Below are 71,023 nucleotides of genomic sequence, written 5' to 3'. Positions count from 1 at the left end.
GCTCTCCATTTAACCACACACTGCAGAGCAGTTACTTATTAGCTAGTGCTGCCCTTGGGGTTCTCCAAACTGCCCTTCAGTGCACTCAGTACGTCTGTGAAATAATCCAGTGAGAGCGTGTAAATGTGTTTTAACCCTGACCTTCCTGACAGAGACAGGATGTGGAACAGAAACCAATAGGACAAAACGATCGTCCCATCCTGACAGCAAAATCTGTGGGGATGCGGGATAGCCTCCCAAGGGAAGTGCAGGAGTCCCATTGGTTGGGGTGCCTGAAAACAGGCTCTTTTCCACAACTCATGCTCAGCCTGTGGAACTCATTGTCACAAGACATCATTGAAGGTAAGAGCTCAGCAAGATTGGGAAAGGGATTGGACAGCTCTGGGGATAAACACCAATGGTCAGAGCTAGCTATGAGAATTTCAGAAAGGCAATAAGCCCTCCCAAATCAGGGCATAAGCCAATCTCTACGACAGAGGGGGTTGGGAAGAAACTTCTCCTTTGGACAGCTGGATCCATTAGGGGAGAGACGTGCTGCTTATCACGGAGGTGGATGCAGTCCCCTGCACTTGGCCTGGCTGACATGGGATGACGTCCTGCACAGCTGGGGCTGGGACTCACTTGTAGCAATGCTGTGGGGGTGCGTGCGCAAAGACTTCACTATAGACTGGGGGCCCTTCCAGATTTGCTGAAAGACGCTTCACAGTTAAGATAAAGAGTTTTTACGCGGCTCTGTTCCCCTGTAGCTGCCTGTAACGCATGTGCATTGCTGTGCCAGCTGTTGGGGCTGGATTTGATCCATCAGTTTCCATGTAAGATGCGAGAGTACGAATTAGATCTCCACCTTCTCCTTGCCGGGATAACGATGCCTCAGTTCTGCAGAGGCTGGCCAACGCCGGCATGTCACTGAGACCGCAACACATGGCAAATAGCTTCCTTGCTTGCTAAGTTCCTGTGGAAAGATGCATTGTCTGTAATAGGTTAACCCCAGAAAGAGAGAGATTCTGTGTGTGTGTGCGTGTGTGTGTGCATTCACCGATTCGCAGGCCGAGCTTTCCTCCCAAGCAGCCTGCTCCAGACAGAAGGCATTTTCAATTGCCTTTTCCATCTGGCATTGATTACTGTCCAATTTCTTGTGCCTTCATTTGCAGTCAGCAGAAGCAGGCTGACTGACACTGAGGAAGAGCCACTCATCAGATCTTATCAATCAGGCTCCATCAGAATTCAGTTTCCCAGGCTCTGGGGCCACCCAGTCGCAATCAGTGGGAATGAAGCTTTCCATTTGAAGCAGAACTTCCCACCTGCCCCATCCCTTCCCCGTGCGGCGGGTCAGATTTACAGGCTAGCTGTGTGAGATGTTCCACTCCCGTCAGTGCTGCTGGATGGTCACAAAGCCCGTTTCAGGACCAGCTGGGAAGAAAAACGTGACACATTTCGTAGAAGATGTTGAACAGTGAATTTCTGGCTCTGTCCAGATTGACTGGGAGACGTTACTGCAGGGAGAGCTGCAGGGGGGAGACTCGGCCTCCTGCTACACACAGAGCCACTGTCTCTGCACCCCCGGGTGCCCTGAGGGAGCCCCGATTCCAGCGCTGGGGCAGATTAAAGAGAGAGGCCTCAAGTGTCGAGGGTAACTCCAGGTGCTTTCATCCCCTTCCCAGCACACAAAGGGGATGGGAAAAGCTGCTCTTGGGACAGTGCCCCCTGGATAATGCAGGCTAAGCAAGTGCCCCCCTAGACTGAGGGGAGGGGGCAGAGACCTACCCTTTCCCTCCTTGTCACTCCAGGTCTTCCACACCAGATTGTTCAAAACCCGCTTGCTGAAATCAGTCTCAAAAGCCACCCAAAACTCTGAATACAACCACATGCAACACGCCACAGGTTAGCCAACCAACCGTGAGCACGTATTCCACGCCCCACCCCACATATCCCCGCTGCCCTCACAGGATATCCCGAGGGCGAATAGTCCCGGGGGGCGGGGGAGGAGGGGATGCTGTTTGCTTAGAGCAGCAACGTCCCATGTCCCTGGCTCCCAAAGAACCTTGCTGCTGAGTCTGAAGAGCCAGAAACACACAGCTCTTTAAATAGCCAGTCCTGACCAATCACTGACATTCACTTTCTTTTTTTCAAACAAGTGAGTGGGATGGCCAATCACATGCCTCCGCTCACTTTTTAAAAACAATTGTTGCAGCCCATTGGCTGTCCAGCCGAGACGAGGGCGGGGTTAGAGAGCAGTGTGGGGCCAAGGGGGTGGTATTCATTGCGGGGGGTGGGGGGAAAGGAGCAGGGCTTGATTGAAGCACACAGGAAAAGCCCAGAGGGAAAGCAACCCATTAGCCCACGAAAGCTTATGCTCAAATAAATTTGTTAGTCTCTAAGGTGCCACAAGGACTCCTGTTCTTTCAACCCATTAGAATTCAGCACAAAACCCCACAGGCTGCAAAGAAGAAAGAAAATAAACAGGTTTCAAACAGATAAGTTCAAAGTCACTTTTTTTGGCTACCTTGACACCGTGCCCCTCGCACACAGCTAGCAGGCGTCTCCCGCCCACCCAGGCAGCAGGAGCCGGCGCCAAGCCAGGTAAGCCAGTGTCCTGTCAGTGGACAGGACTGAGTGAGGGTGTTTCTGGTGGGAGCCCTGCGGTCCGGTTGCCTCACTGCAGCCATAACCTTTCCTTTGTCTGTCTGTCCATCCGCGGTACCAGGTAACATTTTCAAAAGTGTCTAAGTAACGGAGGAGCCCAAATCCCTGTTTGAAAAGTAACTAAATCACTTAAGGACCCAATGAGACTTTGGTGCTTTTGAAATTTACGCCCATTGTCTCTTCGGCTGCGTAGTGTAGCTGGGAGGGTTGGTGAGACGAGGGGTGGATGTTCCTTATTTCTAAATAGTTATTTATAAAGGAAAAATTTGCAGCACTTTGAAGAATGAAGCTGTTCTGTTGTGCAGACTCTATGTGTCAGGGGAGTGCTTCCATGGACCACAGCTGGACAGCAAGGACATGGCTGGAGCCACTGCCTATCTTGTCTCAGAAGTAAGAATTCACACCCTCAGTTACTGTAACTGGTGTTTAAAGCCTTTTAGCCAGGGCCAGCTCTGGCTTTTTTGCCACCTCAAGCAAAAAAAAAAAAAAAAAAAACCTGCGGCGCGGCCGGGGCGGCAAAGCAGGAAAAAAACCAAAAAACCTCTGGGGCGGCCGGAGCCAGGGTGCAGGGGGACTGCCTGCGCTGCAGATGTGCCCCGGCTAGCGGGGGGAGGGGGGAGAGAGAGAAGGGGGGTGGCCAGGGCTTCAGCGGGGCGCTCGCCACGCGGCCCCTCCTGCTGCGCCGCCTGCCGGGAGGGCTCCGCGCCGCTCCGGTCGGCGGGCAGGGAAGGACGTGGGCTGCCCTGCCGGGCTTGCTGCAGACCTGGCACCGGCTGGGGCAGACGGAGCGCGCAGCCCGCTCCCAGCAGGGCGCTCCCTTCCTCTGCGCCGCCGCCCCCTACAGGGCGGCCGGATCGGCGAACCAAACAAAACAAAAAAGCGGCCGTGCCGCCCTAGGATTGGGCAGAATGCCGCCCTGTAGAATCTGCTGCCCCAGGCAGGAGCTGGCTCGGCTGGTGCCTGGAGCTGGCCCTGCTTTTAGCTGCTGATTTCCACTGCATCTGCTGCGTGGTTTTGCCTCAGGGAGCTGGGGTAAATCTTGCATCAGCAGACGTGCCCAGCTTCCTTTGACGCCCGTGTAAAACGGGAGCCTGTGCATTTGTCGGTTCCCTTGAGAGATTCAAAGATTTCTCAGGATTGGAAGCACGAATCCAGGGGGCTGTTACTCTGGAGGGTTCAACTGCTCCTGACTTTGTTCATTTCAGCCTGATTATCTTGCAGGGAAAACGACCTTTTCTGATGACAGCCCTTTGCAATAAAGCATCTGTTTCTTCAGAAAGACCCAGATTGGTGTGTTTGGAAAATACAACCCAAGGATTAATGACCAGCTCCAGGATTCTGCAGGCATTGTCTATATTAATGTGGAAATGAAGGCCTTCAAATGGGGACAGTGCAAAGAGAAACAACCATCCCAAGCCAATTGTCCCGGCCATTCTGTTAATCATTAGTAGTTTCAGGTGGGCTGGATGGAATGATCTCTTTGCTCCTGAAACAATATGAAAGAATCAACCTGCTGTTCACATGGGCTGACACTTAATACCATTTAGCATACCACACTGCCCTGCAGTTTTCTTTGTGAAGACAACTCAAGGTCCTTTGCAAAGAGGAAGACTTTGAACCAGGGAGGGCTGAGCATTAAGGGGCAAGGTTCCAAGGGACACCACAGGAACAACAAGCTACTGAGATGATTTTAAGCAGCACCCAAACAGCAGATACAAGCAGACGTACAGCAGCCTGACCGATAGACAGTAATATCACAGCATTCTCTGAACTGAATTATCCTCTGCAGTGGGGACAGGAAATTGACTAAACAAAGCCACAGAGAGGTGAAAATATTTATCAGTGTCACAAAGCATCAGAGCAGGATAATGCACATTCTGGGGCATGGCAGGAGCTCTGGGGAAGCCACCTCCACTGCCCAGGGTGGAATTCTAAGCAAACAGTGTCCTCTGGAGGGCAGGTGACATGCTTCTCTGACAACTGCACTGGGCGAGCAGCAATTAACCGTAATTGTTCTGTACAAACTTTGTATGGACTTTAGCATGTTACACAATAAGTTACTCTCTGCTGAGGAACATAAGGAGAGACAGGTGAGCTGCAGAGATGGGAACTGTGATGGGTTGGATCACAGAACCCCCCTTGGGAGCTGCCACCTGATGTGCCAAGACTACTTCTGCCCCTGCTTTCCCTCCGCCAGCCTGGGAATCCAGCACCCTGTTTTGCTGAGCCAGACACACCCGTCTGCTATAAAAAACAGACCCAGGGTCTGAACCAAGTGCCCAAAAGCTGCAGACTTAACTGAAAACAGCTCACAGAAGTGTTCCTGTCTTTAACACTCAGATGCCCAACTCCCAATGGGGTCTAAACCCAAATAAATCTGTTTTACCCTGTATAACGCTTATACAGAGTAAACGCATAAATTGTTCGCCCTCTATAACACTGATAGAGAGATATGCACACTTATTTGCTCCCCCAGGTATTAACACATACTCTGAGTTAATTAATAAGTAAAAAGTGATTTTATTAAATACAGAAAGTAGGATTTAAGTGGTTCCAAGCAGTGCCAGACAGAACAAAGTAAGTCACCAAGCAAAATAAAATAAAACGTGCAAATCTATGTCTAATCAAACTGAATACAGATAATCTCACCCTCAGAGATGCTTCAGTAAGTTTTTATCTCAGACTGGACACTTTCCAGGCCTGGGCACAATTCTTTCCCCTGGTACAGCTCTTGTTCCAGCTCAGGTGGTAGCTAGGGGATTCTTCATGATAGCCCCTCCTCTTTGTTCTGTTCCACCCCTTTATATATCTTTTGCATAAGGCGGGAATCCTTTGTCCCTCTCTGGGTTCCCACCCCTCCTTCTCAATGGAAAGACACCAGGTTAAAGATGGATTCCAGTTCAGGTGACATGATCACATGTCACTGCAAGACTTCATTGCCCACTTGCCAGCACACACGTATACAGGAAGTCTTACAGGTAAAACACACCCATCTGCAGACAATTGTCCTGGTTAATGGGACTCATCAAGATTCCAAACCACCATTAATGGCCCACACTTTGCATAATTACAATAGGCCCTCAGAGTTATATTTCATATTTCTAGTTTCAGATACAAGAGTGATACCTTTATACAAATAGGATGATCACACTCAGTAGATTATAAGCTTTGTAATGATACCTTACAAGAGACCTTTTGCATGAAGCCTATTCCAGTGACATCATATTCACTCATTAGCATATTTTAATAAAACCATATAGCGTGCAGCATCACAGGGACACAGCGTGACTCAGAGCTGGAGGCCTGTGGAAGTTGCCAGCCCCAGTCTCTGTGAGGAGGTTTGTGGGAACGCAGTGACTGAACTGGACGTGGGATGACATTTGTTCTATGCCAACAGTTCACTACTGCCAGGTGGATGAAGCGGCTCTGTCTCTCTCTCTCCTTGGCAGCTCCAGTGCAGGCTGCAGAGAAGGGAAACTCATCTGTCTACTCACACAGCTCCAGCAAACACAAAGCAGCTATCTCCCAAAGACAGACCAGTCACTTGCCCACGCCATGAAACACATCCCAGTTGCTTCTGAGAGGGGCAGGGGCATGGTGGGATTCTGTGAGAGGCTCTTGTCTCCACCCAATGGCACTGGCATTTCAGCAGGGTCGTTCCTCTCCCTGGAGGGACTCGCTGCCTTCCCCCAACATCTCCTCCTCCTCGCTTTGAGCCACAGAGTTTAGGGCCATGTCCAGGGCGATTCAGAAGTGATTCCAAAAATAACAGCTGTTGCTGATACTGATACCTGACCTGGCCTCTTGTATTAAGGCATTTCTCTTCACCAGGAATATCAAACCATGGTCAAGTTCCCCCGTATTCTCCATCCAGGAACATCTGAGCAAATGGATGAAGGTTTGCAGAGTGGCCATTCCTCAGGCGAATGCCCACCTGTACTCACATACCAGCAAGGCTGTTCCTTATTTGCCATTTGCTAGTTGCTCTACTTTCCTTAAAATGTTTCCGGCATCCAGTCAGGAAGCAGAAGCAATATCATGCAACCTCTGTAACCAATCACCCCGCCCCAGGCATACAGAACAGTGAATAGTTGAAGGGAGCAGTTGGCAAAAAAGCCAGAGGCTCAGATTTTTCACTTCAGCTGTTCATTGAATGATTGCAAATAGATTAATAAAAGCCAAAGCTTTTTCATGACTCATGTGCATGCAGAATAAAGGGCCAAATGCCCCACAGCTGCCATTCACAATGAATGACTGTCCTTTGCAAATCAGAAAGGACGATCTTGTATGTTTTGTTCACAGCAAAGCTCAGCTGATATTACTTTGTCAAATGAGTGACCCGGGTCTAGTCTACACTAGAAGCAGCGGCACTGCTGCAGCGCGTCGGGGAAGATGCTCTATGCGGATGGAGCGAGCTCTCCCGCCAACAGAGCACTGGCCACACTGGTGCTCAGGTTGGTGTAACTTACATTGCTCGCGGGTGTGTGTGTGGGTTAGTCACACCCCAGAGCCACGTAAATAAGTGGGAGTAGGGACAAGCCCCCGTTAGCAGCAAGTGATGCAGTAGGCAGGCTGATCGCCACTCACCGTGCTCAGACTCTAGAGCTCCATACAGGGGCCAGGCCTGGCTTACATTTCAGCGTCCCAGGCTGGGGTTCTGCCAAACTGGGTCTCCTGTGAGCATGGAGGTGCAGAGCCCTTTCCCACTGCACATAACTAGCTAGCAATTCCTGCCCAGCGGTGTCTCTCTGCCCTCCCTAGTCTTTAATATCCTCTATGTGCTCTCCTTGTTCCCTGGACCTTTCCTCTTGCTCCTTAAATACCAGATTCATCCCAGTCCCCCGCCCCAGTCTCTCCTTTCGCACCCTTTGGGACAACGGTGCCTGTTTGACTAGCTGGTTTTTTCCAAATCCCATTTCCCCTGCCTGCCTGGTGACTCCATCCAATCCCATGCCCCAAGCCTCTCTCCTCCTCGAATCTGTCCAGCTGCACCTGTCACCTCCACCCCACATGCCCACGGACACACCAGCAGATGCTGCCAATAATCTCCAGCACTGGCTGGTGTTGGCCGGAGATAGGCTGTAATTAGCTGTCACCCCATGGTACTTTTGTAGGACTGTTACTGGACAAGGATAAATTATCTTGTACTTAACCACCTGCTTTGTGCATCAGGAGCAAGATGCAGACACGAGTGCTCATTTTAAGATACAAGTATCTTCAGTAGAAAGCTTTCCTCCCCCCCTCCATCTCACAGCTCCGGCCACAGCACTGCTCCAGCGATTTGCATGGGTGGTTATTGACCCCATGAACAAAGAGGGGTCAAAAATACAGCTCAGATCTCTGTAATGTTTCCAGCTACCACCTTATAGAAAATGAGTTAATTTCAAATTGTGTCTGAGCTGTATCGGCTTCCCTCTCACTATGGTATTGAGCAGTTCAAAATTGTCAGGGTTTGTTCTTTATAAGGAAGGTTGACCCATAACTAGTAAATATTGATTTTTCCCTTGAAAGCTGCTCTCAGCTCCTTGCCATAGGATTATGCAGACACAGCAATACAAAAGATAACAAGCTGTATAACAACACTGGACTGCAACACAGATTTTCTCTCTGAAAAAATAAACAGGGACTTTCTCAGGGTGGAGTTCAAATGGTTGGTTGCACTAAGGAAGCTGACTGTGTGTATTTTGACGCCATTATATGGGATTACACGTCCAGAGAATGTGTGCATGTAACTGAATCTGTGTTGGATTAGATAGCACGGAGAAATTTGTTTTGGAAAGAATTTCATGCTCTTTCCAAACAAGTAAAAGCAAATACACATTTGCATTCTGGTCCTCAGCTGTGTTGTTCTGAGGTGTGGGGCTTTGTCTGACCTGTTATCACTCTCCGAGCAAAGGAGTGTGACCAGCCCTGAGTTCAGAGGTCATTCGTGTGCATGAGGAATGCTAACGGTGGAACATTAAGAGCTCCATATACAGAGTTTCACACAGGAAGCCATTTGCAATGCACAGCAATTACCCATTGGTCCTAGAAAACCTATGAACAATGCAGTGTATGCTCGAGTGCCATCTACGGGAGCCTTGTCTATTAACTGACCAGCTACCTGTGCACAGACATCGCTTTTGTGAGCAACCTTGTAATGGGGAGTAAGAATTAGAAGCTGGATTTCCAGCCTTGCCAATTCTTACGATTTGATCACAAATCTTGTGATATTTAGTATGTTTCTTAAAGCTTTAGCTCCTGGAGTCCCGTGATTATGAGAGATTATCAGCTCTCAGGCATTGTGATTGGGGAGGAAAGCGTGAAAATGTGACCTCTCAAGGCTAAGAAACCAGAAGACAAAAATAACTCACTTTCACTCTCATTCTTTCCATGCTGCCTTCTTCCTAAATTTGCCCTCCACTTATGTGAATTAGGGCCAGTGAGTGACTGAGATAATGCAGTGCTTTGAAGCAGGGTTCTGTGAGCACCTGCACTGGCAGGCACCTGCCAGACACATTTCATCGCAGCGATGCTAATTTAAGCACTAGCAGAGCAACTCCTCTTAGCCCCTTTTTAGCACTCAGAAGCCTCTAGCCCAACTCCCAGCCTCCTGGAAACTCCCACTGCTCCTTGAAAAATGACCACTATCCCCTGAGATGCGGGGGGGGGGGGGTGGGGGTGGGGAGAGGGGCTTGAGTCTCTGCTGCTTTGCATGCTAGGCAGTCACTGACACCTGTGCAAAGTGGGTGTGCCACGTTACCATTCTGATTGGCTCTCATTGATTGCACAGGTGTGATGGCCAACCCAGGCTGCAGGGCCCTGGAAATCCTGTCCCAGGCGGATGCTCATGGCCCACAAGAAATGGATTCATCTAGCAAAGCAACTAATGAGTATTTTCCTGCCCATGCTGGAGCCCCATGTCCTTCCACAGCAGCTTTCTCACATGGATGGAAAAGGTTCTGCTTCCATCCTGAGGAGCAGCAGTTCTGCCTTAGCTGCCCAACCCCCTGAAAAGAATTCAGCTCCCGTTTGTCCGTGGGTAAGACTAAAGGCCGTTAATCGGGTTTTGTGCTGGCGGATGAACGGCCCTTTGCCAGCTCCTTGTGCTGCCCATCTAGAAGTTTCAATGTGTTTTTCATTTCTGCCCTAGACAGACCTAAACCCTGTTTGCTGGCACCCACTGGGGCTCTGCCCCTGCATCGTGCAGAGGGTGCCCCACGGTCACTGCTCCCGTAGTGCCTTGACAGTCCCGCTCGGGGGCCCAGGACACTAGGGTTTGTGTTGTGCAGTGTCCCCCGCTGCTGCCTCTGGGTACCAAACCCTTTTATGTGTGTTGTGTTGCTCTAGCTGTGCTGCTCCCAGGATATATCAGAGAGACAAGATAACGTCTGTTAACTCGGAGAAGCTGGTCCGATAAAAGCTGGTACCGCTCCCACCGTGTCTCTAAAACCCTTCTACGGCACACAGGGACCGAGGAGCGAGTCCTTGGGTCACCACCAAGTGCCGTCTATTCCCATCCAGACCCAGGCAGCTACTCACACTAAGAGAAGTTCCTCTTGCTCAGCCCCTTGTCATTTTCAGCTCTGCCCGAGATTTGAATTTCTAACCCAATTTTGAATCGCACCTTTCCTGCTAATTGTTTCTCCCCCTTTACTTGAATTGATTACACTGTAACAGGCAATATCGACTCTGATGGGGAGCCAGAAAGGCTGCTTGCGACTCTCGTCCGTGTGCGATTTAATATTTAACAATTCGATCGAATCTCATTTTCAGTGCGATCTCCCATCTCCGCTAGGTCTGTGCGAGGTCCCGTGCCTGATGGCTGCTAATTTCTTGAGATGAAATAGAGATTTTCTACCTGCTCTCATCAGAGCTGGGGCTGAAATTGCTCTGAAGTCCGTGCCGTTGTAAGCTTTGCTTCCTATTCCAGTATTTTAAGAGGACATTTATATTTTGCTCAGCACTCGGATATGACAGCCGAGTCACGGTGCTCTGCAATTCCACTGCTCAGAAACCGACTCCAGCCACATCCGTTTTTATATTATCTTACTTAAATGAGATTCACTGGACAATCGGGGTCTGATTTGCAGCACAGCTGTGACAGGAATCCTGCCTTTAAGAAACCCACTGTCTATGAATAAATTGAATATACTTAGTTTGAACTCTTGACAGAATCAAACTTTCTGTTGTCTGAGCGTGTGAAAAGAAAAACCCGGCCAGCTCTACAGGGAGGAAGAAGCGGGTCCTGCTTTTTAAAGACAATACTTTGTTTACATGACAAGAAAGGGCCTTGAATATGAAGTTGAGAAGCGAGTGGATTGTTGGAGGGCACAGAATGAAAAGCCCACTGTCGATAGAGCTGCTTTCAGTGCCCCGATTAGTTCGCTGCAATGAGTGAGCCCAGCCTGCGGCCTGACCTGAGAGGCCTCGCAATCCTGGGAGGGGAGATGGGGAGTTTGAGTCAGAAATTATTCCCTTTTCAGACGGCTTGGCCATTTGTACAGCCAGCTCCTCCATTTACCCGGCGAGTAAAAGGCCAGTAACTAACCTCAGAGCTGCTCGATGAGTTCCAGACAAGGCTTGCTAAGGAAAATGTCCATTGCTTTGCTGGAGAGGATATGAAATCTTTAGATCACTGGCTGGAGGGGGCCCAGAGAGCAGGGTCACTGGGGATGGGGGGCAGAGGAAGAGCAGTTTGCTCTGGGCACTGTCATTTGAGAGGGCCCCAAACCTATGGGACGTGAGTGAGTGGCAGTGTGACCTGGCGCACCACATCACAGAGCCACTCAGGTTTGGTCCGGCCATCCCTCTAGATGACAGAGGGGCGGCCAGGCCAAACCTGAGTGACGCTGTCATGCCATGTGCCGGGTGGCAGCTCTTGGCGTGGGGAGCAGGAACCAGTCCTGCAGGACAGGAGTCACTGCTGCAGAATGAGTGTGGGGCGGGTTTCTTCTCCACCCTGGGCCTCTTTTGTCTCCATGGTCATTTTTTTTGAGGGGGGGGAGAGGGCTTCAGTTTCAAATTTTTCCCCGGGCCCCCCAAAACCCTCTGTGCAGCCCTGCCAGAGAAGGGCTGCAGGACTCTGAACAAACAAGGGCTTATTGGCCCAGGAACTTTACATGCTGGGGTGGGCAGGGGACGACCCAATGGACAGTGCTCCCTAGAAGATACCTCAATCCCCATCCAGAGGTCACCTCAGAGATGAATGAGTGTCTCTGTAATCCTTCCTACGCCACTGTTCTGCCCTGCCACCCTCTCCTGCCCCAGCACTAAGGTTATGCCTCTAGCATTCTCTGAGCTGCCCCATCTCCTTATTCTCTCTGTTGCCGGATTTGTGTTTGCTGTTCTCCTTTCCCCTATTCTGCCCCCTTCCAGTCCTGTTTTCTCTTGCTCTCCTGTGGGTGCTCAGAACTGCTGAAAATTTGTCCACTTTGCTTGGGAGCCTAACCATGGGTTCAGGAGCCAAACTTTCAGCTAACCTGGCTTAGTAATTTTAGCCTTATTTACCTGTTGCTCCTTTGGTGAGCAGGAGTCTGGAGCCCCGCGGGTAGAATTCCCAGCACATTGGTGAGGTGGTGTCTGGGTGTACTCCAAGTATAACAGTCTCGTTTACACATGCACCAATCCTGGAACAGGGGTGATCACAACGGCATGCAGGGCAATTCCTTCTCCCAGGACGCTCAGTCCAGCACCAAGGCCTGGTTCCTGAAGAGCAACCCTGCCTCATGAGTTTCCTCCAATCAAAGACCAAAGCAGAGCAAACTCTCCGCCTGCTCACACAGCTCCCTGGGCGCAGAGCCTTGCAGAACAAAACTAGCAACACGACAGCATGTTGTCCCAAGACTGAACATTTGCTCACAAGCTAACAAAAAGAACTTGAGGATTGAGTGTCGCAGAGCCACTGGGGACACCTGCCATAAGAGTATGTACATGCGTTCCCTCCCCCTTTCATAAAAAGAGATGGGAGAATTCACCATTCCTGAATGACTTATCCCTCCTCTGCCTAGTCATTAAAAGAAATGTCCGAACAGATCACCCTGGATCTACTCTTGTACATATCAGAGGGGTAGCCGTGTTAGTCTGGATCTGTAAAAAGCAACGGAGAGTCCTGTGGCACCTTTAAGACTAACAGATGTATTGGAGCATAAGCTTTCGTGGGTGAATACGTCTGACGAAGTGGGTATTCACCCATGAAAGCTTATGCTCCAATACATCTGTTAGTCTTAAAGGTGCCACAGGACTCTCTGTTGTCTTGTACATACACACTCACAGAAAGTGGAGCAACTGTATAGCAACAAGCCTCTGCTTTCACTAAACATGTATGTGATTCATTCAAAATCCTGCAGTACAATCAGTCAGAGGAAAACAAACTGCAGCTGAATTCATAGCGAGGAATTGCTGTTTCATTTGTATTTCTGATACCGCTGTCACCTGCGCCACGCGATACGGGGTCAGGTATAAAGGCCACGAGGTCCCTTAGGTTAGGAAGTGACGGGTAGCAGTAGTGAGGACCCCGCTTGCCTAGTCCTGGATGCAGGATCTGTCCTGACACCGCTGGTCACCATGTAGCGCAGCTTTAATCCAGCGAGGCTCCAGCCCTCTGAAAAGTCAGCCCCAGTCACATCTGTTAATTACTGTCTGCTTAATTAGGGCCCGATTGTTAACTGATGTTAGTCAGGTTAATTAAATGTTAAATCTTCGTCAGACAGCACTTACAAGCCTGTTAATGTGAGTAATGCACCTACCTAGACATCCCCCCAACACACCCCAAACTCAGAGTCAGCACCAGGGACACCGAGGAGCCCAGAGATGGCTTTGCTCTTTATCCCTAACCCTTCTCCCCAGTCCTGCCACTTTCCTTCTCCGCACTAGAGGGTTGAGCACTGGCACCCAGTTCAGCAAGGCACTTACCCACAGGCTTCGCCTTAAGTAGGGCAGCAGTCCCACTGCCTCCAATGGGATTGCTTAAAGCAGTGGTTTTCACCTTGTGCTCCAAAGGGGTCCACACCTCCATCTGAAACGTTTTAGGGGTCCCCAAATGAAAAGAGGTTGAAAACCACTGGCTTAAAGTAAAGCCTGGTGCCAAGCCCTTTGCTGGATCGGGTTAGTGCACTCGTGAGCTCGCAGGATCGAGCCTTGTACGCCGACGACTTCGTGTGGAAACAGGCTCAGAGTGGGTGTGTCGGGATGAGTGAGCACAGGCAGCATGGTGACTGTTCGAGCCTCTCACCTGGCTGGGTTGGGAAATGAAGCAGTTTCTCTTCTCTAGCAATGGGATTATACACAGCTAAGAACCACGGTAGAAGAGTCTCTATCACTGACATTTTACAGCAGAGGAACTTAAAATGAGGGACAGAGCCCAGCCTTTCATCTCCAGGCACCTGACACAAGCTGCAGATGTCAGATAAGATTCCAGGTAACACATCCTTGCCCAGAGGGCCTCCTTAGACACAAACATATAGATTTCCCGATTGTAGATTGCTGCTTCCTGGGGGGTTTTCCCCTCCTTTTCTTACTGCCGTCGCCTCTCACTTCCAGAGAGGATGCTGTGCCAGTTCAGAGACGCCCCAGCAACTACCGGTGCTGGGCTGGAGCAAAACCGAAACACAGCTCATTTCTGAGCTACTCAGTGGCCTCCCTCTCTGAGTGAGTGGGCGAGTGGCTTTCTGAGGCAAGAAGAGCTCTTCAGAGCTGAATCCCCATTTTCATCTTGTGCTCCCCCATTTCTTGGTGCAGCCACCTGTCATTTCTCATCCCTTGTTTAAATTGTCAGCTCCTGGGGGCAGGGACAAGCTTTTCATTACTATATATATGGCTGTTCAGTACCCAGCACAATGGGGCCCTGATCAAGACCTCTGGCATAACTGCAATGCAAATAATCAGTCAACCCCACTAACAGCAGCTGTTGCTGCCAGTATATTCTCCTCCAGTGGGAACAAGGTGAGAAACAAAAGGTAGAGAGTGGCTAGCGTCACTAACCCCATCTCAGCTCCTCTGGAGTTGCTGGAGAAGCGGACTATCGACGGGAGAAGTGACACTGCTCTGTGTCAGGAGAGGTGGAATAGGACCAAACCTGCCCTGTGGCATGCCAGACACTCCGGGCTGCCAGCTAGGGCAGGTTATTTCATTATTCTGCCACCCTTCATTGTCCTGATGATCCTCAGCATCTCTCCTCACAGCAGATGGATTCTCTGCCTCTAACTAATGCAGAGTCGGGGCCCCAGCTTGCCCGGGCGCAGGAAGCAAACAGCCTAGCAGGGTCCGTGAACACGGATACCACGTTCCCAAACAGACACATCTTCTAACAGGGACAAATAAAACCCCTGCTCATTATTCAGCCATAATTTCCAATGTGGGAAACATCCAGCTGCCCTGGAGTCACAGTCACAACCAAGCTGCAGACACACAGAATGAATCAGTTGGCAAGGCTGAGTCCAGCTAGAATATCATTAAGCAACGTGGATGCTGCAAATTTACTCTAAATAATGCCCCTCGGCATCCAGTCACATCGGACCCTTTACCCCTGGAGACCCCAACTGTTCACTGGTGCGAGGATGTCTCTCCATGATTCAGCCTGACTCATGAATACCACATGAATTAAGAAAGTGAGTAATATATGTACACACTCTGGCTAAGACAGTTTGTTACTACAGAGTGGAGTTGGGCAAATAATTAGCAACAGATAATTTATGCAACAAATTTCACCTATTTTCACTGTCCATAGACACATCAAAGAACTCTGGAATTTGTTCATGAATTCCATCAGTAGATAATACTTGGTCTGCAGTATAGTCTAACTGCTACTTGCAAATATTACAATATTATAATACAATAGAATATAAAACTGTTATTTCATGCTGCAATTTATGCCACAAAACTAATTAATTCAGCGCAAATTTCAAACTGTGCATTTGACCCTATCCACACTTCCTATAAGTCACCCAATCAGGGAACAGAAACAATGCACATCACCATGTAACTAACTGATGCATCAGAAACTGCAAATTGCATTGTGTATTTAATACACATTTTGCCACTTGAGCATTTGCTCTTTCCAGGTATTCACTGTAGCTGTATATGTGTATTGGCAGAAAGTTAACACAAAAAGGCCACATTTCTAATGAGCATTCATGGATAAAGTGTGGTCCTCATTTGATCAGTTCTGATGCATCACCCTAGTACAGTGCTACATAAGCACAATCCAGAGCAGGCGATCCCTTTCTTAATACACAGGAATTGCTTGTTCACGTCTGTCCTTCTTCCAGCCCAACCGTACTGACACTCCCCACTCCTCTGAGCCCGTACTACATGCAACTTCTGAACACACCAGAAGGGTTAAAATTCATGGTTAGCTCAGGGTCTAAGGCAGCCCTGAGCCCTGGAACCAATATTCTGCCATTTTGTAGTTATTCACTTTAACTGGGAATGAGGTATTTCCCCCTGGCTACTCCAGATGGAGCAGCACAGGGTGAAAGACTGTTGTTGGGAGGGCCCGTGCCAAAGAGTTGTTAAGACCACAAAGAGGCACAGATTTTTCAGAGGATGTTCTGTCCAGTGAAAATAAATCTAGGCACCTGTACAAATTACAGAGCTATGCTGCTGACAGAAAGGCAGCATCCCGCTTCACCTTGCATCACAGCTCAGGCATGGACTGCACCCACCAGCAGCACTGGTTTGGTCAGGCAACAGATGGTTTTGGTTGTCTTCCAGTGACACAATGCTACACTTTTCATGGGGCTGATTTCTGGAGAGGCTTGGCACTGGTTTCATCAGTGGCAGCGGGCAGATATGAAGTCATAGAGGGAAATCTTGAGAAACCAAGAAAGCAAATTTGAACTGGAGTTGGAACATGGCCAGGAAGGATGGCCTTGAAGGTGATGGATAAGGACACATGGTCACCTTTGCCATATCACCGCTCGGAAGCATTCCTATTCCATTTCCCAAGCCCTGCTGCTGAGAATGTATGGACTCAAATTGAGTCAGGTCAGTGACCCAATACCATCTGTCAGGATGCCATTTTAGTCTCCAGAATCAGTTTCATATAATTTTTTATATCTAAGAAGTCTCTAGCCCTTATGGTGGCAAAGTAAAGCCTGAAAACATGAGCCAAGTGTAACTGATGCAGTGATGTTTGCTTAAGTTGGGAAAGAGCCTGAAAAACTTTCTGAGAGAGTAGTGGAAGGCATTCCCTATTCATCTCAATGGGATGTTAACTGGGGATTAATATAATGGGGTGACTAATTAATGCCAACATTAACTATTTCACTGCTGGTCCCAGCTTATAAGAAAAGACAGGGAGATTTATACGGTGAAGCTTTACACACCCTGCTGAGTACCATTCCATTTTAGTGGCAAAAGTTAGTTGTGGCTGGAAGATACACCCCCTTCTGACCCTGGGCACATGACACAAATGATTTTGACTTTGGGTATGAAGCAGACATGTCAGCTAGAGAAGGAGCATGTGCTACCCTGCACCTTTACATCCAAAACTCCCACAGAAAGTGACTGCCTAGAGCCATCTCTAATTTGTTCTAAGCCATCATCCCTTCTATCGGCAGGCAGGGAATTATCCTCTATTTATTTCGTACGATGTCACCGAGTTGGTGACCACCCGCAAGGTGTCCACGATGATAAACACTTGCTTTATATGTGGAGCTATTTTTGACAATGCTGGATAGCGCACATCTATCAATTTGCCTAGAAGAGCCACCTAGTAGGATCATTATCTAACAGAATCCTTTTGTGGGAAGTTCAATGTCAGTGCATCTTGGGAAAGAGACCTTGCTGGGTATCTTTTTTACTCATTATATTCCTGAAGATTAATAATATTTCAGATTTCCATTATAAATCTGGGCTGAACTTTGGAGTTTGATACCCAGAATGAAACCCATGGCAAGCAAAGGTTGGAGCATGCATACAAGAGAGCTACCCCAAAGCACGGCTTGCTGCTGCTCCCATCTGGCACAAGTCTGAACTGCTGTACTGAGGGCTGGGTGAGCTTTACACCTGACTTTCTGGGACTGGCTGCCTCAGGTGGGCGGATGGGGGGTGAATTTTTCTGTGATGTTCTTGCTCTCCTAATGTGTAAGCACCTTGTGGCAACAAGGCAACACACTGCTGCTGCCTTGCTTCATGTTGGGTCACCTACACACTAGGGACTAGCACCAGCTCTATTTCTGCCCGACCTATTAGAGGAGAAACTTGTTTTAAAATTCCAATGGCTCAGGAAAGCCGCTTGGACCCTAAAAAGATGTGCTGGGCCCCAGCCACCTCATCTGCAGGTAAATAATGCCATCACTTTTCATGATTGCTTGTTTCAGGGGATTGCCACACTCCTCCCAGGAAAGACCACAGCTCCCAGCTTTGGCAGAGATACCTCTGCGCACACCCGGCACCACCCCCGTTCCAGGGAACTAGCTATGAGAAGTGGAGGTCTCCCAGTGCCTTCTACTTAAAAAGAAAAGCCTATAACCACAAACCAACGAACAAAGCCCTTGAAGTGTTTTTGTTTTGATTTTCAAGATGAGTATTTGCAGAGCAGCTGTTCTGAGAATGTCTTCCTGGGCTCTGTGTGTGGGAAAAAAGCACCAGGCCTTTCCTCCTCCTCCTCTGGGAGGCATTCCCTTCACATAGCCCAGTCCATATAATCATTGATGCCTATCCAAAGGAAAAACTCTCAGGTCTTGCAGTGGCAGCAACTGCATGCAACACACGGCTGATTTCAGTCTCATGGCAAACGCTCAACCACCCATCAGTGATTCATGCAGATGCTTTTTCAACTTGACAATCGTCGTTTTGCTGCATTGCTTTTCATGTCCCACGACTTAGTTCGAAAGGGCAATGCTGGCACTAGCCAGGTTGGCATGCAAAAAAACGCACACAAGCACAAAAACCCTAAGCCCCTTCCTTGTAATGTTCCAGTAATCCCTGCACTGAGCAGAAAAGGGCAGTTGTAATTATTTTGTTAAACAAAATGCATCTGCCATGTAATGTGCAAAGGGGCCAGAAGTGTTGCTAGTAATTTACATGAGTGATAGAACAGCAGAAAAATGAACTACTACTTATCCCTGTTCCAGAGAGCAAACAGCACAGGCAGCATGGGGAAATGGACTCAGGTAATGAATGGGTTTAGCTATTGGCTGCCAGGTTGCTTTAATTCATGTCTGGTCTAATTAACTCTGGCTGACACCAGTTGCAAATGTAGTTGAATATTATCAGTATTCTTTGCTACAGGACAACAAAAACAGAGAGTCATTCTCAGAAGGTACCAACCCAGCCCCCAGGGAGCCTGCAGCTAACACGCCCTCAGACCAAGTCTATCCCATGCTAGGGCCGAGAGGCCAGTACGAGTCACAAAACAACCCAAACAGAAACAAATTAGATAGGGACCCTAAAAATGCATCCATAAAACATTAGCTTACGTTCTGCAGGTCCTGCTTTGTCCCATTTTCCAGGGGTTAAAGTCTGCTATGGCTGTTTCTTGCTGCGGGTGTAAATGCTGTATTCATTCTTGTGCCAGCGTGGATGCAACTGCCTTTCATTGCACAGAAGCATATAGCAAGATTTCAGGGACACCGCTTCGAGGATTAGGACTTGCTATGTTCAGCTGAAAAACGCAGCATTGCTACTCCTAGAGATCAGTGCCAGTTTTAAAGTCCAATATCTCAGGAGCCACTAGAGCTAGGAATGAATGCAGTATTCCATCACTGGAGAGTTGGGAAGGCAGAGTAGGGGTCTAAGGCATTCGTTTTTGTCTAAGGTAAGTTATGAGACGACAGACCATAAGTTCAAGTCATTCCAATTAGCATCTTGTTTCTTCCCATCACCTGATTTTAATATCGGCCATCTCAAAAGCTACTAGCGCTAGTAACCAATGCTTTCTACGAACTGGGAGCTAGTGAACCCAGTGTTAGAAAGCTCAAAGGTAAGTGTCAGTGGAAGCTGGAAGTGGAAACTGTCTCACAGCCTTAACAACAGTGTATCCAGTGGGGCTGCATGATTCAGTACAGAGCAAAGCAGGAACAAACTCTGCCTTCATTTAAAGTTTGATTTGTGCTCCTAATCTTTGTCATTTCTAACGGGCTCCTCTCCATCGCACCTTGGGTCAAAGCAAGTACTTAGTTAAATGACAATCCAGGTCCAAAAGCACCATGCCATCCACATCTTGTAGTTTGTTCTGGCTTCAGGGTATATTCTGCAAGGGCCATGATCGGGAAAAGGCTTGCACAGAGCTGTCTTGTACTTTGAGTTCTGTCCTTCCACCAAAAGTGCCATGAATATTTGATCAGCAATAGCAGTAGTGGGCCACAGAGACTGATGATTCTAAAGTAATTAGGCACAAGCCAAAGTAGGTAGAACCCTGCGCGGATTCATCCGCGCCAATCCACGATCTGCAAACGTGGTCTGTGGATAGCTGCAGCTTTGCAGGACTCTAAAAGTAGGGCCTTGAAGACTAGGACCAGGATGTTGAATTAAGTCCAGGATTTGATAGGGAGCCAGTGTAGAGGGCAGAGGAATAAGGGAAATGTTTGATCTGTGCTGGACAAATTTGCTTTTACATGGAAAAGCACTGAAAGAGGATGAAAAACATACTTAATGCAAGTTTTTGGCTTTGATTTCTGTCTTCCAGACTGCAGTATTTACAAAGCAATTAGATTCTAAGCCAACATGATCATTTTCATATTTACATGTCAGTGGAATTCAGCAAAGGTAGTAAAGCTGAGACAAAGCCCTGAGGCTTAATAATTTGCAGAGTGCCACCTGAAGTTAGGATTTAGAGAAGGCTGCCAAAACCATCAAGGTGTTAAATAACTGAGCTCCTTTAGGGTATGTCTAAATTGCAGTCTGAAGTGTGACTGCAGCTGAGGTAAGTATACATGTGCTAGTGTGGCTAGAAATGAAAACAGTGGCACAGGCTTCTCCACAGGCTGTACAAAACCTTCCCTGGACACTGCCTGTGGAGTCACATTGCTAGCGGATACCACCGCATCCACGTGGCTATTTTTAGCCGTGATAGCAGATTAAAGCTAGCACAGGTATGCCTACCCTACGCTATGCTCATACCTTCAACTGAAGGGTAGATGTATCCGAACTGTATGCAGCCAGTGCTTGCACTAAGCGCTGACATGCTTAGCTACTTTCTAACCATAATCATACTTTGTATTAAAATATTCTTCACTGTGGGCTGAAACTAGAGAGGCTGTGAATTGCTGGCTACCAGCAGAGAGAAACAGTGCTTTCCATGAAGTGCTATCATTTTCTAATCTTTGAGGCCAGGTTATTCTTACTGGAGCAGGGAGTGTGTGTGTGTGGTTGTTTCAGAAGTAGCAATCCTTCCATATAAATATATGCGCTAGAAAGTGATTATGTTTACATGTTTAAAAGGAATATTGTCCACCTGAAACACAAAATCACATTTCTGCCTACATTTTTGCAACCACTATTGGCTCAAGTAACAACATTACTCTAATGGGGGAGGCAAAATATTTTTCCGATTGTTCCTAGCTTGCTGATGTTATGCAGCGGGTTAGCTATCTTTACCTTCCTTTTGTGCAGATTTTCCAGTCTCCTGAAAAATGAAAAGAAGTTCGGAATTTCAAGTTGATGGCATCCCTTGACTCCAACTGCCTCACGAAGCTGCATAGAAAGTATGATGCGCAGGATGAACAAAGACGCCGGGTAAACTGTCCCATTCAAGACAGGGATGTGGCTCCTAAATTCTGATAATTTCCCCTCCAGACCCTTGCAGTACGGTGATCACCGTTAAGAGCTACAAAAAAGTCCAGCCTTTCTTCCAAACCCTGCAGGTTGTCAGATAACACAAACAGACCTCTAGCGTCTTTCCCTGTGTGTTAAAATAGCCTGTAACTCTGCCACTCTAACAGTTCAAAATTTCCTCAGCTTTGAAAATGTTTGCCATTCTAGGTTCTCTGAAGTTGAAGGAATTTTGGAAAGTTACAGAGTGGCAGAGTTACCATTTCATTTTTCCTTTTGCAACTCAACTTTTCCATAGTTGGAGAAGGATTTGAAAAGTTACAGCAGATAAAGGAAAACTGAAAAGAAATAAGTGAAAAGACAAACCCTAGACAGTCATTGTATTGCAGTCAGTGGAGGAAAAAAAGCAAAGGGTGGTCTGGAAAGGGAAAAAACAAAAGTTTGAAATTTAAATTCAAATAAAATCTAAATGAAAATTTTCCTACAAAAAAGTTCAAATGAACTTTCTTCCCATGATTTCCCCCCCCAGGTAGTCCCATTCCCTTTCTAGACAAGAGGATGATAGTTACCTTTTGTAATGCACATTGAGAATTACAGCCAAGTGCTCTGTACTAAGTGTCACTGGAATTATGTGGTGGGACAGAATCGCAAGAGGGCACGTAGTTTACTGTTAAGAACTGCCTTAGTTTATATAATGTTAAGTACACTATAGAAAAACAGATATTAGAGGAAAAGGGGTTGACAAGCCATTATTCCTGTAGTTCTGGAATGAAGCACAGAACAGACAATTTGGGGCTCATGTTCCACTTTGGGTGTTAACTCTTATTGCAAAGTTCAGCTTTCTGAACTTTTATTCTGGATTCTTAAAGTTACTCTTCAGAACTCTGCAAACGATGTGTAAAGACACAGAACAGATGTTGTTGTTGTTCCAGGCCAGGTTTCAGTCAAATGATTCCTACACAGAGGTTATGAAGTGCTTCTGGCTTTTTCCATCACAGAGATGCTGGAGAAGAGAAAGGTGCTAGACACTGACCATTCTAATGCATCAGTGCTGTCCATGCGCTATTAAGCGAAGCAGGAATTTTCTAAAACAGTAAAAGTCAATGAATATGTAACTAATTTTATTCCATCTATAAACAGTATTTATTATGTAAAACTTTTTTGGTTCATGAAAAGAATGCAGGGAACATCCCAGTGGAGACCCAGACATAGTGGAACTTGACTCTGCCACATCCCCATCTCTTCCCTAGGAGCTAGTGCAGGAAGCAGTAGAGTTCCCCTGTGCAGAGGGAGTTCTCCACTGGCTGTCTCCAACCACTCTAAAGGGACTTGCACCAGTAAGTGTATGTGCCTTAGAGGATTGGAGGTCTAGATGATTGTTTTTGTAGACAGAAGCTTTAAAACTCAGTAAAATTATGGGTTTAAGAACACACCAGTGTATTCATTTCTTTAAAAACAACAGTAGGATGTACAATAAAAGACTTCAAGTACATTGTTCACTGTAAACTGGAGAGCAGGATCGAAAGTTCAGTGGCTGCTGTGAGAAGAACAAAACAAAGGATTCGTTGTACCCCTGTCACCTGTGGCAGCTTCATTAGCTGGTCTGCAACAAAATGTTCTTTTAGCACCCCCCTGTTAATTACTTGTAATTGAGGTTCATATTCCAGCTCTTAGAATACAACTAACTAGCGCCTTTCAACGACAACATCAACAAACAGAAGACTTGCTTGGTAATAAGTGCAATGAGCAGCTCCACCACTTTTGCTCCAAAACCAGATACAACTTTTGTCAATCACACCTGTAATCCAATAGGTCCTACTGCTTTGATCTTCTGCAGATTGCAGGGCAGCTGTATCCTCTCATACACTCAGGAGGATCCAAGGCCAAGGTGTAGCTAGCTATCTTGAAACAGGAAACTAAGTACTTTTTTCTGTACAAAAAGAAGTCAACCTATTCTAATCACATTATATATTACAGGCTGAAAATCTGTTCCTAACTTCCACCGTGTAACAGAAAGGTAAAACAATAGAGTAAGAATTCAGGTTGTAGTCCTAAAATTGATGATCCAGATTTACAAAGAAAGTCAGTATCCCTGAAATTTCATCTTTGGGTGTTCGTGCTGTTGCATGCTTGTGCAAGACGAACCTAAAAAGGAGAAAGATTAACAAATAGCACTTGTAAAGAACACATGCTGCCATATCCTAAAGTAGGGGTGGGCAAACTACAGCCCAGGGGCTGCATCCGGCCCTCCAGACGTTTTAATCCGGTCCTCGAGCTACCTCTGGGGAGCAGGGTCCGGGGCTTGCCCTACTCCGGTACTCCAGCCGGGGGCTTGCCCGGCTCTGTGTGGCTCCTGGAAGCAGTGGCATGTCCCTCCTCCGGCTCTTACGTGTAGGGGCAGCCAGCCTCTGCCCCAAGCGCTGTCCCTGCACTTCCATTGGCCGGGAACTGCGGCCAATGAGAGCTGCAGGGGCGGCACCTATGGACAGAGCAGCGTGCAGAGCTGCCTGGCCACGCCTCCACATAGGAGCTGGATGGGGGACATGCTGCTGCTTCTGGGATCTGCTTGAGGTAAGTCCTGCCAGGAGCCTGCACCCCTGACCCCCTCCCGCGCCCCAACCCCCTGCCCCAGCCCTGAAACCCCGCCTGCCCTCGAAGCCCTGGGTGCCAGCCCAGAGCACCCTCCTGCACCCCCAACCTCTCATCCCCACCCCATAGCCCACACCCCCAGCTGGAGCCCTCACCCCCTCCTGCACCCCAACCCATAATTTTGTGAGCATTCATGGCCCACCATACAATTTCCATACCCAGATGTGGCCCTCGGGCCAAAAAGTTTGCCCACCCCCATCTTAAAGCCACCTACACTGGAAAAAACGGAGGGCATGTTCACCCTTGAATTAAATCCTAAGCACTACCAGTAGCTCTCTCCCACTAATGAAAGCACTGTTTGTATACAGCCCAGTTGAATGTAAGCCCCAAGTCTGTGTATTTTACTGATTAGCTGAACAGACCCACATTGTGTAAAACCGTATTTTCTGGGTGCGCCAAGATCCAGGCAGACACAAGAGGAAAAGAATTTAAGAAGAAAGATGACAGACAGAATCTAATGGATACTGACGGCCCAATAACTTAGCTACAGGAACAATGACAATGCTAGGCACCACAACAGACCCGTTTCAATTCATAGCCAAGTATATATTGACTTACTGATAGCTTCTTCATAATTCCCAGGGTCTCTGGATTGAGGTGACTCAAATTCCTTTTGGTCAGCTCACTGGCTGCTAAACGAATGCTCTGTACAGAAAAGACCACAAGTCTCAGTTACTGTTCAACTGTGTCAGACTGGTACATGTGAGTTTGTAAGTGAAATCAGTGAAAGAGCCAAACAAGATTGAAGCATCTGGATTATATATTAGAAAGATTGATAGACCACTATATTTATGAGCAGGGAACCATGTACTGCTTTTATAGCAAGTGATGGACCCACTTCCTGGGAACAGCATAAGGTTACTGATAAAACAGGACTAGTTACAAATAGAGACCACAGACTCATCTCACACCTTTGCTGTATTGCACCATGGCACATATTGCTATCAACCATTATTTTAAATTGCATTTGGTGCACTTCAAAACCCACTAAAATATTTCCCTACATTTTTAATAACTTTCTGCTTTACCTCCCCTCCTCCGACAGGGACTGTAATGATGACATCGTTGCTGTTAGCAAGAGGGCTGCCGTTTGCAGAGACTATGTAAACATGTTCACGTGCTGCAGGCGTGCGTAGACCTGGTGTCTTGAAAAGCCTGAAAGACATTCCCAAGTTATTGATGAATAATTTATTCCAGCCAATTAAAACGATCAGAAGTACATTTCCTGAGATTCTCCCCAACTAGAGATTTCAAACATCTCATTTTCAAGGGAAACAGAAGGTTGGAGAAAAATGTGTAACTTGAAGCGCAAAACCAATAGAGCTTGTCAGAAACCAACTGTACTGACAAAAAAACTCTGATTAAACTAGGACATGATTTATCTTATCTTCTTTTTTCTAGTTATGACCTCCATCTACCCTCTTCTGTGGGACTACAGGCTTCTGGCTCTTAGTCAATCAAAACTCTGAGGCCAAAACCTAAGGCTATTAAGTGATGTGTTGTAGTCATCTTAATATTCCATATTTTACACGGAAAGAGCTAATTCGGAGAAGACATTTGACATATTTAGGCCAACATTTCAAAAGCAGACTCTGGCTTTATGTGCATAGCTCCAGATATCCTGAGCCCAATCTTCAGAAATGATGAGCTCCCACAGACTACAGCTTTACTTGAGAACGATAAGCACTTCTAAAAATCAGGCCCAAGGGGTTTAAAAAAACGAAAGCACCCAACCCTAAAAACGAAAGCACTTCCTTTTGAAATTTTAGATCCCTATCATATCTTTCCCTTAGTCATCTCTTTTCTAATCTGAACGGTCCCAGGTTTTTTAATCTGTCCTCATATGGAAGCTGTTCCTTAGCCCTAACCATTTTTGTTGCCCTTCTCTGTACCTTTTCTGATTCTAATATATCTTTTTTGAGATGGGGTGACTGGTACTGCACGCAGTATTCAAGGTGTGGATGTACCATGGATTTGTATAGCAGCATTATATTTTCTTTCTATCCCTTTTCTAATGGTTCTTAACATTGATAGTTTTTTTGACTGCCACTGCACATTAAGCAGACGTTTTCAGAGAACTATCCGTGATGACTCCAAGATCTTTCCTGAGTGGAACAGTTAATCAGACCCTACCATTTTGTATATATAGTTGGTGTCACAGGTCCACTTGCCATTGGGGTACTTCCTTGTGGCCCCATCTGGGTATTAGCTCCACTAAGGTCTGATGCCGCCCTCCCCTTCCCCCCGACTGGTGGCTCACACTGCATCCCCCCTCACTCTACAGGACATGTAGTGCTCCCTCTTCATGATTCAGCCCTTAGCCAGGTCATTATGTAGTTCTCCCCTTCCAGGGTATCAAAGTCCCACTGGATCAGCTGTCCTTGTCTTTTCCAGACAGTCTTCCCATCCAAGGCCAGGCCCTGTGCCATTTTCCCAGTGGCAGGAAGGGGAACCCCAGCCCACACACTATTCTGGGTTCCAGTCCAGGGACCCTATGTCCAGCAATTATGGTCTGCTTGCTCCCTGTTACTTTTTCCCTGGACTTCTTTCCACTTCTTTGCTCTATCTTCTGGCTCCCCCCGCTCTGAGTTTACCAACCCAAACTTCCTCCTCCCAGGGAGTGACTGCAGACTACTTCTGCAGCTCCCTGGTGTTCTCAGCTTGCTGGCTTTATATGAACTCAGCCTGCGCCTGCCCCTGCCCAGCTGGGCTCCATCTTCACTTAGTGCTTGTCCATCAAGCCTAAGTCTCCTCCCAGGTGCAGTCTACCAGGTTAATTGACCTAATTTAACCTGCTCTGCCTTGTGTGGCATGGACACCCCATCACAGCTGAGACTATGTTTTCCAATGTGCATTACTTTGCTCTTATCAACTCTAAATTTCATCTACAATTTTCATGCCTGGTCACCCAGTTTTGTGAGATCCCTTTGCAATTGTTCACAGTCCCCTTTGAACTTAACTATTAAATAATTCTGTAACATCTGCAAATTTTGCCACCTCATTGTTCACCCCCTTTTGCAGATCATTTATGAATATGTTGAACAGCACTGGTCCCAGTATACATCATTGAAGGATCCTGCTATTTACCTCCCTCCACTGTGAAAACTGACCATTTATTCCTGCCCTTTGTTTCCTATCTTTTAACCAGTTACTGACTTACGAGAGGATCTTCCTTCTTATCCCATGACTGCTTACTTTGCTTAAGAGCCTTTGGTATGGGATCTTGTCAAAGTCCAAGTACACTAAATCCACTGGATCACCCATGTCCACGTGCTTGTGACCACCCGCCTTAAAGAATTCTAATAGATTGGTGAGGCATGATTTCCCTTTACAAAGGCCATGTTGACTCTTTCCCAACATATCTGATCATTGTTCTTTGCCTGTTACTAAAGTTGGTTTACCTGCCTGTAATTGCCAGGATTGCCCCGGGGCCTTTTTAAAAACTTGGTGTTATATTAGCTATCCTCTTCTCATCAAGTACAGAGTCTGATTTAAGCAATAGGTTACATACCACAGTTAGTAATTTTGCTCACATCAGATGCACATGTTTGAAAAATGGGAAAAGGAGAGGGAGAAGGGACAGTGTGGAGACAGTTCGAACAAATTTTTTTGCTGATTGCACAGTACAAGGCTGAGCACAGTAAGCCATGCACAAATGAATACGGAATCATGAAGTCTCAAATTCTAATCCTGGCTCCGCTGGTGACACTCTACTAAATAGTAGTCAAATAATCGCACTTCTCTACCTCAGTTATCTCATCCTTAATATTTCAGGGTTGTGAAGGTTAGTCAATATTTCTACAGCACTTTGAATGCGTGAAGTGTTATATTATGGCTCTTAGAACATGCATCAGATATGAACAGCCACTGCCATGGGGCAGAATGGTAACAAGCTGATCTATATTGCAACTGTTCTGTCTTATCTCATGCAAGACTAATGGCAAGACACACTAGATGCCTTGACACCTGGCAAATGCTGATATTTAATAGAGACATTTTGCAGGATACTATAAATACACAGTTACGTGGCTTTGCTAATTAATGCACACTCACCTGGAATCAAACTTAGGGGTGACAGTGGAGGTCCTTCCCCATGTGCAGGCATCAGGGACTCGGCCAAGGGCTGGAGTGACAAAGTTATTTTTGCTTGACCTGCTCAAAGAGAGTGGCTGTGATAAGATGATGCCCTTTTAAAAGATCGTCTTAGCAGTTGCTTATCAGTTCTGACCATCTGTTTTATTAGTTAGAAAAGCTGAGAACAATGTGAGGGTATTTGGAAACTAGAGGTTTCTCTTGATTTCAGGTAATGCCTCTTGACATGGCAGCAAAGACTGCAGTTTTATGACAGCTTGATTCAGTGTAAAACCCCACACGCCCCCAAAGAGAATAGCTGGTGAATCACCTCACCCTACTATGAGACTGGAGACTGCCCTCTGTAGAACTCCTCCGTTTACCCCTACCATACCTTTGTTAGCTCCTCCAGAACAGTATGCCTTGTCAGCCAGATCACTCCCTCCTCCATCCATCCACTCCAACCATGGCTACTTTGGCAATATCATTTCTGGTCTCCCCTTTCCATCCCCACACTGAAGAAGAGGGATTCACACCACTTCAGACTCTTACCTTTTACTAATGCGTTTCACTCTCGCTGATGGAGCTCTTCTGCTCTTCGAAACTGGCACTTTTTTGGTTGATGTCTTCACCTGGAACACACAGAACTCAGTGAATTATTTACTGTTTCTTGATCAAACTACAGCTCACCTCCAGTTCTGAAGAAGTGTTCCCATAACTGAACTAACACTGGTAACAGGACCTGAAGAACAAGACTCAGTGTTCCCCTGCTCAGATGATCAAAATTGTGGAAAACCTTTCCCTTTTGAGTCTTGGCTTTATCATAGCCTAGAGCTGAGCTGGGGAAGACACAGGGATTTGTGCAGAATTCTTTTCCATAGATATCAAAGTTCCAGTAGTTAGTTAGAGCAGTCTTGGGTAAAGAGACTCCTGCTCCTAGAACATGAGGGAAGTTTAACATACAATTTAAGAGAAAAGGGATATGAAATGTTTCTTTACACTTTCAGCAGTGGTTTGATTCTACCTTATAACAGAATCTATCTAAGGCACTCACATATCACGTGGACTCTGATCTCATGACAAACAGAATTCAGGCTATGAAGCAAAGGGGGAAACTACAATTTCTCATTGAAGGTTTGGAGAGACACAAAATATATTAAAATATATATTAAGTCCCCTGACAGTTTGTGGTTTTACACAATTTCCCCTTTTAAAAGAAATTCTCTCCCCAATGTGTGGTCTTTCACACAGAAACAAACTAGGAAAATTGACTTTACAGTACAGAGGGAAAACAGTGAAAGAGACTACACAGAGAACTTTTTCAAATGCACAAGAAAACAAAATGAGAAATATCTCTCTTCCCATTAGAGTCATCTTGGATATTACAAATAGAATAGATAAGATTTTCAGATGGTCATGTGATTTAAGTTGCATCAGAGGAGAAATACACATATTCTTCTGCAAAATAAAACTAGTTGTAAAGTTATATTTTACAAATGTAAAATAAAAAGATTATATAAACCTATAATGCTGATTAAAACGAGTAGCTAGTCTATGGCAAGCAAGTCTGTAAGCATCACCTCGATCAACAGTCAACTCACTTCCTACCTGGGCCATCACCACAATAGATCAGTTATTTACCTTTCCTGTTTTGGGATTAACATTTGCATGTTCTGGCTCTGATTCTTCAAGGGCTTTGTTATCCTGTTTCCTCTTCTTAGCTACAGGGAGCAAACTAAGTTCTGTTTCTTCTTCAATGGCATCGATATCCTGTTTGGATTTTTCAGCTAGAAGGAGAAAATAGTGTCCAAATTGAAAAAAATTAGAAGCATATTAAATTATCCACGAACAGGTAGGGTGAAAAGAAAACAGTTGTGAAGTTTGTTTGACAAAAAAGTTATTGAACTAGTAGTTATATACTTATATAGAGATAAAGTAGGATTTTATAAGGAAAGGGGTTTTATGGAAGGCATAAACAAATGTGAATAACACTTCTATAAGATTTAGCAAATCTAAGTTAACACACTCCAGATGTTTAACATCACATAGACTGAAGCAACAATTGTTTCTTTGAAACCTATTTAGGCCATTTAATGAGAGTTGGAAGATAGTTAACAAGATCCATAAGGAACGAAAAAACATTCCGCTATTGATTGCACCCAGAACATTCAGCAATGCTTGTAAACAAACTGACCTTTCTTGACAATTCTGAAAGGCGTCTGGATAACTTCTGCTGTAAGTTTGTTTATTTCTGATAGTTCCAAATCTGCCTAAAACCAAAAGCAATCAGAATACCATGTGTATTATTAGTAAAGAACTAACTCATTCCTAACTGCCTGCAAACAGCAGTGTAAACCCATAATTACTTTACAATAAAAATTCTTCTATGCTGCTTTACACTTTGCTGTGTTCACACTTCCCCAGTATTTTAGAAATGGTAACAGCTTGCAGGACCTGCATAGCATTTAGTACTGAAGGGCTTTATTCAACAACTACAGCTATTCCCAACCCCCAAACATTTCAGTCCAATCCCAACGTAGCAGTTTTCTGGTTTACAAAGAAATGCATATTCTCTGGTGAGTGAGGCAGGGCAAGATAACAGTAAGGAAATATTGTTTAATTGATAGTCTGTTTAGTTGATTAGTATCACTGGTAGGCAAGCCAAGATTTCATTGCAGAGAAATGGCTTCCTATAAGAAGACTGCTAAAATTGAAAACGTTCAGCTATCTGGGCCATGAGAGAAAGGATGTCAGGACACTTGCTATTTAAAAATCAAAGGCAGACACCCACCATCAACTGCCGAGACACAGCTTGAATTACAAGGTCAATTTCTGAAACTCGAGAAGCCTCTGAGTAAGACAAGCAAAGAGGTAGTTACAGAATTCAGGAACAAGTCTTCCAGTTACCAAGTGCTTCAGACTCTGGGCTTCTCTACACTTGAAACGCTGCAGCTGAGCCATGTAGAGCTTCAGAGTAGACACTCACTACAGCAAAGGGAGGGGTTTTCCAATCAGCATAGTTAATCCATGTCTCTAAGGCAGTAGCTTGGTGGTGGAAAAATTCTTCCATCAACCAAGGGTTGTTTATACTGGGGCTTAGGTCAGCTTAACTATGTGGCTCAGGGGTGTGGATTTTTCACATGCCATAGTGATGTGGCTGAGCTGACTTAACTTTTGAGTGTAGCCCTGGCCTCAGTAAAGATTCTGGAGAAGTCTGTGTTAGGTGGCAGCCATAACAATGAAGTGAGTTTCAATAGTCATTAAAATGCACTGCAAGGGAGACTGGATATGTACCTTGGAGAAAGGAGTGTCAAGATTTACCATAAACCAAATAATTTAAGGAGAAGGCTAGCACTTTGGACAGACAGGAGAGACTACAAACATTACATGTCTTATTTATTCCTTTCACCAAGTGCTGTGCTAAGACTCTTAAAATGATGCAATGGTTTAAATAAAGATTGGGTTCCTAAAAACATTATACAGTAGTACCAGAAAAGAAGTTTCGATTTGACTTAGGAGCTACACTAGATGTATGTTACCTACCGTTGCTGCTTCTTCTAGAGCCTTTTTACTTCCTCCTTTAGCTGGAGACAGAACATTTTTTATCAATGTACAACCAGAGTAATTTATGCAATATTAAAGTTTCAATACTTGGGTAGACTTAAACAATAAACATCCAAACAAATAGCATTTCTTGGCAGTTAATGCCCAGCTTAAGATAAAGAAACTAGTGGGAAAGCAGGATTTATCATAAACAGAAAATCTGTGGCTGTCTATGAATGGATAGGATATTCAATTTGCCTCTTCTTGTTCCCAAAGATTTTTTTTAAACACATGATTTTGCACCCAGTTAACCCAGTGCCACACCTCGTGCCTCATGTGCCAGTGAGTTTAAGACATCCAAAGGAAAAACATTTGAAGCCTTATTTTGAATTAGCACTTTCATACAAATAAAATTATCCAATATACTGACTTTAAATGTGATGTGTTACAAAAGAAATAATTTAATGTCATTATAGATAGCAATGTAAATAGTAATTACGTTTCTGAAAATCATGCAACTAGGATATGTCACTAAACAGAGTCCACTAACTGGATGAATATGACTTATAAACTCACTTATAGCTCTACATTTAGTAAATTTTTGAACTATTTTGTCAATACATATTGGAGTGGATGGACCATACCAAAGTAGTCAAGCCAGTTCATTTCTCTCAGTGCTAGAGGAAGTCTGAGGTTTTCTATGTTATAAAGATTATCCAATTCCTTGAGAAGATTTTGCCCATTTGTTTGTAGCTGATCAATTCTCGTTTGGACTAAAAGAAAAAAAGAAGGATTTTGATTGATTACTACATAGAACACAAATGTTATTCAGGGATTTACATATCAGGGCTAGAATTTATATTTCTCTGAATATCAGCAAAAATCTACTCCCTTGTGAACACACTTTTCTGATCAAATCTATTTCATTCTTCCCAAATGAGCCTTTTTGAGCACTTATATTTTCATTTGCTGTGAGCCAATGGTAGAAAATTAACTGAACTGTATAAAGATACAGGCGAGTCTCACCTTATGCTGGGCTTACGTTCCGCTGTCAGCGCGTAAAGCAAAAATTGCGTATAGTCAAAATTACATTGAGTGTAATGGCGGGCGGAATCGCTCGCACTACAGGTACAGTATTTAAACACTCCCTACACTAACACAGGAACAAATCAACATACCCTAGAACCCTGGGGTTATTCTATCTACTACCCAAGATCCACAAACCTGGAAATCCTGGACGCCCCATCATCTCTGGAATTGGCACACTCACTGAAGGACTATCCGGATATGTGGAGACTCTGCTCAGACCCTGTGCCACCAGCACTCCCAGCTATCTCCGTGACACCACTGATTTCCTGAGAAAACTACAATGCATTGGTGACCTGCCAGAAAACACCATCCTAGCCACCATGGATGTGGAGGCTCTCTACACAAACGTCCCACACACAGATGGAATACAAGCTGTCAGGAACAGTATCCCTGATGATGACACAGCACAACTTGTTGCTGAGCTCTGTGACTTTATCCTCACGCACAATTATTTCAAATTTGGTGACAATATATGCCTCCAAACCAGTGGCACCGCCATGGGCACCCGCATGGCCCCACAATATGCCAACATTTTTATGGCTGACCTAGAACAACGCTTCCTCAGCTCTCGTCCACTCACGCTCCTTCTCTACCTACGCTACATTGATGACATCTTCATCATCTGGACCCATGGGAAGGAGACTCTGGAAGAATTCCACCACAATTTCAACAGCTTCCACCCCACCATCAACCTCAGCCTAGACCAATCTACACAGGAGGTCGACTTCCTAGACACCACAGTACAAATAAGTGATGGTCACGTTAACAGCACCCTATACCGAAAACCCACCGACTGCTATGCCTACCTTCATGCCTCCAGCTTCCACCCCGGACACACCACACAATCCATCGTCTACAGCCAAGCGCTGAGGTACAACCGGATCTGCTCCAACCCCTCAGACAGAGGCCAACACCTACAAGATCTTCACCAAGCATTCTCAAAACTACGATATGCGCACAAGGAAATAAGGAAACAAATCAACAGAGCCAGACGTGTACCCAGAAGCCTCCTGCTACAAGACAAGCCCAAGAAAGAAACCAACAGAACTCCACTGGCCATCACTTACAGTCCTCAGCTTAAACCTCTCCAACGCATCATCAGTGATCTACCACCCATCCTGGACAATGATCCCTCACTTTCACAGACCTTGGGAGGCAGGCCAGTCCTCGCCCACAGACAACCCGCCAACCTTAAGCATATTCTCACCAGCAACCACACACCGCACCATAACAACTCTAACTCAGAAACCAATCCATGCAACAAACCTCGATGCCAACTCTGCCCACATATCTACACCAGCAACACCATCACAGGACCTAACCAGATCAGCTACATCATCACCGGTTCATTCACCTGCACGTCCACCAATGTTATATATGCCATCATGTGCCAGCAATGCCCCTCTGCTATGTATATTGGCCAAACTGGACAGTCACTACGTAAAAGGATAAATGGACACAAGTCAGATATCAGGAATGGCAATATACAAAAACCTGTAGGAGAACACTTCAACCTCCCTGGCCACACAATAGCAGATGTTAAGGTAACCATCTTACAGCAAAAAAACCTTCAGGACCAGACTCCAAAGAGAAACTGCTGAGCTTCAGTTCATTTGCAAATATGACACCATCAGATCAGGATTAAACAAAGCTACTGTGAATGGCTAGCCAACTACAAAAGCAGTTTCTCCTCCCTTGGTGTTCACACCTCAACTGCTAGCAGAGGACCTCACCCTCCCTGATTGAACTAACCTTGTTATCTCCGGACTGATTCTTGCCTGCATATTTATATCTGCCTCTGGAAATTTCCATTACATGCGTCTGACGAAGTGGGTATTCACTCACGAAAGCTTATGCTCCAATACATCTGTTAGTCTTAAAGGTGCCACAGGACTCTCTGTTAGTATTTAAATTGTAATTTTTCTCTTTTTTTTGTTTTTGCCGACCGCACAAAGCTGAATTCGCGCATGTTAAATGCGCGTAAGATGAGACTCGCCTGTATGTCTGCAGTGCTTCTGCGTAGACACTCCCTATACCGACAAGAGGGTTTCGCCCATTGGTGTAGGCAATCCAGTTCCCCAAGAGGCAGTAGCTAGATTGGTGGAAGAATTCCACAAGGTGGAACAGACTGTCATCTACCACCCATATTGGAACCCATGCAAGGTATCATTAAACAATTACAACACATACTTGATGGGACCACATCCTGAAAGAAATCTTTCCTGAACCCTCTCTTCTGGCCTTCAAACAACCCCCCAATCCCATCATCAGAAAAAAGTTTTGCGCAGACCAAGACACACTAACTCAAAGCAGCACCAGACACTGCCAGAACAACAGATGCAAAACCTGTAGACATATCTCCGCTGCTGCGATGATGAACACCCCTTACAACACACCTCACCTCTCAAAATCCATGGCTTCTACACATGCCTATCACAACACATGGTGTATCTCAGCCAGTGCACTAAATGTACCTTGGTAACAACTATGTGGGCAAAACCAGGCAATCACTATGCTTTTGAATGAACTCACACAGAAAAATGATAAAAGACAAAAATACCACATCACAATATGTCTGACCTCTCAGTCCTCATCCTCAAAGGAAACCTGTGCAACACCTTCAAAAGACGAGCCTGGGAACTTAAATTCATAACTTTGCTAGATACTAAAAATCATGACCTGAATACACACACACTGGATTTATGGTTTATTACAACAATCTATAACCCACTAAACCTCCCCACAATAACGGGAAAGGTATTAACGGGCCACTTCACATTGAATGGTCCCTTGAAATATGTATTAACTACTTATGCTGAACAATCTGTTCTACCTTGTATTTAGCTGTGACACTGAGCGTACATTTCCCAGATCTGAAGAAGAGCTCTACGTAAGCACGCAAGCCTGCTTCTCACCAACAGAAGTTGGTTCAATAAGAGATATTACCTCACGTACCATGTCTCTCTAAATATCCGATTGACAAGCACCCAATATTAACATTTGACAGCTGCCAGTGACCTCTGAAAAGAGTTCCTATGTCCCATATTAGTTTAGTTCCTAGTAGACTCGCATCAACATTGCAGCATACTCATCACAACTAGCCCTCAGGAAAGGGCAAGGATGGCATGAGCATCAAGGATTAAACCACCTTCTCAAATCCCTCAAAGTCATCCTTCTGGATCAAAGCTATGGCTTTTGTGCTGTACCTGTCCTGCCTGTACAGGACTTCAGTGTCCTGAGGTGTCAGTCTCCAGGGTTGTCAAGACAATAACTTTCACCAGCATTAAATTAACCTGGAAAACAACTCAGGATCCTGAAGCCTTTGTAGAAAACAAGTTTTATGAATGAATTCAATGGTTACCTTCACGGTCAAAGTCCTTTAAAAACGCAGCGAGCTTTTTCTTCTTCACATTGTTTTTGCTGGTTCCATTGGCTGTTTTCTTCCTGGATGGTGCCATGGTGTCGGATGGAGCTCTGCGGCAGAACGGAAACAGTTGGTTGGGTTCATACAAGAAGGGAACACTTGCCAGTCAGAGACAAGAGGCCCCTAGTCTTCTGGGATGCTGGGAGCTACTGCTGCTCTATCCCTATTGAAAACCAGGGCTCCTGAGACTATTGCAAGTCACAGCAGAGAGCCTGCTTTGGCGCCCCTCACAGGGGAGTGGTTCCCCAGCACCATGGCCAGGCAGCAGATGCACCACTGGTGGCCTGGGGCTGAAAGCCTGGCAGGGGCTTGTCTGAACATAGGGCTGATCCTAAACAGGCCCACAGCGAAGTGAGGACGGGTCAGGACAAGCCCCAGCCCGCCCCAATCCACATCACCTCTCTCTGGAGTAGACAAAGCCGGCTGGGAACCACCTGCCCAGCGCCCTGCCTGGGCACCTGTGGCACTGGTGACCCCTTTTCACACAGTCACCTCTGAGTGTGACCCCTTACGAATTAAAACGGGGGGGGTCATGTCATTGGGGCATGGAGCTGGCAGCTCGCGACCCCTGTGCTCGGGGAGAGCTGGGGCGGAGGGACAACGGCTGGGGGGCGAAAACGTGACGGAAGGGAGAAGGGGGCGTCTGCATGTCCCCCCCCAGCGGGCCCCCCCCCGGCCCCCCCCCACCCCCGCTCTGCGATCCCCCCCCCCAACCCCCATCTCCTCCGAGCGGCCCCCCCGCGCCCCGTCCAGGCCCAGCCCGGGCCCACATCCCCTCCCGGCAGCGACCCCCGGGGCCCCTCGCCACTCACCAGCTCGCTCCTGGCGTCCCCAGCGCGCGCGCGAGCCCCGACAACTACATTCAAACCCGAACGCCCAATCAGCGACGCGGCGGGACGGCGCAGAAACGCGCACGCGCTCCCTCCGCCAATAGAAAACGGAGCACGAGCGAGAACTACAATTCCCAGCATGCCCTGGGGAGCCAGGTGACTTCCGCCTCGCGCGAGCGCCCGTCGCTGGCGTAGCCGGCCTCGCTTCCGGTCTGAGGGGCTACGCTGCCCAGGGCTACCGTTGTCTAGGGCTCAGGTAAGGGAGGACCCTGGGGTTAGCCTGACCCCTTCAACCTCTCCCCCGACCCCCGCATGGAGACCCCCCCCCCCCCCCGCCCCCCCCCCCCCCCCAGGGGCCCTGCATGGAGACACTCCCTCCCCCCCATGGGCCCCACATGGAGACACCCCCTGGGGCCCTGCTCCCCTCCTCCCCTGGGTCCTGCATGGAGACCTTCCCTCTCTTTCCCCCACCTCTGACAGGGCTCACCCCCATAAGCAGCAGTCCACCCCGAATCTCCCCCCTTCCCCCCCCCCCGCCTTTCCATTTCTAGAGCAAACTCTTGTCTAGGAGCTGCCTGATCCCCTGGAGGCCTGTGCTCCTCAGCCAGTGGCGCTGGTCTGTGGAGGGGGATGGTGAGCGTGGACAGTGGCTGCTTACTGGAAGGGGGGACCTCAGCCCTAGGGTCTCTGTACCTGTGTGTGCTTATTGCAGGTTTCTGTGTGGTTCCCATCACCAGAGCCTCTCTCTTCCTGCAGCTCCAGGTCTGCCTATAAGAGGATGTCAGAGAGCTCAGCCATCCTGGTCCTTCATCAGTCGCTGCAAAAGTGCTTCCAGGCCATACAGCAGCAGCAAGAGGCTTGGCAGACGGCGCTGACCGACTGTAAGCCTCTCCTGAGCTCCCTCAGCAATCTGGCGGAGCAGATGCAGGCCTGCCAGAAGGTCACATTTGCACATACACCACTGCGAGGCTTCCCGGATCTGGAAGAGCAGTTAAAGTACAAGCAGCGCTGTGCAGCAGAGACCCTGCTGGAAGAACTGGGGGGCAAAGTGTAAGAGGCTGTTGTGTCAAGACCCTGAAAGTTGTGAGCATTATGAAAGCTTGGGCAAACGTGCTGAGAGAGGTGGGATTCCCCTTCTGGGCTGTTTGCAGAATTCACATCTGCAGGAGAGGTGATGATGTCAACCTAAGCATCACATTTCTGTCTGGAAATGTTGTACCTCTTGTTCTAACAATAAGTAAAATCATAACAACTGAAAGTGATGAGCAAAAAAAAATTCCCCCTGCCTTTCAGTTTGTTGACTTTGACTTTACATGGTGGGCCAGACTCTCAGCTGGTGTCAATCAGTGTCGCCCCATTGAGTTCTGTTGGACCTTTGTTGATTTACAATAGCTAAGAATCTGGCCGAGTATTGTTAAATATTCATTTTCACCCTTTGTCCTCGTTCTGTGTCAGTCTTTCTCACAGAATCTTGGAAGTTTGTGTGGGATGAGCATTTTAAAAAAGGAGAAATATATCATTGTAAAACCACAAGAATTATCAGGGGTCTCAGCCATGTGTAATACTTAATAATTTAGAGACGTTAATAGTACTCATTAGATTTCAAGTTACGTCTCTTTAAATTATGTAATTTGTTCACGCTTTCAGCAACATGCTCTATATGATCAGTTACGTAGCCACATAGGTTTGCCTTTTCCTCGCATGAGTTCCCTAGTTCCAGTTCAGGTTACATGTACTGCATATTGTTCAACTTACCAAACTGTCACTGCAGAGTGAAGCACTTTTTTTTTTTTTTTAAGCAAGTATTTAGACTTGTCCATGTAATTAATTTTGGGGTACAAAGTAAATGAGGCCACCCTTTGGAAAACACAGCCCTGAGTATTACTCTCTGTTTTCGCAGAGCTGACTTGCAGAAAGTGCGGGATGTAGTTAGTGGCTACGTGGGCACTGTTTTCCAACTCTATGAGCAGCATGCGGATGTGCTAGGTTTTGAGGCTTTGGTGCAGCGTACTGCTCTTATCCCCTCGCTGGCTGACATGTTGGAATGGCTGCATGATATTGAGAGATATTACCGACATGTGTATCCTTCACTAGAAGAGCTAAAAGTTTGTCGCTCAAACAGGGTCAAGGAGGTTGTTGTCTTGATTCATGTCAACAGAACTGGATTTACCTTTCTTTATTTGTGAGTTGTCATCAGCTGGTGACCAATAAGGTCACAATAAAACCTCACCAAGGATCTTGATGGACAGCTCTGTCAGATTGCTCCTGCCCCCACCTTCAGGAGTCAGTCTCCTGGCCCTGCTGTTTGGCCAAGGGAAATGAGACGAATAGGGGAAATTTTTAATAAGTGAATTTCCCAAAGAATTTAGAAAATACAGTCCATAGAGGGCAAAGGAGCTTAGAGACTTGGGGTGACTATCGTTAGTGTGTTTTGACAAGGAACAACAATTCACGCTCTCTCAGCATGTCCTGGTGGGAGGGGGAGTTGCATTGCAGGGCTACAATGGGGCACTACTCTCTCTTTTAGAGCTCATAATTTCCTAAGAAGTCAGCTTGCTTGTGTTTCCTTCTCTCCCCGACCTCCCACTGGCCCCACATTTCAATCCTTACCTTCCAGAAAGATACCTGGAGAGTAAACTCCTCCTCCTCCAAATCAGATATGAGAACTTGCCAGACATGCAAACCCTGCCGCAGTCCTGGGAGAGGATTTTGAAGCACAATAGCCGAAACATGGTTCAAGGTATTTTCATAACAACTCTTAAACCTCTTAATGTGAGCTTAGTGCTATTGAAAGGGGCTGGTGTGGTGGCCCTGGAGACTGAAGGCAACTGTTTATCACCTGAACCTATACTGTACTGGGTTTGTTTAGTCTGGAAAAGAGAAGACAGTTTTCAAGTATGTAAAAGGTTTTTACAAGGAGGAGGGAAAAAAATTGTTTTTCTTAACCTCTGAGGACAGGACAAGAAGCAATGGGCTTAGGGAGGTTTAGTTTGGACATTAGGAAAAACTTCCCAACTGTCAGGGTGGTTAAGCGCTGGAATAAATTGCCTAGGGAGGTTGTGGAATCTCCATCGGGGATTTTTAAGAGCAGGTTGGACAAACACCTTTCAGGGATGGTCTAGATAATACTTAGTCCTGCCATGAGTGCAGGGGCCTGGACTAGAGACCGCTCGAGGTCCCTCCCAGCCCTGTGAGTCCATGCAGCCACAACAATGTCTATCATCTAGTACTGGCATTTCGGGATACCATCTGTCCTCTGGGAGCTGGACTGAGACCCACCGAACAATCACTGTGTGGTAACAACTTGGTCACTGCAAACCTGGAGCTGACTGGAACCTGGGGCCTTTGAATAGAGGCAAAAGGTTCAGTATCCCATTGACCAGTCCTCCTAAGATATTGTGTTGGTGGTGGGTTACTCACCGTTGGTCCTTGGTAATAAGCGGGGAAGTTGTGTGTGTGTGTGTGTGTGTGTGTGTGTGTGTGTGTGTGTGTGATGACAAAAATAACACTTAGTGCAACATTAATGGCTTCTTTTCTTTCCTCCCAACTTAGACACTCTTCTGAAGGTCTCCTTTCTGGAGACTCTGTGAGGGGCTCTATTGCTAACCAGCTTGCAGAGAGAAAACACCAGAGGATTTGTATGGAATGATTAGTTTTGGGTGCCCAGGATAATACCTGTTCAGGATACCCATGAAGAAGCTGGATTTGCTGAATGAGGTAGCCCAGTGCAGGGGTTTCCCTGGCTCTCTGCTATGAGCTAAGTGGTCTGTTAAAAGTCAAACAAGCCTGGCACCCAATGTGAGTGGCCCTGCTGCTTCCTTGGCGTATGAAAGTGGACTTGATGGAGCAGCTGAAACAGTGGCTGGGCTATAAACTGAAGATAAGTGGAAAAAGACAGATGTGGACTTTCTTCTTTAGCTCGGGGAGAGCTGCCAGCAGCAGCACTTGTGGACTTTTTGTATGCTAAAGGAAATATATTTTTTTAATAAAAAAATGTGTCTGAGTATTTGTGGTTAATTACACACTGCAGTTATTCCCCAGGTAGCTAAATAAATGTTGGAGCAAAAACCTCAACTTAAAAATATTCCTTGTGTGATACTTACCTACTGTCATTACATGTAACACTAAAGATTGCTACAGCATGAAGTCTAAAGAGAAACTTCTGATTGCTGACAAATGCAAAAAAGAAGCAATCCGTCTGTTCAGTTTCATTGTTTCCTTTTCTGCTTGTGTGGGGACTTCACCCAGCAAGGCCAAAGAAGAACCTGTTTTCAAAAGGTGATTATGAAGCTGAAATACTGGCAGGTGCCGCTGTAGTTGCGGAAACTACATTTAATAATTTCTGAATTTACTAGATTTCAAACTGCTGGCCGCAAGTAGAACAGATAATAGAGACAAGTCCTTAAGTAAAGAATTCTAGCTCACTTCTCTAGCAAGGGCTGGCATTTTACTGCTGCTCTCTGTCCCATGAGGTAAAGTGATTAATATTTAAAAGTAAGATACTTCTCTATTACAGGGCAGACAGTGATAAGCAATTCAAATGGGCTTTATACCCCAGCCAGGCAGCTGTAAGACAAGCTTCCTGTCAGTGCTGCTCTGAGCGAGCTCCCCCTGATTTTAACATTTGCCTTTGGTGGGGTACAGGCTCCTTACGTGTAGAACCTTGGGCTTCTGCAGGGTAGAGATGATCCAGTTTGCTGTGCTTCTGGGTCTCCCACCAATGTTAGCAGGAGCCGTGGGCAGTGTAAATCCATTTAGCTGTAGTCTGATGGTTTTGGAATGTAGTCTTTACTGAGAACACCAAAGTCATTTTACTTAAGATGGATTTGACCTCTGTCCTCGAGGTGGAAGGTGAGGGCTTGTCCATGCTACGCGCACCAGTGGCGAAAATAAAATGGCCAAGCATCCTATTGTAAAAGTTTAACATTTTCATCTTCCTCCACAAGGGGGTGGTATTGCCATTCTTTTGCTAATTAAGTAGTTTTGCAGGGGATGGTGCCAGGAAGAGGAAGGAATGGCTTTGCACTACGTAAAAGGGAGAAAGTTGACTATTGTGGCATTGCTTACAACCTCTCCAGTCCCCACCAGGAAGGTGCTGGTAACAAAGTGCTGCCCTTTGCTATATAGCTCTCCCTTTTCCTTCTGGGGGGGTTGATTTGATAGAGATTTTGAAAGCAGTATGTAGACCAATGTCCTCCAGGCTAAAAGTACCCCACCCTGTTGCTTGGGGCAGGCATGTGCTGAATAGGGAATGGAAGACTTAATTCTACACCTTTCTAAAAGCACATGGCACAGGATACTGAGAGATTTGTTCCCTATGTTTCTCTACAGCCTAGAGAACAAGGGTGGGTGCCTTAAGCACCACTGAAAGCGTTGCTGAGAGATGTATGAAGAAGGCGGCGTTCTCCCCAAAATGTGAATGCTTGGTCCTCACCACTTACTGGTGGCAAGGCACTCAGAGGCCAGAATAGACTCCGAACTCTTAAGCCTTAATCTGTAGCTCGTCCCAACCCACCTCCACTTGCTGCCTGACAAACCACCTTCCCTACCATGAGCCTGTCAGTCACTAACCAAACATCATGCTCAATGGTATCGAAGGCTGCTGACAGCTGTAAACGTACCACGTCGGATACGCACCTGTCCTCTGGCCATGTTTCCTGGGGAGATCAGCAATGACCCAAACTAGCACAGTCACTGACACCAGATGGATTTCGCTTATAGAGACTTATTCAGTGAGAGATGTAGCTCCTTGTTTCCTGGGCCCAGACACTGTGAAATTAATAGGAATTATATCTGCTAAAGTGAGAGAAACGCCTCTTTGTGCTTTGCTTTTAGAACAAAATGACTCACAAGCCCAAGGAGCCATTTGGCCACGTGAGGGCACTGCTAGACCTACCTACGGATGGGAGCATATTATCAGCTGTGTGCTTCTGGGAGCACAAATGCCTCCCATTTGCTGACAGCGTTGGCCTTATGAATTTTTATTTTATCTGCACTTTTAATTGGAGTGGAAGATAAAAAGAGCGGCCTCCCTGCCTTTGCTGTGTCTCAGGTCAGCCCAGCCTGGTCCCTCCTCTGCTAATATAGAGCCCACGTTAGATGCAAGGGGCCCCCTTGGGTACAGTTGCAGTGTACATGTTCTCTCAGCAGTCAAAGGGGGTGTCTAGCTAGGGGGCAGTGCTCCCATATAGGCTCCATCTAACTGGTCCCTATCCCTGCAGCATGTGTGATTAAGAGTTAAGGCAAAGGTGGTCAATGCATCTCTCACATAACAAGAAGGCATTTGTGCCCAGCAACAGCAGGGGTATCGATTGGGCATGCAGCACCCTGCATCCCGCTGAGCTGGACTAAGGGAGGCCACATGGCAACTTCTGCACTGGCACAGGAGAGGCCAGCAGTCCTGCTTGTGCAGTAGCAGCCTTGTGAGTTACAATGCTTGTTGTTTTTGGCCTATTGCAATTGGTGAGAGATGCCTGGCTGGCTTTCTGGTGAAGACCATGCCGCTTTCCCCCTCTGTGCCAGGGGAGGCAGCTTGGAGGGAGATAAGACGCCTGACTCTGCCTTCTCATATGCTTGGTTTAGAGATTTCAGCCCAGAGGCCCTCTCTTTCTTCAAGAGATGGACTCTGACTTCCAGGGTTGGTGGCCTCTGTTCCTGTCAAGGGGCATTTATTACAGTAATGCTCCCCTCTGTGTGCATTAATGGCAGATGGGCTAAAGGGTGGGCTCAACCCTGCTTGAATTCCATGTGCGTGTGGATTCTGTGGATTCCCTGCAAAAACTTCACACAGGAATGTGACCGTGCAATGAGTCAAGGTGCAAATATCCCAGAGCTTTGCACTGGGTCATCTCCCTCTAAGGGAAGTGCAATAAGACCTCTTCCTCCTCCGGCAGGGTTTTAAGATAAAGCAGATGAGGTGGTGAAGATGTTAGTTTGGGAGCTTAGCCTTGGAGAGCATGGCTTCGGGAGGGTCACAGAACTGTCTGTCGGAGGAATGCTCCACCCTGCAGGTGAAGCACTCTTTTCCCTAGAGCCAGGCTCTTTTCTAACAGCATGCCCACCACTAATCAAAACCCACCACTCACTCACTTCCGTGGCCTGTATCAATGGCTCCTCGCTATTTAGTGCTTCTCTGCAGACAGGGCTGCAGCCCATTAATGAGGCTGATGAACGTTTCCCTGAGTACCTCGCTGCGGAGCAGCATCTTGTGTTTCTTTTCATCTCACCTTCTCCCCCCCCCCCCCCAGAGTTTATCCCCCCCCACTCCACTCCCAGCACCTGGCTTTATCTCTGGTTGGTTTGCGACCATTTGTGTCCCACCCAATGACGGAGTCACTGGTTAAGAATTATGAGCCATTGGCTGCTACCTGGGATTCACCTCATCCAGGTTCCCCTGAAATCATGCCTGCTTCTCCTGGGCTTGAGGGGGGAGCTGTGGAAGGTGAAAGGGGAGGACTACGGCTGTTCTGTGGGCTTGTGGGGTTCTGGTGTCCGAGTGTTACAGCTGCACCCTGCGGCTCTCTCTAGCGTTAGAGCTTCAGTAGCAAATGCTGGCGGTGTTCCCTGTGATGGGTCGATGCATCCTCCAAAGTGCTGGCCTTTGGAGGGGATCTCAAACTGAAGTCCCCTTGCCCACGTAGAAATTAAAGATCCCAAGAGATAATCCAGGTGTCCGTGGTCATATCACCGCTTCCTCCCCCCAGTTGCTGTGGGTTTGAAGCAGTGGACAAGCTATTGCAGAACTGTAGGTCCGTACACCTGCACAGGGCTTGTGCTGCCAGGACATAGCGCGTTGTTCTGTAAAATGCTTTGGGAACAAGTAGCGTTTGGGAGGTGGTGGGGAAACCCAAGTCAGTTCTCAGGTGTGTCCGGATGATCACACCTTGCTTCAGAGTATATGCGGCAACTTAGTCCCTCATCCCTCCATTTTGTACACCTGACCGAACCAGCCAGGAGAAGAGACGCTGCTTCTAAGCTCCATCTTCATACACAGTTGGAGTGTGTGCAGAAGGACGCAAACGGCTGGTAATACAAGCAGCTGATGCTGACACATCCCATCAGCATATTGGCATCAAGCTTACATGTTTTATGAGCTTTCTTCAGCCTGCTGTCTGATGGCTTTCACATCCCATGACTGCCACCCATAAACATCTTAGTGTTAATAACATGCACCCAGTCAGCTTTAATAAAACTTTCTTGGCCAAAGAGTTGCTATATGCAGATAATGTGCAGCGTGATATCTACAGCCGGGGAGCCTCATCTTTCCCCAGCCCCCAGCCCTGCACCAGTCATGCCACAACACTGGAGCAAAACAAATGCCAGTCAGAGGTGAGGTACTTGAGTTTGTCGATGGTTTTTCTAAGGGGCAGGACAATTTGATTGCTACAGCAAAGGCTGTGGGCCAGATGCTGCTGCCCTTACATGATGCAGTGGGGCAGCCCCAGATCAATGGGAGTATTTGCAGAGTAACGTACTATCCCACCTGAGTAAGGATAGCAGCTAGGAAGTCAGGCTATTCTGGGTGACTGTCCACAAATAAAGACCAGGGTTTCTAAGGTTTAGAAGCCACTCTCCTCTGAGCTGCTTGTCCAGGAAATGCACCCCCCTCCCCCCCTGTGTCATATGTGGGTAGGACGGGCTCATCTAGACCCATTCCATCAGTGCTGCATCCGTCAGTGACCTTCATTCCCCAGTTCTGAAGCAGCATCAGTGAAGACAAACCAAAACATGAAATCCCGGGAGTTTAGGAGCCAGATCTTGCAGGAAGAGGGAAGAGGCTAATGGAAAACATGCCAGTCCCACTGCAAATGCTGATGATCAGTTCTTGAAATGTCATTTAGCAACATGGTTTTTGAGGGATGGAATCTGAGAGGGCTGGCAGCCCCACCTAATGAAGAACAGCTTTGTGGGCTCATTCTCAGCACACATGCCATGACGCTGGCAAAGACAATGCTCAGAAATTGTCTTCCGTTGAGATGGAGGTTGAGGTATCTGTCTTGGTCACCAGAAATCTCAGGCGACAATAGATCAGGATGTTCCCAGAGCCAGGCAGCCTGTGTACTGCATGCATCACTACATGTAGCTCTGAGTCCAGAAACCTCCACTCGGACCACGAGTTTCTGAAGCGCAGCTTCGTAAAGGAGGAATGGAGCTGGAGACCTGGCACAAGCCAGTGTGAACTTGCCATATGCTCTCAGCCAGTCACGAGCAGGGGTTTGTGCTGTGTGTGGTGCAGGCTGGTATAATCCTTTGTCCTTTTCAGCTGAGGCTGCTGAATTGCTGTGGATGGACAGTTAGGCTGAGATTTTTAAAGCTGGGTGCCACATTTCCAATCAAATGAATGGGAATGGGTGTCCGCTTCCTGTACGGAGTTTTGTGAATCGGCTCCCCCTGACGGTACACAGGGACTCTGGAATGTGATCCGGCTATTAGTGATATTTGCCTCTGTCCAATGTGGTGTCACACCTTGAGATCCCAGAGACTGCCTAGAGCCCGGCTATACCTGCGTATCGTGGGGATGAGCTGAATCTGCACTGACATGGGATCTTCAGAAGTGCTTGGCCTTGACCTCACACTTCTCCCACTGCAGCCCATGGGAGTTTCACCAGACACCCCAGTGGGAGCAGAATTAGGCCAATGCAAACTTTTGAAAATTCTACTCAAATTAAATTAACTGAGCCTCACAGCGGCTCTGGGAGATAGTTACGGGCTATAGAGGGTTTACTTCTCTCACCCCGGAACGTAACCTGCACATCGTAGTTTAGGACAGGAAGTGAAGGCTGTCTTGTCTAATTGAAACTGTAGGGAGGCAGAATATAATGGAGTTGGAATTTGACCAGGATTGTTGAGAGCTCATTAATCAGGGAGCCGTTTTCAATGCATAACAACAGCAACTTTATTGACACTCTGAAGTTATGGACAATGTTCCATAGTCATCAGACGGCGTTCTGAACTATCCACACACAGAGATGTGTCTGTCTGTTATGCAGACTTTCCACAGAGAGCCTTCGTTTCAAACACGTATTTCTAGCGCTCATGGTTATGGAGAAATGCCTGAAAACATGACCCAAATGTAACCTAGTGGCTCAGAAGCCAAACAAATAAACAACAACCAATTTTATTTTTAGTCGAATGATTTTTTAGTTATCGTCAGGATTTTTGGGGAGCCGTTCTTCTGGATTGAGTTAACTAATAACCAGTGGACCAGGGCTGGCCACGCTGCTCTACTTGATGGGTCACAAGTGGCTGTGACCTCGCTCTGACTCCAAATGAGGTGATGCTGGGTGCCCCTGCATTTTGGAGGTGATTATTTCATTGTGCTGTAACACTCACAGCTGACAGGACATTCCTTTGAGAGCATTTGTCTGCAGTTCTCTGGGAAGGCCAAGGCCCAGACACATCTTCACATCAGAGTACTCTAATTGAACACAACTGTGGGTTGAGATGGATTTCGGGAACTGTACCTTACAGCTCAGACAGCCTGCCAAGATCCCCAGCTGTTAACAAGAATGTCTTTCCTCACATGTGTTAATTCCTTTTAAGCCAGAATCCATCAGAGGATCTCTGCAGGGCAGGAGGCTTCCCACACTGAAGCTGTGAATTCAGGACATCACTAGTTTGCATTGTGGAGGAGGAGGTGGTTTCTACACAAATGATACAGATTTCTCAACACTTAGTTTTGCTTTGGAAAAGTGTGGGAGGAGAATTGGGAATGGTCCTTTGGACAGAGTCTTAGCAGCATATACCGGTAGTTATATGAAAATAGTTAATCAGTCAGTGTCCCTTGTAGCGCCAGCCAGGCAGGTCCCATGACCCGGAGCGTGCTATGGGACAATGAGCGTCCCATTGCAGTGGGTATGTCTATGCTACAAGCACTGCTGCAGCTAGGCGGCTGTTGTGTCGACACTTGCTGCTGTGATGGAAGGGGTTCCTCTGTCGTTGTAGTAAATCCACACTCCGGAGAGGCGGTAGCGAGGGCGGCAGAAGAACTCCTTTGACCTAGCAGTGTCTGCAGTGTGGGTTAGGTCAACCTATCTATATCGCAAAATTGTTCACAGCCCTGAGCTAGGTTGATCTAACTCTTAAGTGTAGATCAGGCCAAAGTCTTGTTTTTTTACAGCTCTTCCTCTTGAATGTCCCATTACATGCTGTCACACGCCCTGTCGCCAGGCTGTGCCTCAGTTTCCCCTCTGGCTATATAAATCAGTCCTGAGGCAAACTTTAATTCAATAACTTTTTGTTAGGAGGGAGAAGGAGGAACTTTCTTCATTAATAACCAATAAACTAACACAAAGAAATGGCCCCAGGCTTCAGCTTCTCCTCACCAGAGTCTTATTCTTCTCCTCATCTCAGAAAATCACCCGCAGCACCTGTTGCCCTCCCAGGCTCAGCTGCTCTGGCCTGTCCATGCTGGGGTTCACAGGCTCACACTGCAGGCCTCTCTGGTGCCTGCGCTCTTCCTAGAGCTTATTGACAGGAGCTCCCTACTCGCTCCCATCTCCAGACAGTTCTCTTGAGGCTTTTCCTGCCAGCACTTAGCCCTCATTCAGGGCTTGTCCCCCACTTATTCCACCTTCTACAGGTTCCTCCAGCCTGCAAGAGCAGCAGGGCTTCTCCACAGAGAGCCTTCCCCTCCCCTGGACCATGACCTCTTTGTACTGCTCTCTGCTGACACTTATACTGGGGGCTGAAGGATCAGCGTTCTAATCTCCATAGGAGCATCACAGTCCATGTGACTAATTCACCCTGAGTAAATACATCTAGACATAAATGAAAGTGAATCTGAGCTCTGTTACTCATGGAGAAAGTTCCTTTAAAAATTATGCTGGGCAGAGCTCTGTCTTTCAGGAATGCAATAAAGCAAGATTAGCAGCTGAAGCTACCCTGTTAAAATAGAGTACAAAGTCCATGCTTTGATTTTCAGCTCTGCCCCCCTCTGATTTAATGTGAAAATAGTTACTTTTCATTTGCAGGAAAAGCACAAAGTAATAAATCAGTTACTAAAATGAAATAGCCACAAAGCGTTTATAGAAGCAGCTGATTTTTATCAGCTAGTTTGTATTTCATATAAGTAACATTTTAGTACGGACTTTGCAGTGAGCTTAAAATGGGATGCAATCTCTGCACATGGGGGCTTTGCTAAGGGTAATTTGACTTTGAGTGCATTTTCCTCTCCTCGGCCTCTTGCTTTCCCCATTGCTGCTTCACTGAGCACTAATCATGGCTCTTTCTTTTAGTCTTAGAGTGGTAGCTGTGTTAGTCTGTATCAGCAAAAACAACGAGGAGCCCTTGTGGCACCTCAGAGACTAACACATTTAGTTGGACATAAGCTTTCGTGGGCTAGAACCAGGAGCGCCACCAGCTTTTCTGCCGCCCTAGGCAGCGGAAGGTCCCACCCTGAAATGCCGCCCCCCACAGAGGCATCGGAAGGTCCCGCCGCCAAAATACCACCGCGGTCACCGCCCCCAAATTGTAGCGCCCTAGGCGACCACCTAGGTCGCCTAATGGGTTGCGCCGGCCCTGGCTAGAACCCACTTTAAATTTGTTAGCCTCTAAGGTGCCACAAGGACTCCTCGTTGTTTTTTCTTTTGGTCTTGTCACCATCAGAGCAAATTTAGGGACTACTGAGCAGTATGCCTCGGAAACCTGCCAGATGGTAACAACATTGTGTCTGAGAAGTGCCCTTGAGCGTACGTATGTCTAAAAGCTGCACTGAACTCCAACTGATGTGACAGTGACCCCAGGCCTGGCAGCTAAATGAATGTGCTGGATGAACCAGTTTGAAAGAAATAGGAACCACACGAGAACCTTTGCACCAAATTTATGCCTGTCTGTCTGTCTATCTTAGGCTGGGTCTACACTACAGCGGGGTTCCGACCTAAGATACGCAACTTCAGCTACGTGAATACCGTAGCTGAAGTTGCGTATTTTAGGTCGGCTTACCTGGCGGTGAGGACGCGGGAAAGTCGACCGCTGCCGCGCTGCCGCCGACTCCGCTGCGGCCTCTTGCCGAGGTGGATTTCCGGAGTCGACGGCAGAGCGATCAGGGATCGATTTTACCGCGTCTTCACTAGACGCGGTAAGTTGATCCCCGATAGACCGATTGCTACCCGCCGGATCGGCGGGTAGTGAAGACATGCCCTTAGGTATAAATCACTGCAGTTTGCAAGCATTAAATGCAATTTTAAGCTAAGCACTACAAAAGCCCATTGAAATAGATGCTTCTCTTGCCTAAGGTTCAGAAAGTTACATTTGCTTAGATTTTTTCTCTTTCTAAATCCTTCTCCTTGTGGGTAGAGGCGTCTGCAAAGAGGGGAGTTTTGCACTGAGCTCTGAAAATGGACAAAGTAGGGCTCGTTCTGACCTCCTCCTCTGGGAAGCTGTCCCATAGTCTAGCATCTAGAACTGAGAATGCCCCAAAATGTCCCTTAGCATTTTTAGTTTCTGCTTCCTTGGTGAGTGAACCTGTCTGGGTAGATCCCTGATGGAGAGGTGCTGTCTGAAGTAGTCCAGACTCATCCACCATGGAGATGGGCACAGTATAAGATCTTTAATAGATAGATAGACCACAGAGGGCTTTGACACTTAGGACCAGAATCTTAGATCCAGAAGCAAACTGGGAGACAGAGGAGGGCCCAGGACACTGGTGGCTGGTCCACCTCCAGGGTTGTGTAGCAGGGCTGCTAGGTCCTCATCTGAGAGGAACAGGCCCAGACTCCCAGCCCGTAGATGAGGTGGATAAAGGTGCTTGTCATTTGTTTAGAGAAGGCTTTCGTTGGTGAACTGTCGGTATTGAACAGCCTCTCCCAGTGCCTTGCCTGGCTCTGGCCTGCAGGATTCCACTTCATTCTGGCCCATGCCCACACCCACATTTGAAATACCAGGCCCCTGACCTTGTAACTCTGATGACTGTCTTGTCTCCTTGCCAAAGGATTTTGTGGATGAAATCATCACATCCCTTTGGTATCAGGCCTGGGGCTTTGCTGGCCTCTGCAGGAGCAGGACTTCAGCCCTGGGATTACGTCTCACTAATATCCCTTGACAAAGCGCAGGCACTAGAGCACTCAGGCTCAGTCCAATGCAGATTTCTGTTCCCTTGAGCCTTGTCTTTGCATATATCGCTGTGCCTTATTGACCCACCAATACCTTGGCAAGTTGGCATGAAGCCGGCAGCTGGAGAAGCAGGGAGGATGCACGTGAGAACAATTTGACATTTAGTGTTTGACTTTTTAAAAGATGAACGTTTTCTGACAAGGGGGATGCACATGAGTTTGCTCTGCTCTGCGGACTAATTCATATAACCAAGTTCCTAAGAACTTTGCCCCCATGGCATGCTGGGACCAGTGGTCTGAAAAAAGTGTGTGTGTGGGGGTCTATCATAATCTGGGAGCAGCAGTTTTGGTAAGCCAAGTCCTTATGGTGCGCCCATCAGTGACCTGCTCAATTTTTATTTTTTTCCCTGGGTCTGCGACCCCTTGTGACTCCCTCTACCTTTAAGCATTGGCCCCGGCAATGGCCCGTGTCGGAAGACGGGATACTGGGCTAGATGGACCTTTGGTCTGACCCAGTATGTCCGTTCTTATGTTCTTATAATGGGACTAAAACACACAGGTGTCTAGCCCCAGACTCAGAACTCCAGACTTTACCGATTTGATGGAAAGCAGTACTTTCTGGGCTCCTTACCAGTGATGAACAGAATACCCTGAGTTTCAAGTAGATTTGAAATCTGAATTTACAACAATGGCATTTAGCCATATAGGAAATGGCAAAGGGATTTGGAATTTGAATTTCAGTTTAAGATTTAATTAGGGACAGAAATGTGTGATAAAAAGCTCCAGGAGCCATTTAGTTCCATAAGCCCCCGTGGCTTTCACACTTCCTCTCTCAGACTTTCATCTTGGCCTCAAACAGAATTCCTTTGTGATTGCAGGCAGCTTCAGGGGCTTCTTAAGTTTTATCCACTCAGAAATAAAACAACCCCCCCCCCCCCCCCCTTGTACATGAACAAGTTCAGTCTCTCTCATTCCTACCCTTTGCCTGGCTTCACTCTAATGTTTCTTTAGTGTTTTTGACTTTATTACAGCATTTGTCCTGTTGATTCATTGCTGAGTCCCAAGGAGAGGGAAGGCTCTTAATCCTATAGATGGGGGTTGAATGGGAACACATGTAAATGGGAAGCAAGTTTTTGTTCTTCTGAGCTGACGGGAGGCTCCAGCGGAGTAGAGAATTAGGTCATGCCAACAGGGCAATCCATGGAACAAAAGGTTTTCTGGGCTGGTATGCTCCATCCAGCCCAATCTGGCTCAACCCAGGCAACCACATCCAGTCCATCCTGTCCCTGCTACGGTACCAGCACAGCTAGGACAGACTGTTCTGCAGCGTCGCACAGCCAGTCCAGCCAGACTCGGCATATGTACTCCAGCCTAACTCACCTCCTCTGCCAGCTGTTATTTTTTTTTAATCATAATCCACCTTCCCGCTTTCCCCCTATGCCCTTCCACTCCCCTCTCTCTTTCTGTAGAAACAAGTCGACAGTAGGTGTCTCTTGAACTCATTAGAACTCCTTGTCCCGGTTGCCTTCCCTCTAATCCATTCCAGATGTCTAGGACCCTTTATGTTTAGCAGTTCTGCCTTCGTTCCCGATTTATTCTTGGTTTCCTAACTCTTAAATTTAGCTCCCTTTGTTTTCAAGCCTTCTCACCAGTTTGAGCAAAACCAATTATATTTCCAAACCGAATTCAGATGAGAAGTCTGACATCTGCCTTGTACAAGGCTTTGAAAACTACCAAACAATCAACATTTTAGAAAGAGCATAGTCTTCCACTGCACCCAAATTGGAGATGGCATTTACAATAATCATCATTCATAAATAGCATAATAGTTTGCCTGTTCTAGGCCATTACATTCAAGACTCTGACAGCACTTTGGTGGAGAGCTCTGCTTATATTCTCCTCAGCTCCCCAGAGCATGTCTTCACGCCACCCTCCTCTGGCACCATGACAAACCTGCAGAGCACCAAAGGAGGCTGGCTGAGGGAATTCATCAGGTCTCCCTGACCCCTCTGATCAGAGCAATGACCTCCCACCTCTGACAGTAACAGCCATGAGATGAGGCAGCTGCCTCTCTCTGCACTGCCGTTTCTTACCTCTGACTCCATGACTCATTCATGTCTGCCTGTTCCCAGCTGAGGTTTAGGTGACCAATGCACTCCGTTGGTGCTTGCACCTTTCCCAGTTTTGCTTAGTGCCCTTCCGGTTTTAACCCTTCCTCAGATAATTTTATTGCATCCACCACTTTCATATTCCCTGCAATTTTACAGTCTTCACTCGTGTCCCCTTCCTTGTGCCTAACAAATGCAAAGTGTGGTGGTAGAGGGGAGATGGGGAGGGTTGAAGAGACTGAGATCGGAGCCAAGCCAAGAAATATGTGACCAGTGTCAAGCGTTAGGGATGGGAAGAAATGCTCAGGAAGGAATAACTGGCAGTGACAGGACCAAAATGAGCAGAGGACAATTTAGGCTATTGGGGGAAAAAATTCCTAGCAATTATGTTGCTTAGATTTTGGAAGAGACTCTCAAAAGAAGCGGAAAGAGCTGTACTGTGGCGTTATTGGAGCGTGGGTCACACAGGCTCTCAGGAATTGTCAGTAGGAACTGGCCTGGCCTGGCTGGGAACAGGATGGATATTCTACTGGGCGTTTTCCATTTGAGTGTCTGCAACAATTACCCCATAACTCCTAGTTATGCCACAAGAATAAATATTGTTTATTGGCTCAGAACAAAGTGACCTCACCATCAAAGCCTTGTTAAACAGGGAAAGGTTCCCATTCGTTTATCTAAGCTGCTTAAAGAGACCCCATTACGGCAGCATTTGAGCACTTCACAATGTTTAATGTATTATTCTGGCAGCATCCCTGTGCGGCGGGGCAATGCAATCATTCCCCTTGTCCAGAAGGGGAAGTGCAGCACACAGAGGCGAAATGATTTGTGCAGGGTCGTCCAGGGAGTCTGTGGCAGAGCCAGAAATTGAACCTGGGTCCCAAGCTGGTGTTCCTAACCACTGAACAATCCTTCGTCTTCAGCTGGCTAGGAAATGTCCAACATGAGAAAGTTCACCTTGAATGCTGCTCACGTGATGCCATGGACTAGGGCAGCAATTCTCAAACTGTGGGTCGGGACCCCAAAGTGGGTCACAACCCCATTTTAATGGGGTCGCCAGAGCTGGCTTAGACGTGCTGGGGCTCTGGGCAGAAGCCTGAGTCCCACCGCCCAGGGCCAAAGCCGAAGTCTGAGGGCTTCAGCCCTGGGCAGCGGGGCTCAAGTTACAGGCCTCCTGGCTGGGGCTGAAGCCCTTGGGCTTCGGCTTGGACCCCTTCCCCACCCAGGGCAGTGGGGCCTGGGCTTTGGCTTCCCCACCCAGGGCAGTGGGAATCAGGCGGACTCAGGCTTCGGTCTCCCCTCCTGGGGTCGTGTAGTAAGTTTTGTTGTCAGAAGGGGGTCGCGGTGCAATGAAGTTTGAGACCCCTGGCCTAGGGTAACTCACAGTGGTTTACCTTTAAATGCTTCTTTATGGAGCCCTCTGAGACAGGCTGGGCTGGAGTATTTGCCCTGAGTTACCTGTGCAAGGGGAAAAGAAGCAGTTCTGCTCCTGAGAGGTGAACATCTTGTGGCTGTTTGCCCCAAAGAGAGGTTTGTGCTTTATGAATTTGTCCATGAGTCGGACGTTAAAAATGGGTCTGGGTGCGAGGAGAGGCGAGAGAGAGAGTCTGGAAAAGAAAAATGGATTTGAAGTGATTCTGAATCCCTGGCAGGAGCTCAAAGCCCAACTGTCTGTGGCAGCCAGAGCTGGCATGATATCCCAGACACAGACAAAATGTCCTGCTAACAAGGGATTAGTGAATAATCCAACGTTCCCATTTGCATTAGTCACATCTCTGCTGCAGTCATGTCAGGAAAAGGCAAATCTTCGGGCATGCGGAGTCCTCAGTTAAGGCAAAGAGAGCCTGAGTTTGTCAGGACAATCCTTCTTTCTAATAGTAGTGCACTGGCTAAGAGCCGCAGTGGTGGATAGACCTGCCTGGAGGTGCTGGCACAGGACACTGCTATTGGCAGGGCCGGCACAACCCATTAGGCGACCTAGGCGGTCGCCTAGGGCACTACCATTTGGGGGGCAGCGACCGCGGTGGTATTTCGGCAGCGGGACCTTCCGCTGCCTCTGTGTGGGGCGGCATTTCGGGGCGGGACCTTCCGCCGCCTAGGGCGGCAGAAAAGCTGGCGGTGCTCCTGAGTATTGGTCAATGGTTTGGAGAAAACCCAAACATGCTAGTGGAATCACCCAGAGCCCCTTGAGCTGGACGCTGTTCCACCAAGTCTAAAAGGCTTTTTGGTTGAGTTTAACAAGATTAGTCTATAAGCCTTTGAGATGTCAGTTTGCTGGCAGGTTTGCATTCAGTAGTTTCTGCATTGCCAGGGAATGCAATTGCTCATTTCATTGGCTTGCTTTGATTTCACTAAATCAGACTGTTGCTTTGCTTCCCCATTAGCCCCTTCTGCTCAGCAGTAACAAGCTGAAGAGAGAAGAGTCTGGGGAGGGGGTCTAAAACATTCAACATCATGGGAGGAGAGTTCCCTGCCTTCCCCCTTCTTTGGGCCAATGGAGATTCAGAGCCAAGAGAGAACAGCAAGGCTGTAACCATGTGCTAGGGTGACAAAGGCCTGTGGGTTCCAAACCCCCCCTTCTCTCTGCAGCTCCGGAATAAATTCAAACAGCAACCACTGATTGCGCCATCTCCTGTGACATCTTTGTGCTGCTGCTGCTGCTCAGAGAACTCACGTCCTCTAACCAGCCCTGACCCCCGAGCCTGCACTGACGTTACTGAGGCCACTGGTGACAAAACATGTCACTATAGAGGCCAGGCCCACTTTGGACACTGCAATGGGGAAATAAAAGCTCCAAGCAGATGCAGGGCCTGATTCCAGGGGTGTGGGGCATTCGGGACTCCAGCTGGAGTCTGTAGGAGGTGGCACCTTTCCCACCTGTGGGTCTACAGAAGGGAACGGGTGAACAGGTGGGATTTCCAGCCTGCTGCAGTCAGGCCACTAGTGAAAGCGTAAAACACTCCCACAGAAATGAACATTGAAAGACACTCGTCAGTGGCTCAACTGTCCCGTCGCAAGCTGGGCACGGTTTGGAGCTTGGCTGTAGCAATTTGCTGAACTGGCTCTGATAAAAATCTGTCTTGACTTTTCTGTCTAATCTGTCTAGGTATTTATACCTGACTCCTCACCATGAGATCTGAGCTCCTACTAGTCCTGGCCCAAACCCGAGCCAGGCCTCTTTCAGGCTGGAAAAATTCAGCTAATTTCTGTGTGGGTTAATTTACAACCCTCCTTCATGGTGGAGCTTCTGGTCTTCCTCATTTCTGCCGGAAGGGGAAACGCTATGGAAGAATCTGCTCTCACTTGTATCAGCTCTGGCCAGCATCCCCAAGAGCTGAATCTTTCGGTGCGTCTCTGAAGCCAGCTGTAAGACCTTTTGATGTTGGTTTAGTTTTTCCGAGTGTCGCTAGCGCCGTGTGAGGCTCTGGCCCTGAACAAAGCGCTGTGTGACAATCAGTGAGGAGGTGAAGTAGAACATTGCTTCAAACTGCAAAGAAACAACTTGTAAGGAGGTGCCGTTCAGGGTGACTTCTCATGGTGCAGAGATTATTTCATTGGCTTTTGTTATAAATAGCTGAGAAATGCAATGATGCCGCTTGAATGACAATTGTTAAACAAAAACCTTGGGCCCTACGGTGGTTTAGTGCATGATTTACATCTCTAATGGGAAGGGATGATGGGAATAAACACACGCCATCGGAGGTGCTTTTTTTACCATTGGAGGAGTTGTGTAGGTGGTGAGGAATCCATTGGAGAGATGCAGTAAATTCCGGTCAGTCAGGTAGGAATTGCATTAGCTACCTGTGAAGTATTTCCTTTTATCAACTGAGCTATAGAAATCACACAGAGCAATGTGTGTAACACTAAGGGTAGGACAGTGACTAAGAGGATAGCATGGAGGTTCTGAATATTGCTGCTTGCAATCTGAGCAGCTGTTTGCAGTTTTTACAGGGCAGTGAAGGGTGTGGAATGCAGAGGTTTTTTACAAATCAGACGGAAGCTGTTTGTGCCTCTCAGATTCATTTTTAGGATGTGTGCCAAAAGAACAAAAGATAGCTTTGGCCTTACAAATAAAATACACCTTAGAATATTCTGCGTCAAACCCTGGATTGCAGTTTAGAGCCTAAAACTGGCATTCAGACATTTTTGTGCAACTTTCTCTGGGGACTGTGAGTGTGACTGACTGACTGAATTCCTTATCCCTGCTGAGGTGTGAGTGACTCATCAGCTCCTGCCAAAGAAAGAGTATCCCCGGGTTGAGTCTGACCCAGCTGCAATCTGAAGCGGATTACGCTGAGCTATATGAATTTTATAAGCAGTAATACAAAACCAATGTACACATTAGGCTGATATGAAGCAGAAGATGAGTTGGTATTTGTCTTAGAGGGAAATGCATGGTAATGAAATGGAAACATCAGGTTTTGCTCATAACCCTGTCATGTAAAAAATATTTAATAGAATTATCCCAGGGGAGGAGACTTATTGAAGGGCAATTTATTAAAGACAAATGGTATCTTTTAAAATATGTCTCATTTAGGGCAGAGGTCTGCATGCCTCAGAGGGTTGGTAACTAGAGATTGCATCTTGGCCCCTACAGGTCACTAATCCAGACCACTTCCAGAGTGCTAGGGATGGTAAGAAGCTTTGCTGTGGTAGGACCAGTATCCATGTCAAAACCCCGCCCGCCCGCCATGCACAAGGCTCGATCCTGCAGGATGCTGAGCACGAGGCCCCAAACCAGCAAAGCATTTAAATACATGCTTAACTGCAGGCACAGGCAGAATCCCATTGACGTAATGGGACCACTCCCATGCTTAAAGCTCAGTATGTGCTTACGCACTTTGCTGGACTGGGGCCACAGTGATCGTCTGCCCCTTGCAGGCGCAGCAGTGTCCAAGGATGGAATGGGGTCGTGGAGAGTGAACTCCCGTCCCTACACGGGATCTCTGCAGTGTGCTGTCTGTGGAGCTGCCCTGGTAACCCGGGTAGAGATAACAGCTGATGACAGTCACTGGCTCAGTGGGGCTGACTGCAGAGGGAGCCCAGAACAGCTGGGCTCTAGAGGCTGCACTGGTTCCTCTCTCTGCAATCCAAAGTTGCTCTTTACTTGCTTTGGATCCCAGCCCCAGCCACCTGGCTCTGGCTACCAGCCCTGGACTAGGTGTCTAGGGCCAGTGGCAGGGCAGTCGGTGGAGAGAGACCCAGAGTGGCAGGTGTGTGACAGCCTGACGTTCCTCTGAGCTCTCCTGCTCCTTCTGGGCGGCGTTTGGAGGTTGTTTCTGGGTTAATGTGCAGTGCGGGTATTAGAGAGACCCGGTGGGGGAGGAAATGGTCCAAGAAAAGACGTTACCACACCCGCCTTGTCCCTCTTGTTGCCTTGCTACGAGTTGTACATACCTAGGGGCAGGTGCAACAGGGGGTATTTAAAAGACACTGTAGCAGGGTGGCCACTTAGTGAGCGCCCCCTCCTGGCCGAGGTTGCTTGACAGGCACCTTGCCCTGATTAGCCCCCTCTTGGAGGCTCCTTAGCACTCCAGACATTGCTGTGGCTCCCAGCACCCCTTTCGGGGGCTGGATTAGTATCAAAGACCCTTCACGCAGACCGCAGAGTCCTTAGTCGCAAACTGACCCAAACACTCCTCAATGGGTCACACGTCAGCAGTTCAGACTTGGCTCTGGTTCTTCAGCCACATCCAGACTCTTACTCCGTCTGCCGGCTCCATCTGAAGCCACCAGTTCCGGACCCTTTCTGGCTGGAGTTCAGCCCTCTGGCCCTCATGATGCCTCCTGTTAGTATCTCCTGAGCATCTCTCAACCACACCCTCCTGCAGCGCTTCTGCTTGAATGCTCTGATTCCCCTCAGGTGGGGCTCCTCTTGCCCTTAGGGCTAGCGCTAGCCCCAGGCTCTCCAGCCCAAGGGCCAGCCGCCCTGTCACAGGGACAAATCAATGAAGTATAAAAGCAGGAGACGCAATTAGACACCCCTAGGAGTCCCCTACCATACTGGAGACATTTCACAGCCCCCAAGGAGTAAGGCCCAGAGTGTTCCCTGCTAAAGGGTAATTAGCATGATAAAGAGCATGGCCGTATTTACATATCTAGGTGTGCCTGCTCTTCAAACGTGACAGCGGCACAGCTATACTGGTGCGGCTACGCTGCTGTAGCACTTCAGTGTAGATCGGGGTTCGGCAACTTTTCAGAAGTGGTGTGCCAAGTCTTCATTTATTCACTCTAATTTAAGGTTTCACGTGCCAGTAATACATGTTAACGTTTTTAGAAGGTCTCTTTCTATAAGTCTATAATATATAACTATTGTTGTATGTAAAGTAAACAAGGTTTTTAAAATGTTTAAGAAGCTTCATTTAAAATTACATTAAAATGCAGAGCCCCCCGGACCGGTGGCCAGGACCTGGGCAGCATGAGTGCCACTGACAATCAGCTCGCGTGCTGCCTTTGGCACGTGTGCCATAGGTTGCCTACCCCTGGTGTAGATAGTGCCTCCCGCCTAGTGTAGACCAGGCCAGAATTTAACCATATTGGACCAAATTCTGCCTTTATTTACCCCCAGGCAACCGCACTGATTTCTGCAGTGTTGCATTGGTGCACCTGAAAGCAGAATTTGGTGCCTTAATTCAGGTCTACATGTTCAAAAGTCACTGGTGATTTTGAGTGCCTCTGCTTTTGTGAACTCAGTTTAAGGTATCTTTCAGGGTAGATGATTTCAGAGGGTGGATGCTCAGTACTTTTTGAAAATTAGGCCCCTTTGAAGCAGCTTAGCTTGGACATCCAAAATCACTAGCCACTGCTGAAACTTTGAGTCATTGTCTTTTCATTTTCTGATTTATTGATTCTGAGCTGCAGGGCAATTGGTTAACAACTGCTGTTAAAGTCACATCTGCAGGTAATTTCTCTGTTCATCTGGAATGGAACAGCGTTCATTCAATTAATTAGAAAAATACATGCTGCCTTTCTGAAATCTAGCTGAAGAGGTCATGTCATACCCATAAGGCTGTGTTTATTGTACTTTACATATGAAATTATATGTCTCGGCCAATAATGTTATTTGTAATAAATAGTAGGTAAGTTTGCATGGTCAGTAGAGGTATAAATTTAGTTGGTTGCATGTAGGAGAACTTGCTGGCTAAATTTAGTTTGAAATTTACACCATTTAATTTGAATAAATATCCTTTTGTGCTCCATCCAGCTTTTAATAAATCAGCCAGATCATTTGTAGGGGACAGAACATAAATCCTGCTACTGTTTTTTCTGCTGTGCTATCACCAGTATCTGTTATTTGAAAACTGCTTGTTCCCTTCCCTTTCCAAGCCTCACCCAGGTCAGCAGTTCAGATGCTGAAAAAGATCTGGAGAAAGTTGGAGATTCCTGATGAGTGCAAAGTGTCTCAAACATGAAAGGCCTGGTGCTCTTTGTCACCACTGAACCTGCTGGGCTGTACGGCAAATCAACACCTTAGCGGGAAACGTACTCCTCTATGCGAGCCATGCCCGGGGCTACAGAGGAGAACAAAGTAGATGGGACTTTGAAAAAGGTATTTGTACTGCAGGGGATGCTGACAGACCGCCACTTACTGCATCTTGCCCAAGTGTCTGGAGCTGTTGTGCAGCAGATGAGGGAGGCATGCCCTCATCCTGCCTTTAGGAAGATCACTTAGGTCATTGGTACAGGAGCCAAATCCCTGGGAAATGCTGCTCTGAATTGTACAGCGTCACAGAGACAAGGGTCACCTAGCTAAGGTGACTGTGGTGGCATGAAAGGCAGCACGTCTAAAGGAGAACTTTTCTATGGGGGAGCGCCAGACATCTAGCAGTGCTCATATCACAGTCAAAGGACAAGAAGTGGGCAGTTCCTGACTTTGGCCTCATCTGAGAGCTGTGAGCATCAGTGTCAGGATACAGACAATTAAGTCAACAGTAGGAGATTTGAAGGCAAGAGAAGAAAAGTTCTATCCCTTGAAAATGCCCTTCCCTTCATATTACATATTGCTCCAGAGACTTCGGTAAAGGGAGGGTTCTACCTACATCACCATGGCTCTGGCTGGGCTCCGCTGCAGATCACCATCTCTCTGTGGCACTGGAAACTCTAAGCCAAAGACTAGTCCATGATCTTAACTGGAGTGAGGATTCATACCACCATGTCTTGGACAACGTCCTGTAGAGACTCATTCATAAGTCTCGTGTCTCCAATCAATTAGCCTCTGTGGCACTTTGAGGCTGCCGTCTCCCTGCTCTAAATGGGAGCAATAGCCCCCTGAGCTCTACAAGTGGAGACACAAAGAGTGTCTCTGTCTTGTTCTGCATTTGAAATGTTCTCGGACAAAGAGCGTCACAGCCGTGGAGGCAGAATGATGCCTAAATGCCTTGGGAAGTCAGACAATGCCAGATGATGCAAACAAAGCTAGGGAGCACTGGAAGGAAGAGAAATTAGATGTGTGAAAGGCAGATTGTCATGCCCTTATTCATGCTGAATGGCACCTTCCTCCATCAGTGGCCCATTGGCGTCCATGGGACTACTCATGGAGTAAATACATTCAGCATGAGTAAGGCCATCCCATCTGAGCCTGCGCTGGGAATGAGGAACAACTTGGGGCCTCCCAGCATCCCAGAAGGCTAGGATAAGAGCATGGTTAAATATTGATTATAGAGCCTGAAATCCGTAATGTGATGGGAACATCCCAGTGCAGGGACACATTTACTCTGCAAGGTTTAAAATGACCATGCCCATGAGACATGACTTTATGACCCTGTGACCGGGTGCAACTCACCCCTGCGGCACCCCCTGCTGGATGTCCCAGGGATCAGCTCTGCTAGCCGGTGCGCCCTCTTCTGGTGGCGTCTCGCCGCCGTCACTTCTGTGCCAGGGACCCACATCCCTCCCAGGATCGCAGCGTCCTCTTCATGACACAGCCCTCCAGCTGTGCCACACGCTGTGCTCCGCCCTTCCGGGGGAATATCCTGCAGTCCGACGATCCAGCCACGTCCCTCAGTGCCAAGTGCAGCCCAATGTCTGGCCACTTCCTCAGTGGTGAGGGGGAGGGACCCGGGCCCACCCACTACTCCGGGTCCCGGCCCAGGGACCAGGTAGATGGCTGCCACTTGCCGCATCCCCTCCGACTACTCTATAGATCTCCTTGTGCCACTTCCCTGCGGCCCCAGCACCCTCTTGGCCCTTGCCTCAGGGCCTCAGCCTGCAGATCCCTGCAGCCCATCAGGAGCTGCCTTTAGTTCCCTGGGTCTCTGCCTGCAGCACTGCCCTGCCCAGGGAGCTTGCTGCCTTCAGCCTGCAAGGCAGCCAGTCCTCCTCCCTCCTCAGGCTCCAGGGCGTGACTGAAACCGCTCTGCTCTGCGGCCCTTCTTATATGGGCCAGCCTGGCCCTGATTGGCTGCCTCCCACACAGCCTCCCTACGGCTCTATTAACCCCTTAGAGCCCAGTGTGGGGCAGGCGCTCCCTCACAGACCTGCACACTAGCACATAGACAGATGGATCGATTCTTTCACCCCAGCTACAAGCAAAGAGGAGAGTCCATGAGTCAGGAGGAGTCTGAGGGGACATCCTACGCAGCTGGCGGTGGTGCTGCTCCTAGCAGAGATGGAAGGCTGTGATCGGCAGGGAAGTAGGGTGCAGAGTCCTGAGCGAGCTGGGGACTGTCTGGATTGCAGAACTCCTTACAGACGCCTTGGGGGACACAAAGAGAGTCCTCTTGGGGAATGGCTCACACAAGGACTTGATTTTCATCAGCATTCATGAGACCCGTCCTGTCAGCCGCCTGGTCCTGCTCCCCTATTGCCTTTCTGTCCTCCCCAGCAAAGCTATGACACCACACAGAGGGTCACTGACTGACACTGACTTGTCACTGGGCTGGGCGGACGCCGTGTTCACACTGTGCCATTACTGGCTGGGGGCAACACTTTGCTGTCGGGGGGAGGGAGATTATTTGAATAATATTATTTCCCATTCCATTGTGTCTTTCAGCCCAAAGGCCTTTGCAAACCATACAGAAGGTCAGGAAGCCGCCTCTGGCTGCCATGCAGACAAACAGCACGCCCCGGGCTGGGGACATTTGATGGCTAAGGATCCAAGCCCTGACTCTTATGAAAAGTGCCCGGCCAACTCTGATGCCCAGGCAGAGCAGAAAGGACCCCGGTTGTTAAAGGGTCACCAGGAAGAGGCGCACACAGTTCACTGACCCGCCCTCAGTTTCTCTGCCTGGGCCAGGTGAAGGGCTGGTTTGCCCGGACGGGGATTCAGATTTGTGGTTTCAGGGAGATTATGTATGTCCAGCTCCATGCTCAGACCCAGGCAGGCAGCAAAGGCCTTGAACACCAAGGGCAATGTTTTCGAAGGCAGGTACCTAAAGTTGGACACCCAAGTCCATGACGGAGCCCCTCAGGAGGGGCGTGGTTTTCAGAGATCTAAGAACAGATGTAGCTGTCTAGTGTTTGACTCCCAGGAGAGACTGGGGCAGTGCATGCTGGTAATTATGGAATCCTAGAACTGTTGGGCTGAAGGGTACCCTGAGAGGTCACCCAGTCCAGCCTTTGCTCTGAGGCAGGACCAAGTAAACCTAGACCTTCCCGGCCAGGTGTTTGTTCAACCTGTTCTTAAAAACTGCCAACTCCACAACCTCCCTTGGAAGTCTGTTCCAGAGCTGAACTAGCCTGAGAATTAGAAAGTTTTTCCTAATATCTAACCTAAACCTCATTTCCTTTGCTGCAGATTAAGCCCCTTACTTCTTGGCCTGCCTTCAGTGGACATGGAGAACATGTGATCACCATCCTCTGTATAACAGCCCTTAATATGTTTTAAGACTATTGTGAGTTCCCCCCTACTCAGCCTTCTTTTCTCAGTAATGCCAAGGATACCGCAGGATTTATTCACTTGTCAGTTGTACTTAGGGGACCTGAAGCTTCCAGTATTCTCTCTCTCTCTCTCTTTATGACATACTAGCTGCCAATCTTTCATTTTAAAAGCACCCTCTCTAATTACCTGGAATGTCCGTAGCCCTAACCAGCCCAGGAAAGACCATTTAAATAAATTGTGTGCAGATGTGTCTTATCTGTAAGGAGCACAAATCTCAGCATCCGCAGAGCTGCCATGAAGGAGCAGTGCGAGGCGAGCTTTTGGCAGGATGCATAGCTGGTGCTCGGCATCAGTAAGAAGAGATTGATTTCTGTCCTGCCGAATTGCCTGCAGAGCCAGTGGGTTACAGGTGACTTGTTACCAGGAGCTTGGCTTGTGTGCGCTGAATTGTTACGGTGGGGAGAGCTGAGACGTGACTTGCTCTAAACGCCCTCAAATATTTGTCTTTTTGGCTGTAACTTTCCATACTCGGCCTCAGCCCCAAGGGTGAATTTCTTGGACAGCTTCGATGAAAGGCATTCGACGCTGGGGGGTGGGGAGAACAGTTGTGTTGTTGATTAATTTCTGACTCCCACCATGGCTTGTGCTGGGGGTCCCATTGGGCTCGGTGCTGCTCAGACACAGTTCCCGCTCCAAAGAGCTCACAGTGCGGAGAGGCAATGGTTGCAAGGGGAAACAAAGGCAAAGTGGGTGGAGGCAAGACTAGAACACACAGCACCTGAGTCCCAGTCCAGTGCTCGAGCCACGTGGATGGTTCTATGGGATGTTCATGGGAGAACTCGGAGGCGAGGGACTCTGCTTTCCATAGTAACAGAACCCCTGGGGCATGCTGGCTAAGAGCGGGACAGCAGTTCTGCAACGTCGCGTCCCAGACAGCAAAGTGCTCTTCCAGAAATAAGATGAATCTTTTATTGTGTCCATCGTTCTCAGAAAATGGCCATTCCACATGTAGCAGACTTGCCATTACACATTGGCCCAGTGCGGACACCATGGACAGCATTCTGGCGGCTTCATCCAGGCTCATGGTATCCTGCCACTAAAGGCCTGTAAAATGGACCATTCGTTATTTTTGTATCTACTCTGTGTGGCTGGAGAAAGGAGCCCATTGAAATAACATCCTCCTATTAAAAAACAACTTCCCATCTTCCTGGGATGGTGGTGGGGAAACAGGGAAGACACTAGATGAGACTAAGGCCCCCTCTCAGAACGGTGTGGTTGTGATGGAAGTTGTGTTAGGTGTGCAGGCACTGGGACAGACAGTGAGTATTAGCAATGAGGATGCCGAGCTCCCTAAACCCATTCAATCCACCCCCCACTCAGCGCCAGCCTCAGGACCCTGGGAGCTCTGCTGGGAGAATCGGGGAAGGCACATTTAGAGTCCCACATGCTTCTGGCAAGCTTGGGGTAGAAGCTGCTAATGGCACCATAGCAACTGTTGTGTTTACCTTGCGGGTGCAGCGTTCTGTATAACTTCAGAAAATAACCCACCAAAAGCACCTTGGTTTTGAATACGCAGATTCACATCTCTCTGGGCAGCAATGAAGGAATCATTGGGTGGGGTTCTCTGGCTTGTGCGGTGCAGGAGGTCAGAGGAGCTTTCGGAATGTGTCCTTCTGGACTCTATGAAATCTCTCAGTGTTGTAACTGGTTTATTGCAGAGTCTTTGTTTTCATTCGGTCAGTGGAGAGGTGGGGCAGGGGTTGCAGGCATTTTCTCTCAGTGTCTTTATTTTATTGCATGGCTGCTGGTGCTCTAGATCTCTGAGCCCTGCCTGTTGGTTGCAGCTGTGCAGGAGGGACGAGCGTGCATTGACTCCTTCCAGGCCATTGTTCGTGCTGCTCTCTGAGTTGCCCAATTCCTATCCCATGACACACCAGCCAAGCAGCCAGTGACAGATCCAGGCTTGAAATGCAGAGGTTTGCCATGACACCTCTCCAGATTTACGCTGGCTCCTTTGGAAACCACAAAAAAGTTTCTCCCTTCACAGTTCAGCGGTGCCCAGACAGAGATGACGTGAAATCTGCAGGAAGCATTATTTTATAGCAATATAAGAATTCACTGAACCAGATGTTGTTGCTTAGCTGTCACCCCTTCATGTGAGCAACATTGTCTACATTCAGTGGAATCATCTGCAAGATTATTTCCAACCTCTTCAGCCTGGGTCTTTTGCTGCTGGGCTCTTTGAAAGCCTGCCAGAGCATAGGAAGCCCGAGCAGGAAGGTTCCTATATTCTTCTCCATCGCATGACACGGTGGGGATTAAAAAGCTACAAAAGCCCTGGCTAGAAGGTTACAAGGGGAACAAACATATTCCCAGGATTTAGCACAGTGGCTGATAATCCCTCCAGGGTCTGTGCTTAGTCTCCCTTGTTGCCAGGTCCTTCAGAAGCAGGGGAAGACAAGATGCAGCCACGTTAACAGCACACAGTCCCCTGACGTTCAGGGCAAAGCACACGGGAACAGCTCAAGGCAGCACTGGCTTGGCCTGTGCACCCCTGTTTGAGGGGTCACCTGCTCACAGCCGCAAAGAGTGAGCCGATGCCAGCCTGGGAGTGCAGCCAGCTGTGCAGTCAGTGCTGGGGCAACGGGGGAGGACGGGAGGCAGTCTCCCTTCTGATTCCAGCCCCTGCCAGTTGCCAGTTCTGCCTTGCCCTGGAGGAGCATGCCCTCCTTCTGCACTTTGTCCATGGGGAGGGGAGCTTTTAGTGCTGCGGATGGTGCATACTCACAATAATCAACTGGAATGACCCCTTGGTTATTGGCTGGGCATTCTCATGGCTCCTAGTGGGATGTACTTTGAGTAACACAAAGATATAGGGCCAGCCCCTCAGCTGGCATAAATTGATGTAAAGAACTAGAGAAGTTCATGGAGGATAGGTCCATCAATGGCTATTAGCCAGGATGGGCAGGGATGGTGTCCCTAGCCTCTGCTTGCTGGAACCTGGGAATGAGCGACGGGATGGATCACTTGGCGATTCCCTGTTCTGTTCATTCCCTCTGAGGCACCTGGCATTGGCCACTGTTGGAAGGATACTGGGCTAGATGGACCTTTGGGCTGACCCAGTGTGGCCACTCTTATGTTCTTGTGTTCTTATGGTGCAACTCCTTTGAAACCAAGGGAGCAAGGCCAGCTGAGCCAACATTTTTTATCTCATGCCACCTTCTTCTAGAATTTGTAGCTGGAAGAAGCTGCTGGCTCACCATTGGTAGCTCCTATATCATGGGGGTGGGGGCATTTACTAACAAAAAGGCAGAAATAAAGGGGAATGGAAACCAGTGGTTGAACCCCCTTAAAGATTATTCAAACTTTTTCCACCGGGTGGAATATATGAGTGCTGCCTCTGCCAGGAGACCCTGTGAAAGTGACTCTGACACAGGGCTGAGCACTATGGGATAACTTCCTGCCACACACACTGGCTTGCCCAGAGAGGAAGAATTAGGGACTGTTTGCAAAGCAAACAAAGTTGGGGTAAAACACTCCTGTGCAGTGGGCCAGCACATGGCCTAGGTACCACTTAATTATTAAGTATTATTATTATTGTTCACTTACAATTAGTTCACTTACATCCCAATTATTAATTCACTTACAGTGAGTTCCTCTATCCCCACTGCACAGGCTGCTCTCAGCTAGAAATGAACATTGTTTAAAAAACTGAATTATCTTTGGGAGGAAAAAAAGAACCTTGGATTTAAATGAAGGGAATAAAACAATTTGTGATTCCCAAAACAGGAACATTTGCAAACCCACCAGCTCCAGAAGGCCTGCCCAGGCCGACAGTTTATTGTAAGTGCTAAAAGTGTAATTTTCATGCAAGCTCAGCTCTGTAGTACACAACATAAACCCACAAGGAGCTCTGCAGTGGCCAGCTGGTTCTAACCTCAGCATAGCCGATTGCACTATCCAAAAGTGTATTGTAAGGATGTGTTGTAAGCTTTACTTTGTGGTGGGAAATGCTGCCTGTATATCTGGACCTTGAACACATTAAATAAGACACTAAAACCCACGGCAAGTATATAAAAAGCAAGGAATAAATAAGCTCGCTTCATACTTGAAATAGATTTGATTTCGGATGCAGCAGTTTGTTTATTTCCTTGGACGGAAACAAGCCCCAACCTTTCAGCTGTTCTGGATTTTTCTCAGCAGAATAATTTTTCCAGCAAACGTCATTCCTTCTCTAATCCTTTGTAACTCACCAACCCATGCTGCCCTAGCTTTAAAAATCCATTTTCATAACCCATTAGCAAATTCACAGTTTTTTTTATACACCAGGAATTAAAGTGGAAACATAAGGCCTAGCAAATTATTTTCACTCTATATGCAGTTTCCCTAGTAAACAAGTGTTGCAAAAGCCTCTGTGTTGTCAGCAAAGCATGGAAGGGTGAGGAACAGAACACAGTCATGTGTGTTAGTATTCAGTGAATTATTTATACACTCCAAAGGATAGGACCCATTTGTTTGGATCCAGCAGCTCCCTGTATTGGAGCCGCTTCAGATTTTGCTTCTCAGCTTTTCTTTTGTTACAGAAAAATAAATAATAAAAAAATTAAATGCGAAATTGATTCCGAGGGGGTGAAATTTCCCCTGGTGCAAAGGACGAGCACATGTTTTGTGCAATACCCTCATTTGGAGGGCTTGGGCTGGACTTTGTGCATGGGCCTTGCTCTGGCCCTAAGCACAGGGCAGAAGGAACGGAATAGCCTGTCGACGCCAAGCCCTTGCACACCTGACTTGAAGCCAGTGGTCGTTTTGCCCAAGCAAAGAAAGTAGCATCAGCCCCCAGGTGTTTCCCCACCCAACAGTCCTGTTGGATTATTACTGGTTTCTCAGGGATGTTTATACTTCATGCAAGTAACCAAATTACAGTATTTAGCAAGTGCAAATTATTCAGAATTTGGTCAGTCCTATTGTTTCAACTTCTTATACAGGCAAAGGCCAATACTTTCAAGCTTGGAGGCCTGATATTTAGGTTGCTAAACCCAAATTTGGATACCCAAATAAAAATCGCCTGATTTTCAAAGGTGCTGAGCAGCAGAGGCTCCCACTGCTTACATGGGTTAAGGTATAAATGTGTCCAGTATCATATTGTACCCCTTGACTCCAGACAAAGGCCTAGAAAGAAACAATGGAAAGTAAAAACCCAACAAGGCAATAATGTTTCAAATGAAGTCCACCCGAATACTTTCTCCAATTGCCCTGTTGCTGTAGGGAGGTGAATTCAATCTGAGACGTGTGGAAGAGCAGGACAAATGGAGCTTGCAGAAGCAAGAATCTGGCCCAGCAGGAAGTGAAACCACTGCAGCGTGGGAGGCCAGGGAGAGCTGAAACAAGGCAAGTGGAAATGCTTATGGGATGCTCCATCCCACACCACACAGCTCCCTGTTTCAAGAGAGCCAAGGGGCAACAACAACACTGCAGACATCAATTATCTCATGTAACTTTGCCAGCTCTGCCAGCCTCGGCCTTTCCTTCTCAAACCCAGGTTCAGCCATGCATCCTTGTGGGATGGTAGAGTAAAGGCAAAACAATTGGTGGGTGCAATCTGGAGGACAGAAGGCCAGGAGATCCCAACTATACCCAAGGCCAATAAGCAGAGATGTTTGGACAAGCCCAGTGCCTTCACAGGATCATTTCTGAACCCTCAAGCCTCCTATCAAACATGGTTTTAATTTCACGGGTATCAAAAAACACTGCAGCCATTCAATAGGCAAGTGAAAGGGATTCTTGGTCAGGGCTATTCTATTCTATCTCACATAGCAATAAGGATTACCTTCCAGAGTCACTGCAGCTCAGTTCAAGCCCATGACATGTGTTTGTAATCTTCCTCTTTCTTTCAGGCTATGCCAATAACCTCCTGAAGTTCTTAAACTGAAGCTGTGAAGTTTAACAGGTATCTGATAGACTCTTCTAAAATGTCCTTGCAAGTTTGCATCTCATCCTGATTTATGATTTTTCTCTAGTAATGTCCCTACTATATTTTACCTTCAGCTCTCTCTTCCATGTATTCTTCTTCAGCCATGAAAATCAGAGCAAGGACAGCGCTGCATGATGGAGCATTAAGTGATTGGCTTGGGGTTTTCTCAAGCAGCCTGTAGTAAAACATCACTGGAGTTGCTAAACATTATAGATAAGTTTCTAATACAGAAATTATTGCACCCAACAAAAGGTAACTCGATTTAGAACCTTATTATGACAGATAGACATTAATTACTCATTGGACTGGAAGCTGGTGGTTGTCTAGGGACCAATGATCATGATTTGATTACATTCAATATGACCAAACAGAGGAAATGCAGTATGTATACTTGGTGCATCAAGAGATCTAATTTCTCAAAGCTGAGGAAAATTATGAATAAAATTGACTGAGAGAAAAAACGTAGATAAAAAAATGTGCATTAAAACTGAAAGTTCTTTAAGAAGTGTTTCTTCGATGGCCAAAAACCCACAATCTCAAAATCAAGAAACAGGGCAACTTTGACTTTCCTGGTTAAGTGGTGAAGAGAAGACAGCAGTTACAAAAAAAAAAAAAAAGACAATATATAACTCACGGAATAAAAGTAAAATAGACAGCAATCAATATAAATTAGACAATATGATGTGTAGAAAACTGATAAGGGAAGCTAAAGACATCAGGGAAAAATCCATGGCTGGCAGTGCTAAGGACAATAAGAAGGAATTTATAAAGTATATTAGGAACAAAGGAAATCCAAGCAACAGTACAGGCGCATTACCAGATGGAGATGGTAAAATTGTTAATAATGATGTAGAAAAGGCAGAAATATTTAATAAATATTTCAGTTCTATATTTGGAAAGAGGCAGAATGATGTACTTATCTCACACAAGAATGATGAAAAACCTTCAATCCATTAGTAACCAAGGAGGACATTAAACAACATCTAATAGGAATAAACATTTTTAAATTAGCAGGCCTGGATAACTTGCACCCAGGAGTCCTAAAAGGAAATTTCTGGCCCACTGATGTTACTTTTTAATATCTCTTGGAATAGTGAGAAAATTCCAGAAGACTGGAAGAGTGCTAACATTG

At 47.3% G+C, this 71,023-nt stretch overlaps 2 protein-coding genes across 3 annotated transcripts; one reads left to right on the top strand and one right to left on the bottom strand.

The window, feature by feature from the left end:
* Nucleotides 1–22,752: 22,752 nt before the first annotated feature.
* On the bottom strand, nucleotides 22,753–37,000 carry CDCA8 (cell division cycle associated 8). 2 transcript variants are annotated; one of them, XM_024202940.1, is made up of 11 exons: nucleotides 36,928–37,000; nucleotides 36,053–36,165; nucleotides 32,247–32,375; nucleotides 31,603–31,643; nucleotides 30,254–30,329; nucleotides 29,701–29,846; nucleotides 28,612–28,691; nucleotides 28,042–28,140; nucleotides 25,017–25,143; nucleotides 24,547–24,633; nucleotides 22,753–23,484 (listed from the first exon to the last, which is right to left on the bottom strand). In XM_024202940.1, the coding sequence occupies exons 2-11, from the start codon at nucleotides 36,147–36,149 to the stop codon at nucleotides 23,440–23,442; spliced, it is 927 nt and encodes a 308-aa protein (XP_024058708.1). In that variant the 5' UTR covers nucleotides 36,150–36,165; nucleotides 36,928–37,000; the 3' UTR covers nucleotides 22,753–23,439. The 2 variants fall into 2 exon arrangements, with proteins under 2 accessions (XP_024058708.1, XP_029768521.1); XM_029912661.1 differs by lacking the exon at nucleotides 36,928–37,000 and having other exon boundaries at nucleotides 36,053–36,621.
* Nucleotides 37,001–37,121: 121 nt separating this feature from the next.
* On the top strand, nucleotides 37,122–41,029 carry CUNH1orf109 (chromosome unknown C1orf109 homolog). Its single transcript, XM_024202902.3, has 5 exons — nucleotides 37,122–37,201; nucleotides 37,702–37,995; nucleotides 38,846–39,025; nucleotides 39,567–39,685; nucleotides 40,498–41,029. Exons 2-5 carry the CDS (start codon nucleotides 37,724–37,726, stop codon nucleotides 40,533–40,535), a joined length of 609 nt encoding a protein of 202 aa, XP_024058670.1. The 5' UTR covers nucleotides 37,122–37,201; nucleotides 37,702–37,723; the 3' UTR covers nucleotides 40,536–41,029.
* The last annotated feature ends 29,994 nt before the right edge of the window (nucleotides 41,030–71,023 follow it).

The sequence above is a fragment of the Terrapene carolina genome, unplaced genomic scaffold (assembly GCF_002925995.2).
Source record: "Terrapene carolina triunguis isolate 2854851 unplaced genomic scaffold, T_m_triunguis-2.0 Scaffold236, whole genome shotgun sequence".
NCBI lineage: Eukaryota > Metazoa > Chordata > Testudines > Emydidae > Terrapene > Terrapene triunguis.
Note: the sequence above shows the minus strand (reverse complement) of the source record. Positions and strands in the feature narration are given on the sequence as shown.

Bases quoted from the DNA above. Each gene is read 5' to 3' on its own strand.
- CUNH1orf109 (XM_024202902.3), top strand. From the start codon at position 37,724: ATGTCAGAGAGCTCAGCCATCCTGGTCCTTCATCAGTCGCTGCAAAAG. The intron at 39,026-39,566 runs GTATCCTTCACT...CCTTCCAGAAAG, and splicing joins GAGAGATATTACCGACATGT to ATACCTGGAGAGTAAACTCC. The intron at 39,686-40,497 runs GTATTTTCATAA...CTCCCAACTTAG, and splicing joins TAGCCGAAACATGGTTCAAG to ACACTCTTCTGAAGGTCTCC.
- CDCA8 (XM_024202940.1), bottom strand. From the start codon at position 36,149: ATGGCACCATCCAGGAAGAAAACAGCCAATGGAACCAGCAAAAACAAT. The intron at 28,692-29,700 runs GTAAATAACTGA...TGTGTGTTCCAG, and splicing joins TTAATCCCAAAACAGGAAAG to GTGAAGACATCAACCAAAAA. The intron at 23,485-24,546 runs GTAAGTCAATAT...TCTCCTTTTTAG, and splicing joins GAATTATGAAGAAGCTATCA to GTTCGTCTTGCACAAGCATG.